The 69,262-nt window shown below is 36.4% G+C and overlaps 1 protein-coding gene across 1 annotated transcript; it reads right to left on the bottom strand.

Annotated features, from left to right (window-relative positions):
* Positions 1–19,214: 19,214 nt before the first annotated feature.
* Positions 19,215–65,800, bottom strand: LOC149793135 (SMAD family member 6-like). The gene is made up of 4 exons (XM_089967056.1): positions 64,834–65,800; positions 58,584–58,637; positions 55,506–55,589; positions 19,215–27,157 (listed from the first exon to the last, which is right to left on the bottom strand). Exons 1-4 carry the CDS (start codon positions 65,228–65,230, stop codon positions 26,625–26,627), a joined length of 1,068 nt encoding a protein of 355 aa, XP_089823182.1. The 5' UTR covers positions 65,231–65,800; the 3' UTR covers positions 19,215–26,624.
* Positions 65,801–69,262: the final 3,462 nt, after the last annotated feature.

The following is a 69,262-nucleotide window of genomic DNA, read 5'->3' as shown; positions in this document are numbered from 1 at the left end:
AAGATGAAATTGCCTTTCTTCTTGTGACCGTCCTCTTTCTCTGGTGGGGGTTGGTATTTTTGCACGTAGCATTGGTGTTCCAAGGCCACGATGCGGTGACAAATGTGACATTTTTTCTTTCCTCGACATACGTGTGCCTTGGCATTATTGGTAAGTATGCCTTGTCCACAGGTAGGGCACAATCTCAGCAGTTGACAAGCACATTTCTTCTGTGAACCTTGTGTTTTCAAATGTTGTTGGTAACAGGTAGGGCTGACAAACGAGCGCAGACAAGTCGAACAAGGCACTGGTCCTTCGCTCAGACAGGGTGGAGAGGCCAAACATCCTGGGCATTTCCATCCACAATGCTTGTGTTGCTCTCGATTATTATGGCCATAGTCACATTTCTCACAGTAATAACTGTATCCCAGGAATCCGGTGATACTGGTAATGGTATCGAAATGGTCATCGTGATAATAGACATGAATGTATTTTCCGTCCTTAAAGTCTTGGCCTCGAAACAACAGAGGTCCGCGCACTTCTTGAGGGTGCACTTTCAAGGTGTAGCGTGGAGCTAGGGCATCTTGCAATTTTTGCATCTCAGGAATGCCACAGAGTGTGTCTTTGGACAGTCCGGCTTGTTGCAACAGGAGTTCTGCTTCGTTTCGTTGTTTGGCTCGGTCCGATTGTCGAATAGTTTTCCAGGCTCTTTTCCATTCTGCCGTGTCGTTCTTGTTCGCATAGGTTCGTCCCATCACGATGGCTCGAGCTAAACACATCTGGTCTTGAGGATTGTGAATTTGGACAAGGCTACGCTTAATGCTGCGAAGCTCGCTCACCAATAACATCTTTTTGCGTCCAGTCCCTTGAGGAAGAGAGACGTGAGCCATTTTCAGTGTGGCTTTACCATCGGTGATGTCAAACTGGTCATTAGATTGTTGTACGTGTTGAATCTTGTCCATGATTTTGGAAGGGGTTAGTTCTGCGGGTCTGCTAAACTCGATCCAAACAGGGGATTTCAAACCGTCGTGATCTATGGATAGTGTCAAGCGATCGTCTTCTTTGGGTTGACATTGTCGCTTGAGTGCGGTGAGCAAAGAATCCCACATCTCGGTGATAAACCCTTCTGCTTTCTCCAATGGTACGTCGGCCTTGAAATCTTTAAACTTCACCGTGTAGGTGTAAGCCGTGGTTCTAAATTTTCTAGAGGAGCGCTTTTCCGTCTCTCGAATGGAGTAGTATTTTTCAGGGTTGACTAAGGGTGACGAACTTGGTTTAGAGGTTTCAAATTCTGGTTCACTCATGTCCTCTTCAAAATCACTGGCATGAATTTGTGCCAAGATTTCAGCTCTGGTGCGAGGCGATAGATCACGTTTCTGCCTCTTACTTTCTTCTTCTTCTTTCTTCTCTAATGAATGGGATCGTTTCATCTTGAGTGCAAAACGTCAAATGACTCAAGTGTAAACAGCATAAACTAATTTATAGTCATGGCAGACCAGCGTATATAAAAGGGTGCGTGTCTTGTCCTTTCACTATTCATTTCACTCTCAAGCCGAGCACAACGATGGAAGAGACTATCCAGATGGAACGTTTCATCAGAGCTTTGCGAGGGGTCATTAGAAAATTCTCTTCAGACCAGCCGACGGACTACTCTCCTTCCTTTCGAGATAAAAGTCAAGATACTTGCTATATCTGTCAGAAGAAAGGGCATTGGTCTTCAGAGTGTCCAGACCGTCAAAAAAGAAAAAAAAACAGGGGCTAAAAAAGACAAAAGTCAAGATACCTGTTATTATTGTAAAGAAAAAGGACATTGGTCTCCAGATTGCCCAAAAAAGAAACAAGAGGAGTCAGAAGAAAAGAGGAATTCTTCAGAAGAAGAGAGGGATTCTTCGGAAGAAGAGAGGGATTCTTCGAAAGAAGAGAGGGATTCTTCAGAGGAAGAAGAGGAAGAAAGAAGACAATTCTATTTAAAAGAAGCAAAGAAACAGGAGAAGAAAAGAAGAAGGGAAGAAAATGAGGAAAAAACGGTGCAGAAATTCAAAAAACAGAGAGACTAAACAAGGAGAAAGAAGAAGTCAATGAACTTTTAATTAAAGTGTTCTGTGGTGAATTGTGAATTGGATTGTAAAAAATGGATAAAAGAATACATGAATGATATAAGGTAAGTGTCTTTGAGTTTTGATTTTAAAATAAGAAGCTACACTCACGCACTCATACACAGACATGTACTATAAGGGTAAAATGGTTTGTTTTGTTTTTGTTGATTTTTGAGTTATTGGCAAATTGAAAGGCTATCTCTTTTCGAGAGAAGTGGGTGGCCCTGAAAAGGGCCTTTTTATTTTGGTGTAGGGGTGAGTTTAACCAATCAACTTAAACTGCCTTAAGCCTTTGCCACGGCCGAGGCCTACTTCTGATGATTGGGTTGAAATCACTAAGGGTGGTACGATAGGCTTAGTCACAGGGTTGGCGTGTTTAGCTCGGGAAGGTCGTATTCTCTTCGGTCGTGATAAAGAAGTCTGATACATTTGTTTCAGACTTCTTAACTCCGCTAAAATGTCCAACAGTACCGTAGCCGTTTGATTTTCACCCTCTTGTTTCTTTGCTGCTACTTCTTCTTGCTGTTGTTGCTGTTGTTTTTTTTCTTACCTCTTCTTGTTGCTGTTGCTGTTGCTGTAGGAGAAAAGCTTGTTCCGCTTCCTTTTGTCGTTGCATAAATTTCTCCAATTCTTCTTTCTGTCTCTGTCTAAAATTCTCCACTTGTGGTAATGAAGAAGGTAACGAAGGTTCCGGAACAAATTCTTGCGAGGTCAGAAAATCCACAAAATCCCAATGTACCTCTTCTGAAAGTAAGTCCGGGTTCGCTTGGGCAGTCTCCCCTGCTGGTGCACCCCAATGGATCGTTTTCTGAGTTTCCGTCATGTTGAATCACTGTCGCATAGATTGACTGCACACAAGCGCTAACGAATCTATATAGACCACGTGACGTCACAGACTGCTCTCTTCGGATTGGATGCGAGCTGACTGAATTTTGTAACGCGTGTTCGGATTGGTGAATGAATTCAATCCGTTTCAATCCTTCCTGTACCTATAAATAAGCGCAGTTCACTGCATTGATTCACCTATTCTCGTCGCTTCAAGATGTGGACCACAGCTGAGTCATCCACCCTTGTGTCTTCCATGATGTTTAGGACGGACATGCTCATGTATGTCAGGTCCAAGTGGACTGTTGTTGATAGGACAGATACTAGTCAATGGATGAGGAGAGTTTACATAGAAAGACAAGGATGTCTCAAGAGGGTACTTGTGTATGGACCGGCAGTTAGAAGGAGTTTAAGAAGAAGAAGAAGAAGATGTGACAGATGCCATCTATGTTAATATTAATATTATCATAAACCCAAAGGCCCTTTTCAGGGCCAGCCATATTTCTCGAAAAGAGATAACCTTTCCATTGCCTACCCCTTTTTTAAATTTAAATTTAAATTTAAAAAAAAATTTTAAAAAAATCCAATGTTCAATTCCCTTGAGGCTATAGTGGTCCAAGACTTTTTCCCATGTTAAATTCCCCTTGATGCTAGAGTGGCCCACGATTTTTCTCCATGTTAAATTTCCATTGAGGCTATATTTGCCCAGGGGTCTCTGTAATGCTAATTCCCATTGAGGCTCTAGTGCCCCACTTAACTACTGATGTGTGAATCGCTACCGGTGTTGTAATTGACCCCGCTAATTCTTTAACTTCCTCAACAGTTCAAGGAACAATATCTTCCCATGCTGCGTTTTAGTTCTCAAGAACTAAAGACCTCGTACCCAGTCACCAACCCTAACGTCGTTCACTCCATCTTTTAACAACCCCACCCCCATCCCCGTGACAACTGAATCCATTATAGAAACGGAGATTAGGCATTACCGTAAATTTTGTATTAAGTCTGTATTCTCGCATAAATGCAGATCTCAGTTTATATATAACTACATTACATAACGTCGATTTCTTTGGAAGGCGTAGATATATTTGCATATATTTTACTGACGGTATGAATAGATTAATGAATGGAACTAACTCATAATAGCCATTAGACTAGAGTTTACGACCTTTGAATAACCCGACTATTGCAGACACCTATCTATTGCGGTCGAATGTATATTACTCGTATTAATTGTGAACATCCGTCTATTACGGGTACATGCATGTTTCAGACACATATCTATTGTAACTGCTTTTTTATTGAAAATGTACGTCTATTCCGTTCACCTCTCCCTTTCGGTTCCTCTCTGAGAACGGTTCAGTGTAACACAATGTAGATTATGTGTCATTATTAACAATGAATAAAACAAATTCAGATGAGTATCTATTGGTTCAGTTCATAATCGGACTGGTCTTATAATTTTTAACTTTTATTTTTATGGTGATACACAACTATATGGGAGGGGTTTAGAAACCATTTTATTTTTAAATAGAGTTATGGCCCTTACAAATTAGCATATATTCATGAGATGATGCTTTTAAGGGGCGCTCACCAGTTATTACGTACTTTTGAGAGAGTGACGCATGTAAGGTGAAGTTGTTTGCATTTAAAACATGCGCATTGGAGACAATGGTGGCATACCTCTATGCTACATTAATGTAATGTGAATGATATTTCTTTGGATATTGTACTTTTGGAAATTGTACATGATTTAAACACACTGCTAACTAAAATGAATGCTCCCTTGTGCTAAAATAAAATGAGCCTGAATTAGTCTAAAGTACACTATCCATAGGAGCTATTAAAATAGGGAAAATGAATTTTGCCATACCAGACAATACCAGCTTCTGAAAGTGCAATTAATGAATTACCAAATATATAAAATGTAAAAAAAAAAGTTATTGGCTCTTTTTTATACTCTGAAGTTCAGGAAGTGAAAATAACCAAGTGGAGCTAGCACTTTTTTGAAAGGTGCACATCTGGAGTAAGGCCAAGCTGTATACTCTATAACCCATATTACACCCATCAATCATACACCAAAATAAAGGGAATTAAATGTTCTTTGAATTATGCCTAAGATATACATGGTCTTTTTCAAATAGCCAGTATAACCAGTGAGCAAAGCCGGGGAAATTCTTTTTCTTTAAAATACTAAACCTATGCCAAATACGAAACTGTAGAGCGCCACCAGCGGCATATCTCAAGACATATTCAATATAGTCAGGTGTAATTTCTTATTAACATCGTTGCATAGACTTTTTGTGAGGTAAATTAAATTCAATGTGCTATTTATTGGTGTTGTCTGGTCAGCATCGTCGGAAGAGTTATTGCCCTTGACAGCTATCTTCATTTTGTGTTACACTGGACAACAAATTTTTACAAAAGTCATGTTACTGAAATAAAATTAGTCAATTCTTATCAATTTTTATGTGCTGAACACGAATATGACAGTCAAATTGCAAAATTGGCTCTAGTTTTTTTGTAATCTGCAAGAAATTAATGTTTACATAACGAAATGCATTCCAATAGTAAAAGGTCAACTGTAATAGCCTACCTATAAAAAATCAAGTCATTGACTACATCTTAGATTTCTTCGCCTGTCTCTTATACAGCTGTTCGGGAGCATCTCTGAGGAGTGTCCAGCAGTAGTCAGCCAGCATTGTAGTGGACCATTTTCCCTGGTATCTTTGTTCCATTGTTGCGATATCTTGATGAAAACGTTCGCCGTGTTCATCACTAACAATACCACAGTTGCTAGGAAAGAAATCCAAATGGGAATGAAGGAAGTGAATCTTTAGAGACATATTGCAGCCAAGTTTCTTATACTTCTTCAACATGTCTTCTACTAGTTCCTTATAGTTTTCTGCCCTAACATTTCCGAGGAAGTTTGTAGAAACTAGGTGAAAAGCATTCCATGCTTGTTTCGCGTCACCTTCCAGCAAGTTGTTGAACCGGTCATCTTTGAAAAGCTCTCGAATCTGAGGACCCACAAAAACTCCCTCTTTAATCTTTGCTTCGCTGAGTCGAGGGAATTTTTCATGCAGGTATCGGAATGCTGGCAAAGTCCGGTCAATGGCTTTCACGAAGTTCTTCATCAAACCTAGTTTGATGTGAAGGGGTGGTAGCAAGATTTTCTGAGCCTCAACCAGAGCTGGGTGTTGGATATTCTTCTCTCCAATGGCTACATTCTGCCTGTGAGTCCATTCCTTCCTCATGTAGTGCATTTCCCTTGCTCGGCTATCCCACTCACATAAGAAACACATGTATTTTGTATATCCTTGCTGCAGTCCCATTAAAAGGGCAACTACCTTCAAATCACCACAGAGGTGCCAGCTGTACTTGTTATACTCAATGGAATTCAGTAGCTGCCTTAAGTTATCGTATGTCTCTTTCATGTGGACAGCATACGCTACTGGAATAGATGGAAGAATGTTTCCATTGTGCAAAAGCACAGCCTTGAGACTCAGTTTCGAAGAGTCCACAAATAGTCTCCATTCTTGTGGGTCATGAGTGATTTTTAAAGCATTCATGAGGCCCTCAATATCGGAACAGAATATCAGATTACTTTCCTTTCTGAAGAAAGGCTCCAATTGCTGGTGGCGCTTTCGATATGCAGTAATTGTGACATCTTCTTCTAGAAGATTCCATTGTTGGAGTCTTGATCCTAGCAATTCTGCCTTGTTCTTTGATAAGTCCAAATCACGAATCAGGTCATTTAGTTCTTCCTGTGTTATTCTGTGTGGGGTTGATGATGCACCACAGTGAAAATCTGGATCACTGCATGCTGATGGACCAGGAGAAGAACAGGTCGACTCACCTTTGTCTTCGTCAGATGAATCAAGAGAATATTCTGCTGGAGGTTCTGGAATAGAAAGTCCCTCACCATGTGGAACTGGTCTCAATGCAGACGGAATGTTTGGGTAGACTATTCTCGACTTCTTTCGCTTCGTTATTCCGCCGGAAAGAGGAGGAACCAAGCAGAAGTAACAGTCATTTAGGTGGTTGCTTGGCTCTCTCCACACCATTGGGACTGCAAACGGCATTGATGACCTTTTGCAATTCAACCACTGTGAAAGCTGTGTTGTACATGTAGCACAGCATATATGCGGAGCCCAAGGCTTGTCTTGGTCACCAACCTTGCATCCGAAGTAAAGATGATATGCCTTCTTCACTTGAGAATTGATACTTTTCTTCTGGTTGGCAAATGTCACTTCCCCACAAATATAGCAAAAATTGTCCGCGGTATTAACACACTTTCGAGGCATTACTGTTCTTTATTGTACGTAAATGGATAAAATAATAAGTTTTATGTAACAGTAGCTTGAACTGTCTCGCACAACGTCTAAAATATTTTAAATGCTGAACCTATCTGATTGGGCTTTATATAGTACACTGCTTACGTCAGCTTCAGCAGCCGCCTGGCATTAGTATAATAGGCCTACACATGTATAGTACACTGCTGACGTCAACTTACTTCAGCAGCCGCATGGCATTAGTATTGCATTGCATCAGAAAATGATGCAATCAACTGTGGATGATGTGAGCATGATGGTATTATGCAATGTTACATCATTATTCCGGATGTTGCTGCAGTCCTACTGGAGAAATTTACACAGTGAAACATAGAAAATGAGGTATATGAATATCTTCAAAACGAGAGCCAATACAAATTTTTCACGGTTATATTCGTGTTCGGCACACCAAAATACTACAGATTAGGGCCTTTTCAAGTCAGTAATGATTTCACTGTTGACCAGTGTTATCGGATGCTGATTGTAACGGGCATAGTTCAAGAGCAATTCAGCGTATTCTGTTGCGGTCTGGTTGGATAGCATGACGTTTGTCTCATAGACTTACATTTTCCTATTATGAGTTTAGTGTCATGTACTTCCGTTTTGGACAGTGTTATACCCCTTGTGAAACAAATTCTTGTCTTCATGTGGAAACTTAGAATGTTGCTTACAATCCGCATAGCTTAAGAACCATTTAACATTCGATAAGAACCCCGTCTTTTAGACCTATATATGCCTTTCATGGGTTTGTCTCGTCTACACCATTTTGTAGAAGGTTAATATCTCTGTATGTGAACTCTTAATCTTTCAATAATGTTGCTTGTAACGAGCATAGCTCGAGAACCATTCAACATATCCTGATGTAATTTGATGTCAACATTGTTACATAGACTTAGCTCTATTCTTTTTTCTTTTTTTCTGTTTTTGGCTTGGGGTGGGGTTGTGTGTGTGTGGGGGGGGGGGGTCGTCTGCTACATTTTAGACAGGGAATGGTCTTTGTCGATCTTTGTCACATCTTCACATGAAATTTAGCTTGTACTGATGAGTCCTTCAAGGATATCTTTTTCAAACATTACTTGTCATCATTCTGAGGAGCAATGGTGCCAGAATCTCCACCGTCTCTTGACTTTGGTCACTCCACTCTGCGCAATAGTTGCTAAATAAGCCACTCTGATATCTGGCGATTTACTATCTCATTTTGGATATTATCCCTACGCCGACCAACTCTGAGATCATGTCTATATGTTAAGAGCAACAAATAAATATGTTCCATACTCGTGGCGCCATTACTGTGTTCATTTTTATGACTTACAGAACTCAATTCTAGGAAGTAATTTTAAACAAAGCACAAATCTTTTATTAAAATGTTATTAAATGTTTTTGCAAAACTTAAATTTGCCGATGCTTATTGGAATACTTCCGTTGTCCAATCTTAATTTTTGGAGGTGCGTAGTTTTGCATGTCGTAAAGCTTTTCAGTTTTGGAGGTAAGTAAATGTTGCTTGTAGATCGCAATTCCATAATGAGTAAACAGAAGTAATCATTTTTTATATAAAAAACAACAACAAGTTTTTTTTTTTACTTCAGTTCCCAATACTAGTTCCTCTGTTTAGGGTCTAACAGAGTAAATTGTACTTTCAGTGAAGGAAATTATCTTTTCTGTTTACCCTTAAAATGTAATGAAAGGTTTGTCAATATGTTTTATAGTAACTCTGTTTAAACACCTTATATCTGGATCGAAATGATTTAATAGATATTAACCATACCAGGCTGACCACATCTGTTGATTTTTCTTCAAACTGTTCATTGTTATTTTCTTTTGTATAGGCGCGCGTTCGTGTTTACTCGTGTATGTGTGTGCGCGCGCGCGCGCGCGTGTGTGTGTGTCAGAGAGAGAGAGAGAGAGATGAAGGTCCGAAAGCGCAAGATTAACTCCTTTATTGCATATTAATGACGTTAATGTTATTAATAGTATTAATATTTGCTGATTGGACAGAGTTTTTTTATTATTTGAAGATTATATCATGTTTAACTCCCTGGTTTTGTCCACCCCGCCCCAATCAGTCATATTTTGATAAATTAAAATTTAGAAAAATAACCTACGTAATATTTTTAAAATTACACATTGATCACAAGACAAGTGATGGATTAAGATCAATTTTGCTTATAGCCTCATTTATCTTCATCAGAAACTTGCAGTAATCTCCCTTAGCTCATTCCGCTTGAACAGCTTCCGGACTCGAGGTACTAATTCAGTTCCCATAGTAAACCTATGCAAACACCACGATATTTTAAATTCAATAGCTTAAAATTTTTGAGTGCTCTTGATCAAATCTATATTTATCAGTATAGGTGAAACCTGGAGGTCAGCTTCTGTGTAGAGGAAAGGATATGAGCCGCGGCATTTTCTGGACCTGCATGTGTTTGAAACATGTGCTTTCAATTCCGCACCAAAGAATCAGGTGCTAATTTTAGTAACGAGTGTTCCAAACTCAAGACTGTTAAAGGATTGAAATTCGATCAATAAAACAATGTCTCTATTTTGTTTCATTTACAACTAAGATAAGCTCTCAAAAGATTCTTTTTCCTAAAACATAACTTACATTATTAACCAATCCTGGCCAGCCAAATCCATATATACTCTATTTTAGGTTCACCTATTTCTAGGTTGGTTCCCATTTTTCCATACCATTAGTACTGTGTGTCCTTCACGTTGACCCACAAGATGTCGATGTGGTGTCCATTCTAAGACACTTTTTCATTCATATTCATCTTATAAAACACACCAAGTCACAATGAAAACAAATCACGGAACAACCTGTGTCTTTGTAAAAATTCGTGACAAGATTTCCATACCATGTTTTTTATGTGCCTCTCTGAGTTTGTCTCAGTTACCTATGTTCTATATATGTCTTATTATGGTAATGGTATATTTCATAACAGTAAGAAAGATTTGTTTATAGAACATCAATGTACTCCCTTTTTGCATGACCCTGCAATCAAATACACATTATAAACTTACTCAAACGCAAAACGCAACCAAGTCGCTGAAGCATATCATTTAAGTCGCGCTGACCTACTTCTGGTACTCACCAAAATGCATTCACATATATTTTCTTCACTGCGGCTAGCAATGCCCCCCAAAAGCATGAACTTAACTAGAGTCACTAAGGCGTGAATGAAACTTTCAAGGTAATTCGTTTTTAGTATGGCTGTATTGTGTTGTCCTCATCAAGCCGCATCCACAAAACTGCATGCCTCGTTGACCACAAATATCACGAAAATGACATCAACACACCACATAACCGAGGTCAGTGAAGGATGGAATTGATGTCATAGTGACATATTTTGGTTAGATGGTGTTGCACTCTTCAAGACAAATCAACACAGTATGCAGCATGATTTTGAGACTAACAATGCCTAAGAAAAGGATCTAAATGTAAAACAATGGTGTCACAATCGGACGGACGGACGGAAAAGGGTAACAAACACTCCTTTCATATTCGTGGCGGACATACAAATAATCGTTGATATCCTCCTACACTGGCCAAAACTTTGAATTTTATCCAATAAAATTCCCTCTAAATAACACCCTAATAGCAAATGTAAAGCAGAAATTAAATGACATAAATCAACCAATTGAAGTTTGGTTTATATCAATTTTGACATTATTGTACTAACAAGATTTGACATTTTGACATTATTACACTGACAATAAGATATTAAATTTTGACATCATTAAATTGACAACAAGATTTGTAATATTTGACAGTACTACACTTACAACAAGATTTTACAATTTGACACTATTACATTGACAACAAGACTGTATCATTCGACAGTATTACATTGACAGCAAGATTTATCAATTTGACAGTATTACACTGACAATAAGATATTAAATGTTGACATTATTACATTGACAACAAGATTTTACAATTTGAGAGTATTACACTGACAACAAGATTTTACAGTTTACAGATTTTACATTGATTACATTGAAAGCAAGATTTTACATTTTACAACGAAATTTGATATTTTGACATTATTACACTGACAACAAGATTTGACATTTAATCTGATCATAGGTTGATTGTACTTTATCTCTCACACATATCAAATGATGATAATTTATTACCATACACATTTTGTTTTTAAATTATGGAAACATCTTGCAGTAATAATGGCATGAACAGCAAAAAAATTTATTTTTCACTGACTCTGCAATCGACAAATGGAGACGACGCCATTACATCTATCCGTACTCCATTGTTTCGGATGTGGCAGCAACCAGTATATACAAAGCCACATACAAGTCGCCAACAAATAGAAAATGTCCCGACTAAGCACAGCACGTACGGCCACGTAAACAGTACATAATTTTGCCTTGTTAAGTGCGATCACCGACTGCCGAATGGATTAGACTAAATCAGCTTTGTAGCTGGCGGTCGTGTGTTCGAGCCTAGATGTCAGATGTGTTCGTTTGCTGGCGCACATGTATGCATGAATGTGTGTGCTTTTCCCTATATTGTATTTTTAACAAAATCGAGTTCCAAGATTCTGAAGAGCAAACTTTGGTTATCATAAACTCGTTTGGCTACATGTAAAAGCATATCAGTTTAAACTATTACTGAAATTTAACCGTGACTGTTAAATTTGACGGATAAACTTTGAACCATCGGTACTGGTAAATGATACTCTGTGGAATACGGTGTAAGAGAAGAATCGAAATTTATTATCTGTTGAATACTGAGAATTATCACCCCAGATTTGCATACATTCTCAGTGTTATTCTGACGGTTACAGAACGTGCAAATTCAACGTTACGGCCATGTGCAACTGAACCTATGTTGGTGTTTTAATATTGTCCTGTGAGAGCAGTATCTTTTATGTGTAGGTGTTTATTAAGACAAGTTACGCTGTAAACAACAGCGTCAGTCAACAGAGGACAAGCTTTGCCGTCCCGTATGTCCCCTTTACTGACAGGTTTCGGTGTATTTTAATTACATAATTTTATAGCACCTTGGTCTAACGTTGTTTTGGATTACACAAGAATCTGGACAATGTCCAGTGGCGGCACGAGGAGGGGTTGCGAAAGGGGCAATTGCCACCCGCGCCAGTTGAAGAGAGTGCCCACGGGAACTTATTTATTTTTTATAGTTTTTCGTGGGCTTTTGGGTGGGATTGTTGTCATTATTGTTGTTGTTTTTGCAGCTGAACTTTTCACAGCATCTATCTCTTGGCCTTAGATGACCACTCTTCTTCACAAAATATATGGGGTTGGGGAGATGGGGAGGGATGTTGGCAACTCACATAAAAACTGTTCCCTATGGCAAAGTAGGGACGCCACTAAAGAACTTTGCTTCCGGTAGCGAAAAGCCACTGACAATATTTCTCATAATGAGACAAGAATACGCTACCGGTGATCAATGAGTACAGATAATTACGTCTGTAAAACGTACAGGCCAATCTTTTACACAGACCACCTGCTTACACGGACTTGCTGTGTATCCCAGCATCGAATTTACATACAGATCACCTATTTACTAGGTCGTGCTGTGTATTCCAGCGTCAAATTAGCATACAGATCACCAAAATCTATCTGAATATAAAGACCGTCTGCTTACAAAAACCACCTTTTTATTATCTACGGTTGGTGTTCATCAGCTGATTAAACTCTGCATGCTAAATCCTCTACCGGGTGGACAAGAAAAGGTTTGGTTTTGTCCGTAATAAACAAATAGTCGCTTACTGAATAATAAAACAGTATAAAATCAGATATACGGTATTATTCAAGTCTGCCGTTAGACACAATTGTCCGACTTTATCGAGTAGCAATTACGACAGGCTTGAATAATTCCAGTCAGAAATTATTGGCTATCACGATGAATGACAGCGGATTGGGTTCCCGGTTAAATACCTTTTCTTGTGACAGAGAATAAATGTTCTCAATGGGGTAAATTAAAATGCTTTGAATATTTTCTACCTATGCATACCATAATTATCAACATGAAACGGAATATCCATTTCAAGTTGGAATATTGTATACATATCTTCCTCTGTGCTTTCTCCCCAGTGTATCGTTTTATGAAAATATCATTTCACATTGCGGTCAAATTTAACGTTCCTCTTCGAGAAGATCGCGGGTCTTCTTCCAGCCAGGTGAAATAGAAATCCTCGACCCGTCATTCCAGCGCTGGCCAAGTCGCTAATCTATGTCAGCTCTGTTAAATGTTTACAAAACCAAGGCTGTCAAACCGGCACTCCCGAAATGACATGGGCAAATCTTTCCCAATACTGTCCTGTGTCCATACTGCCTGTTAATTTTTAACTTTCATGGTGGCTTTCGGTAAACACTTCTGTTCAGCTAAGGTGACCAGCAAACCCCATTAAGACACTATTGACAAAGATGCTAAAGCACGCGTGGCACACAGACATACACGCGTGCGTGCGTGCGTGTGTGTGTGTGTGTGTGCGCGCGCTTGCATACTGTGTTCAAATCATAGTATTGAATATATAAAGATTTACAAAAGTGAAATCCAAGTCGGCACCTGTATATAAAGAAGAAATGTCTAAGAAGAACATTTGTGAATTCTCACTTCTGAATTGAAAATACTTTACGCAAATATTTGTATCCTTGTTTATACTAATAATTTTCTAAATTTTACACCTCCACAAAATCTGTGATATTATAATTTACGTATTCAACTCGTTCTTTACGGCACAGCAACACAAGTAGGTTATTTAGTGTCGATGTAATTGGAGCCAAGTGCCTTGACCAAAGGCACAACACGGTAGTTAGCCCAGACTAGTCTGATGGTAGGATCCGAACCTGCACCCTTTCGGTCGCGAGTCCAGCACTGTTCCACCGCAGCTTCCGAGACTATGTAAGTGTTGTAAGCTTCAGAAAAATAATCAATATTTACGTGGCAAGCTCATCCTATTGATTCTTATTATACTATCGCAAGGAAAATTTAAAAATAATTTTCACCATTTTTGCTTATAAAATGCAATTCAATAAACTTGATTTATTTTTATTTGTGTTGCTTTTCAATAGTCTATTGAGTTTCTGATTTTTTTTAGCAAAGATAAAAACTAGTATTTAGCCACTTAACACTTTTATAAAAATCGGAATTTCAACCAATCGGAACATCGCTCAGTCATTCCTAAGCCGATAAATCAGTCGCACAATTGTAGGTTTAAATCATCAGTCAGTATCTGTAAAGGTGTGGGGCTGATTTATCAACCAAGGTCATTTTCATCAAGTCACAAAAATAACGTTGGATTAAGATGGATGAATGCACATATATTTGATAGGTATGATGATTCCTTAAATGGAATGCATCTCATATCTTGCGACAGAATAGGCTGACAATTGTGAGTTTGTCTCTTCCCACGACCATACTGTACCGTGTGGACTCAATTCACAATAATTACTTCCGGTTCAGTACCTGCAAATGTCATTCCAGTCTTTTTTTTAGAGCATTTCTTTTCCGTCTCTCATTTTGGTGGTGATACAAGAGTTAAATGTGGGTATTCTTGGTAAAATAATTGTAATCTGAGTCAATGTGAACGAAAATAGTTACCAATAGCGGCGGATTTCATCTAAGGTTTCTTTCTCCACTAGTCGGAAAAGGCAGAGGAGTTCCGACTGATCTCCGACATAACGGAGATGTGATACACACCAATAAAAGTCCATGTTTTGACGACTGATGGAATTTCGAGCCAAATGATGTTTAGTGGCCTATCAGATAACACGTTACATTTCTTGTTAAGGAGTGGAGCCTCATACTCGTAATTCAAGGGTCGTGGGTTTCGAGTCGTACACCGGCCAGCCCGGGTTGGCTCCTGTAGTGTGTCCTTGGGGAAAAGACACGTGGCCCTCACTTCCTGGTTATGATAAAGCCAATAATTTGTTAAAAGTGTCGTTGAAAAGAAAGAAAAAAAATATTAGTTAGGGAGAGTTATCGTAGTAATGATATATTCCAAATGACGTTTTTTCACTGTAACAAATATAAAAGCTGTTGTTGGAGGATTGGTGGGTTTAACTCCATCTCCAGGCTCGACTTGGCGGCCAATATAACTAGTGGTGTAAGAACCCTGAAAAACCCCTGTAAGAACCACCGACCAACGCGAAGTTAGAGGCACTGGCAGAGCCCAAGACTCGAACACATGCCGACAGATGTGAGATGGTAGTGATTAGTAAAGGCGATAATTTGATCTGTGTGTGAATCCTAATGTCAACAGAATATAGCCTCGTATAGGTGCGCATTGTATCTCCTTATTTAATGTAGATATTGATTTTAATTAAATTGTTTTAAATAGCTATCGATATTAATAAGATTCTTTGAAGTACCCATCAATATTAATTATATTTTTTAAAGTCTTATCGATACTAATTAGAATCTTTAAATTATCTAAAGATATTAATTAGATTCTTTGAAGTAGAACGCGATTTTAATTAAACGGTTTTTAAGTTAAATCTCATTTAAATTATATGGACAACATAATTATATCACTTTGATATTATGCATATATGTATATTTTATTTTTTTTCGGGGGGGGGGGGGCAACTTGACCGGCTTGTTAATTTTCGTATATCTCAAAGTAGCAACTACGAGTCTGAAGAAACTGTTAAGGATTTAAAATATAAGCCTTTATTTACAGAATATACAGGGAAGTGATATGCATCCTAAATTTGCTTCAGAATTGTAAGTGTGGATGGTGGTATATAGATGGATCATTAGAGTACTAGTCTGATGTGAGTGATAGTTTAATGTCTGATGAAAGTACGAGTCTAATGTGAGTACTAGTCTGACGTGAGTACTAGCTAATGGTAATATTAGTCTGATGTTGTTGTTGTTGTTGTGGGGTTTAACGCCATTTTGCAGCACATGATAGGCTATACATGGCAGCCAGTATTAATGGTGGACGAAAACCAGGGAAAACCCCGGAAAGAACCACCGACCCACGAGAAGCTACTGGCAAGCTTTCTCACATACCTACATTGGCTGAATCTTAGATTCGAACCGCCGCAGACAGAGGTGAGATGGCAGTGATCCGTAACGAAGAGCGCTTTAGACCACTCGGCCACTCATTAGTCTGATGTGAGTACTAGTCTAATGTGAGTACCAAGTTTCACGGATAAACCGTGAATGGTTTTGGAATTACGCTCCTGGAAACGAAAGTGGGACGGACGTTAACAGTTTCTGCGAGCAGGGGTCTCCTGTTATCGATAATAATCAATCGTAGATAAATATATACAATACCGTTGTATAAACAAGTTGTTTTATTCAAATAAACAACACATTAAGTAGTCCTGTGCAGAGACAGTTGGAGTGAGAGAAAAAAAAAAAACACCATTAGCACAAGGCGAAAGCTGAACCCGCACGCTAACCACTGAATCAACGGCGTTCCTCATTTGAAGCCATATTAAAGGTATTAATTGATTTAATAAGCAATTTAGAAATAAAACTCCATGTCTTAACAATCTGTCCCTTTACTAATTGATAATGAATTTGTGTCAAGCAAAAAGTGAGAAATCTGAACAAGGTAATATTTAAAAAAAAGGAATCCACAATAACCAATTACAGCGACAAAGTCATATCTGACATGTTAGGATCCCGAAAACCCAGGACAAAAGTGTAGTGGGTCAGGTATTGAAAACTGTAACAAACAAACCCCCACTGGGCTAGCTATCACGCCTCGGTGAACACACGCTAGTTCAATCCCATTCAACACAAGCTAACAACTCATGCATCTAATAAACTGGGGCACAACGTGGGGAAATTGGGAGGGATATTAAAATAAGTATTCTACTCTCATATATATATATATATATATATATATATATATATATATATATATATATATATATATATATATATATATCCACTAATGAATACAGAAGTGTGACGTGTGTTGTGTTCAGTGAACATTCCTAGTTCTTTGAGATTGTATGTTCATAACATTTAAGCAACTTTATTCCGTGTCATACAATGTATAAACAGGTTACTGGTTCAGTTTTGTGGGGTTTAATGCTTTTTTTTTTAAAGCAGATGATAGGATATACACACGGCAGCCAGTATATTTGGTTTGGGAAAAACAAAACCCAGAGACCCACGGGAAGCTACTGGCAAAATTTCTCACATGCCCACATTGTCTATCTGAGACTCGAAGTCACGCAAGCAAAGACTCGATCGAACTGTTTGTTTTTTTTAACGATAATTTGTACACGTATACACATACATTCTTTATGATGGGGAAACATTATATAAGTGCATACATTTTTGAAGAAATTGAAGAAAAAAATATGTGTAGGTGTGCATGCTGGTGTTCTAATGGCACATGAACACATAAGACATGTTGTATCGTGCCTATGCATGAGGAATAAAGTACCTTGTCCAGGCAAACACCAGGGCAGCCGACCTGGCCTGGTCTAGTCAGTATTCAAACTCACGCCCATAATAGTCGGTAGTTTGTCAAACTAACAAGCTAGTTACAGTACAGTGGTTTAAGTATTTCAATACGTCATGTACTTTTACACACAAAAAAACCCGTAAATTCTAAGGGTGATTTAGGACATTATTTGATAAAATATTAATAAAATTTGTGTACTGATGCTCCCTAAAAAACAATCTTACAGTATGTACTTACGCAAAAATCAAATCCAACTGTAAACTGCACAGGCCCAAATATGCCATTGCATGTGCCGACAGCTCTTGGTCTCCGCAGTTTGTTATGAAGTATCAGTAGAACAAACAACACAGGCCCCTGATCTGCCAGTACATTATGTGACGGAAGATCAGGGCCTATATTGTTTGCACTTACTCTGTACTTCTAGGGGTTAGCATACAGTAACAAAAAAAAAATGTTAAGTTATTGTTTTGAAAATGAGAAAACCCAAATTGGATGGAATAGATAAAAAAATTACGCAAATAAATAAGATTCAGAGATCCAAGAATCCCACTAAACAGTGATTTACAACCTCCCAAAAACCCAGTGTGTTTTACGAAGGCAAACAAAACCCCAACTCATTCCCTCGTGTAGGACCTCAAGATACGATCATTTAACAGGCAGATATTGAATTTTCTCTCCTTGACTGGTGTATCGTGGCATTGAATATTCTACAATAGTTAACCACTGTCAAAATTGTTTCTCCTTTATTCTCATGCAAGGAGAAATTTCAGCAAACCACACAAAATTGTGTCTGTATTATGTCTGAAAGCAAAGCAGGTCAACTATGTCATTGAAAACCAGTCTAATATATTACATTATAAGTAATACAATGAGAGCCAGTCTAAAATCGGTCGGTTCTAAATTAGTCTAGCTTAAACTGTGTTTAGACCAGCAAATAATTCGTACCAGAAACTGAACAAGTAATGACCTGTAAAACGTGACACAAAGAATAACATTTCCTCTGCAATTCTCTTATTTATAAGTAATTCTTCAAAAAATTACAAAATATATAAACTGGTTCAATAATAAATTATTTGAGGAATCTTAACCATAATCAAGAGTACCATGACAGGAACATTACACGCCCACTCCGTGTTTTGTAGTCATCTGTGGATCACTGCAAATTTGATGCAGAAAATATTTCTTTCTGAGTGACCTTGACCATTGACCCCAAAATAGATAGGCTTCTTTCTTACCCAAGTGCAAACCATCAAAAGTGTGGACACGACTTTTATATATATAAAGCAGTGTTATTATTCAGTAACCATGTTTCTTCTTAGGGCCAGTCACCTTAACAATTGAACCTTGGACCCAAATATAAATAGCCTTCTTTCTTACCCCCATGTTCTGCCATATGGAGATCATATAAAGATTAAAATGTTATTATTCTCCTAAAAATCAGTTCTCTTCAATCTTTTTATTTAATTATTAAAATTAGACATAAATACATGTAGACAGTTTTGGAAAGTACTGAAGATTCAAGCCAGCAAGAAACTAAACGAAATCATAAAAAAAAATAAAGAAAGTTTTGATTACTGTCACATTTCTTTTATTTGTGGAAATCATGTGATATACATGTAACTAATAAACAGACATTTCATTTTTAAAGCATTTTTTAAAGAAATAAATAATGGCACTTTCTATACGAACTCACTTTCTCTCTCTCTCTCCATGTACCAATTGCACCAGAGTTTAAATTACAGTCACTTCTCAACTGTATAAAGATCACAAACATGTACTGCATATACTCGCTTACAAGTCTAAGTAAAACGGCAAAAACCAAAGATCCCAATCTGCCATAGCATAATGCACCTGCAGATCAGGGTCTATCTCGTTTGTTCTACTGATTACTCCTAACAAACTGTGTGGACCGAGACCTGTCAGCGCATTATCTGACAGCAGATCTGGCTCTGTGCAAATTGTAGATGAACTAGTCTTATAAGCAAGTATAGAGGGTAGAAATAACAAGAAATGACAACAGTCGGACATTCTAAATTTAATGCCTTAGAAAGGCATTTTAATACCTGAATTAAAAAGAAGAAAAATCAGTTATTATAGCTGGATTATGGAACTGTGCTTGATTCTGGAAGTCTTTATGTATGGTTTGACAAATTAGTTTATGCCTCAACATATATTTCACAATTTAGTCAATACTGCCAATTCATTTTTTTTCCATGTGAATCATTTTTTTGTAGTTTTGCAACCCAAAAAAATGTCTTTGCAGTATATAAATTTATGGATATGTCTGACAAAAACGGCAGTTATAACAAAGACGCATATAGTATTTAAATATTTAAATTTGTGGTTCATAGTAACCCTGATCTCCATAAAACACCACCTCGCAAATAATAGTGAAGTCACAGTATATTATTTCTGTATCATCAAATTTGTGTAAATTGATTCAATGCAACATATTTGCATCATAAAATTTACATTATTTAATAATGCACGTGATGTATTTATTTTGTTAGATTTCCTCCGTATTGTTTAATTGTAAAACAATCACAAATTCAGTTTTCTTTCTAAACTTTGAAGTTTTTATTTTCTTGACCACTTCTTATATCACATTATTAAAAGAAAAGTGATTTGCATACATTTTGCATGTTTGGGATCAACAAACGTTATCATGTTTACAAAACATGCAAAATACATGTACTGTAACACTGCTCTACAAAGATGTACCTGAAGACTACTGATAACATGAGTATAAACCACCAGGTCAAGTATTCATTTAGCCAATCAAATATTACATTATAAATATGAAGCTCATCATGATTGGCTGACACATAATAAAACTGAAACTCCATCTCAGATGATGTACAAGATTTCCAGGCCTGACCCCACATTCATAAAACCACCCATGCTTACTCAAACTCAGAAAATGTTTCTTTGGATGTTATTACGTTCATTTAATTTTCAGGAAATAACTATCTATCAAAATGTGAAACCTAAGTGTTTATTATTGAATGCAGATAATTAAGTTGGGAACATGAGACCAGCTAATACTGACTGAAGGCCTGATCTTTCAGAACATTTCTAAAATATTTCTCCAAAACACATACCATTACATCCCATTTCCATTATCTGTGTCTCTCACCATCCCACCACCACCACCACCACCTCCTCCTCCAACTCCATATTATTCTAATATCATTCAATGCCATTTCTGTCATTCATCTCTCACCTTCAGTAACTACCATACACAATGATCCCACCCACTTATAATGCTTTTCTCCCAAGTGGTTGCACTGAAGAAGCTCAGGACATTGTATTGACACTAACCACACAAAATTTTAAACCCATCCCCACCCACTGCATACCGTATGTACTTGCTTACAAGTAAAAATCCCACTGCATACCATATGTACTTGCTTACAAGTTAAAATCCCACTGCATACCGTATGTACTTGCTTACAAGTTAAAATCCCACTGCATACCATATGTACTTGCTTACAAGTCAAAAGCCATCTGCATACCGTATGTACTTGCTTACAAGTCAAAATCCATCTGCATATCGTATGTACTTGCTTACAAGTCAAAATCCATCAACAAACTGCAGACCCAGATCTTCCAGCACCAGTTTCTACTAAGTGATCAGTAGAACAAACAAGATAGACTCTAATCTGCAGGCAGATTATGCTACAGCAGATTAGGATCTTTGTAGCTTGCAATTTAACCCGACTTTTAATCAAGTAGAGATGGTAACTTTCCTAAAAGCTTGAAGGTTTTACAATTTTTAATTCATTGTTTGGTAACATAAGCAATAAAAAAAATACCCCCACATTTGCAACAAAAAATGTGCCAGCAAGGGAAAGGGGGGGGGGGGGCAGAAGTAGGTCAGGCAATCTATTTAAGTCAGGGATATTCTTGTAATTCTTGACCAACAGTGAGATTTTGCTATAGTATGACAACGTACTGCTGCCATGAGTTACATGTTCCTGTGATGATTGGAACATTTTTTAGAGTCAGCTGTATGCCCAAACTGGAGAGGATAGTAATACGCCAAGTTTTGCTCTAGCAACTGAGATAATAGTATGGTTCTCTGACTTCTTTTAATACCATAACCAAAATGCCTTTCTGAAAATTTTGTAAGAAATTATTTCAAAATAAAACTAGAAATTCATCCAAGCTTCATGAATTACCTGCCACCTAATCCTTTTGCAAAACTTTACCAAAGTCACTAATGCAGTAATACAGGTTACACTGACCTTATTTTGGGTTGATAGACATTGCAATGATCACGAGGCTGCAAGAACCTGACTGACAGAAGTACATTTGAAACTAACTTAAATGCAAAATATAACCTGTCATTTAGGCATGAAATATAGGTCACGCTGACCTTGATTTGGTGGGAGACTGCTGCACTCGACTTGATGAGGCATCCAAACAAAATGTTGTATGACCTTACAGCCAAATATTACATGAGAAATCTAAATGTACAGCAAACATTTAAATGTGCAAAATGGATAGATGGACAAAAGACTAAAGGGTGCCTCTTCCAGATTCATAATATGGCAGAGAAATTTGGTCACCAGGTACTAAATTCACATACTGCGAAATGGGGCTTCTACAAAGTATTATTGTTCACTGTGTCTTTAAATTAACACCTGAAGACAAGCAGTCTTTTAGTGTTAAAACTCTTCTTAACGCAATTAAATTATGAAAAACAAATAAATTTCATCAATTATCAAATCTGTCAATGTATTGCTCTTGCTGCAAGCACTTTCCATGTTGTATACTAGTACATCTGATCAATACACACTATGCCATTGGCTCCAGTTACACGTGTTCCATGCATACTTGAAATAATGGTTTGTGACCATTGTGAGAATACCCAAATGCAGCCATATGATTGAATGCACCCTGAATAGGTCTTGGTAACTAAGATGTTCAATGCACCCTGAATAAGTCTTGGTAACTAAGATGTTCAATGCAATCTGAGTAAGTCTTTGTAACTAAGATGTTCAATGCACCCTGAATATGTCTTGGTAACTAAGATGTTCAATGCAATCTGAATAAGTCTTGGTAACTAAGATGTTCAATGCAATCTGAAAAAGTCTTTGTAACTAAGATGTTCAATGCACCCTGAATAAGTCTTTGTAACTAAGATGTTCAGTGCACCCTGAACAAGTCTTGGTAACTAAGATGTTCAATGCAATCTGAATAAGTCTTGGTAACTAAGATGTTCAATGCAATCTGAATAAGTCTTGGTAACTAAGATGTTCAATGCACCCTGAATAAGTCTTGGTAACTAAGATGTTCAATGCAATCTGAATAAGTCTTGGTAACTAAGATGTTCAATGCAATCTGAACAAGTCTTGGTAACTAAGATGTTCAATGCAATCTGAATAAGTCTTGGTAACTAAGATGTTCAATGCAATCTGAATAAGTCTTGGTAACTAAGATGTTCAATGCAATCTGAATAAGTCTTGGTAACTAAGATGTTCAATGCACCCTGAATAAGTCTTGGTAACTAAGCTGTTCAATGCAATCTGAATAGGTCTTGGTAACTAAGATGTTCAATGCACCCTGAATAAATCTTGGTAACTAAGATGTTCAATGCAATCTGAATAAGTCTTGGTAACTAAGATGTTCAATGCAATCTGAATAAGTCTTGGTAACTAAGATGTTCAATGCAATCTGAATAAGTCTTGGTAACTAAGATGTTCAATGCACCCTGAATAAGTCTTGGTAACTAAGCTGTTCAATGCAATCTGAATAGGTCTTGGTAACTAAGATGTTCAATGCACCCTGAATAAATCTTGGTAACTAAGATGTTCAATGCAGTCTGAATATGTCTTGGTAACTAAGATGTTCAATGCAATCTGAATAAGTCTTGGTAACTAAGATGTTTAATGCAATCTGAAAAAGTCTTTGTAACTAAGATGTTTAATGCAATCTGAAAAAGTCTTGGTAACTAAGATGTTTAATGCAATCTGAAAGGCGTTTTTAACATCTAGATGAGTAAGACTTAGCAATGTATCATATATTTGTATTTTACTGTGCTCAAAAATACCCCATCAACTTTGAAACAATACGAATAGTTCCAAACCCAGGTTTGATAAACCAAATTTATTCTATTCTTTTCTAGAGTTCACTAAATCTTATGTTTGCTGCAACCATACATTCCATGAAAATTAGTGCACCATGAAATGAAGAATTCACTCAATGATTTTCAAGTCTATTTTACACTGCTATACATTTTTTATTTTACTTAACAGATCTCTTCTCAGTCTCAAAAAAGACCCTTTATTTTCTTAAGTTATAAATTGTTACTATGACAACAAAAGATAAAAATAACAGGAAGATCAGGCTAAGGTTAAAAGTCGCTGGTGTTAATTATCAATACAGTATTCTGGTATACTCTTTTTGTGTAACTTAATGCCCAACTTCAAAACTGATACAACCAGGGGACACAGTAATGTAACCTGGCAGGAACAGGAATCAATAACTACTTAAGAAACAGACCACACCCACACACTACAGTGAATGGCAATTTACTGCAAACAAACAAATGCATTGTGCAATTAAAATATAGAATTGCTGACTGTTGACCAAGATCCATTCCCCAAATGTATGCCCATATATATATATATATATATATATATATATATATATATATATATATATATATATATATATATATATCCCATTTCAAATTTCAAATATATGCCCAATATGGTCCATTTCAAATGTATGCCCAATATAGTCCGTTTCAAATGTATGCCCAATATAGTCTATTTCACACAATAACTGATGGCTGGTCTTTAAAAAGATTTGCTCTACTTTCCAATTTTGATGTTGAATGAATAAATAAGGGATAAGATTTTGCCTAAGGCATCATCATGCAAGTCTTATAAATCTGCAGGAATATGACTTAAAAGTGTATTTACCCATCACAGATAAAGTCACAGGTACATCTATGCTTTCAAAAAGACAACAGTTTGCAATTCATGGAAACAACTGTAAGTTGCCTGTTCTAGTTCCAATATTATAACAGTCACTGTTTCTTTGTTGTAAATCACCATTCACTATAGATCTCACCCAAACACTAATCCTGGAAATGGTGTAGGAGGGTACTCTTTTTCTTCTGATTCTCAGAGTCCAAGTCAGGCTTAAGAGAAAGGTCTCTGAAAAAGAAAACCAGTCCAGATATCCCAAAGTACACTCATACCATCTTGAAAAAGAGATGTGAGCTCCAATGTTCATGGGATTCTTTGTATAGACCAGTAATTCCAGCCTACAACCAGTCAAAAGACTAAAGTTTAAATCAAAACAGAGCAATTAATCTTTAATACTTGCATACTGCAATGCAAACTGCAAAAGAATCTCTGAACATATTATAGCATAACAAAGGCACTTGCATTTTAACCAACACTACTAACACTAGTATGTTTCTGCAATGTTTCCTTTCATCTGTAAGTATTCATACCTACTCATTTTTTAAAAGAACCCATACAAATTAAATTTGTTTACTATATTTTGTACAAAGAACTTTTCCTTTAATTAAAACTGTATATTACAATTATAAAAAAATGAATAACTTAACTTTACACACACACATATATATATATATATATATATATATATATATATATATATGGTTTAATGGTGTATAACAATACTGGCTTTATGGTAGTAATTAAAAGTAAAGTTATATATATATATATATATATATATATATATATATATAGGGTCCCACACATAAAAAAATAAAAACACCAACATTCCCATGATGAATGAAACTAAACCCATAAAAGGCACAAGCAATTCTTTGAGACAAAGCTGGTAAAAACTGCATCAGAATATGTTCAATGGTTCTTTAGCTACACCCTTTAGAAGCAACATCCCATGCAGGTTTTTAACTGTCATAGGCCATAACTGTATCCCAAAAACAAAAGGCACGTCTAGATCTACAAGATAATATACACATCAACATTAATCAGAATATACAGAATGGTTCCTGAGCTATCCTAGTTACAAGGGTCTGCAGTAGTGGAGATTAAAATCTAATAAAAATGACAATAACTCAGTAAATATTTTACCTGAAAAATCCAAACACTTAACAGTAAATCTGCATGTAAAAGACAATTCACCTACCAAATGGCATCCACTTTTGTGTAAAGGTTGTAGAGCTATGGTGGTTACAAGCAAGATTTGATTTGTTACCAAGGGCCATAACTCTAAAAGTAAGAAAAATTGCAGATGATTTGGTAGTAATAGTAGTGATGGTCATCAACAAATCACAGTGTAAATTTCATACACACAGCCTACATATACATACTAGTACACATCAAAGGTCAGTCACTCAATAACTCAATGTGGAGAAATACAAGTTACATTTCATAAACTTGCACATAACAACTAATTCATAACAACCATGATAACAATTTGTGAAAATGATGCCCTACATCTGATGCCAAATTTCTCAAGCTCACCAAAACAACATTGTAAAAAAATTAAAAACATTTAGATCTTGAAAATATCCAAGTTGTTTGGTTAAATTCATATATGTGCTAAACACGTTCCCTTACCTGCTGTAATCAAATGACTGATGTCAAAAAGCAAACTTTCACATTTGTACAAACTTGCTTCTGAAAGAATTTCCACACCCAAAAAAACAAAACAAGAAGCTTTACAAAAAATTTTATAAATTTTTCATTTGATCAGGTTTGTAGTGTTCTATGTATGCTATTTATCTTCCACATACATAACTTTTTAATAAAATGCCCTCAATCACACTCCACCATGATGAATTAATGTGATAATGCCTTTCTCTTACATGACATACAAAGATTTGACTGAATATGCATATATTTTCCTGTTTCTAATTAAATCCTTCCTGTTCTGTGAATGATGGTTGCTAGGCAACTAGACTGGCAAACTGTCTGAAGATCAGAGAACAAATGAGGTGAAGGTCAAGGTTACATCCAATATCATCTATCTATATTTAGCAAAACTTCTATCCAACATGGACAAGAAGTGACAAACTGTCGTGAATAATTAGGTCCCCATCCTTTTGCAAAACTAATCCGTATGCAGCTTGGGTCATATGGGCCATCAAAATATTTAGGATCACGAATCTCTTTCATCACATGTGCATGTTCATAATCAAATATTTTTATTGAGTATCCTGGCATTACTTTGTACACATATAACATCCTTGAGTTTGGAATATCCAATGTTGGAGAATTCACAAACACGGGAAATTGGGATAGATTATATGCCCATACTTCATCTTTCTCCCGACTCAGAACTATTCCAAATCCAATTTTATCTCTAGTCCTGCGTATACTCTCTGAGGTACAATCATCTTGCAAAATCTGCAGGCACATTCCATCCCCACGAGGTAGAAGTTGAAAGATATTGATGCTGGGTTCAAATACTGTTAATAAACGTCCGACACGCTGACGTAACTCCCAGTATGCAATACTGCACCAATGTGGCCCTTTCCCACTAAGAGAAGTATCTGAAAAAGAAAATTTATGTGTTAGAAAAATAAGATCTTCAATCTTTGGCATTTGTATATTCCCAATTTTTGTGTGTATGATGGATATTTCTGGTAGTCCCCAGACAATATGCATCTGCTATCCACTGACAAACCATCAATACTGCTGCAACTCTTGCCTATGATATGAATGAACTTATGATTTTTTCATAAATTGTTAAAACAAGTAAATAAGTACATGTTTGTAACTGTTTAAAATTGTGCTGCAACCAAACAAAACAGGATTCATGAGCAATCCCACCCCAACCACCATGGAGAAAAAAGTGCACAAACCATATGAATTAAATATGTAAAATATTCGTCTGATGATGGCCATAATAAGCTTCAAATCAACCTCTGCAAGCTGAGAAAGTATATGCATGCACAAAATCTATCACATATTTCAACCAACTAAAAATCAGAAAGGGCAACAGCTCTTGCAAAAATCACAGATCACTTTTTTCAATATACACATCTTTAGATGATCACCACAATGAAGGTACGTAACCAGTTTCATAGTCAACCATTATAGCTTCAAGAAAAGTGACATTTACAAAATTCTCTCTTAAAATGCATTCACCCAAAGGACAAAAAGCATATCTTTGGATGATGACTATAAAACTAAAAATTTTAGTAATACTACAAAGTTTAAAGTCAATCCATCAGGAACTACAGGACTTGTTGCATTCACATGATTGTTTTCCTGATGGAGGGACAGAGAAATGCATGGACATAAGATTTCTGTTTAATATAAAGGCAGTGGTATAACATCAAGGATTTCTATTTAATATAAAGGCAGTGGTATAACATCTTTAATATAAAGGCAGTGGTATAACATCTTTAATATAAAGGCAGTGGTATAACATCTTTAATATAGAGGCAGGTATATGAGATGTTTAATTCTGAGGCAGAGATATAACATGTTTTGTAAATTAAAACTGGCACTCTGCTGGCAAAAAGAAATTGCCGGAAATCAAGAATATGTTTCTTTCCTCCTTTTGTCTTCTTGTAGGGTATATAAACCCTGTTAAATATTCTTGAGAAACTACAACATTCCAAATCTGGCAAAAAAAACTAATTCTTTGTATATCAGTTAACATGTTTAAACAATATTTACAATTGTATCTTTCAGAAAAAACATGCAAAATAATTACACTCAGGATTAGAACACAATTGTGTGACACTTGTATAAATTACTTGTCTGTGCATGATTTGGATTTTTTAATCCTAGCTTCAACAATTTTTCAGTCATATTGCTATGATGTCTGCAGTGTGGCAGTTTATAGTGGCACTGGGGTATCATGCTGCAGACATGAAGCACGATGTCCCACCCAGTCACATTATCCTGACACCACGTTTACCAGTCTGAACACTAGCCTCTTAATGCTGAGTGCCTAGCAAGGCAGCTTGTTAGTACCATTTTTATAAAGTATTTGATATGACTCAGCCTGGGTTCAAACATGCAACCTTCTGCATCTGAGGCGGATGCTCTAACCACTAGGCCACAGGAATGGTACTCATCTGTAAATTTATGAACTTCACAAACAAATGATTTGTATTTCAAGTTTTCAAATATAGTTTTTCAAAGTTCACTAAATAAGTACTGAAGAAATATTTCTCATGACCTTCAACCTTGACGGAACATTAATGAACTTGTTACAAACACTTCAAGATATACCTACATGCCATGTTTGGTTTAATCCTAAAGGAATGTTAAAAAAAGGGTTCAAAAACCAGCATATAAATGAACTGGCATTAATCAAGACATTCTTCAAATATATTCACAAACTGAGTTTATAAAAATCCATTCATTAATGTTATCATGGTCACAAGCCAATAGAGATACCTTCACCCCACCAGCAAGACAACTATAAAAATTTTTTTTAAAAAAAAAGATAACTACAAAGTATGGTCAAAATTCATTTACATTTATACAAGTTACAGTGTTCAGGAGGTCACTGAAGTACAAAACAAAGTAGCAACCTTGACCTCCAAGTTGAGTAGTCCCATTCACAACTGGGAAGACATGTTAGCGGTCTCATGTGCACCATTTACATGTGGGATTAATAACAGTTCAAGGTGTGTTTTAGTAAAAAACCAAGGTCTGTGCCACCATTCTTTCAAGACTTGTATTTGTAACAACACTTTTGTCTGGATGGTCTTAAGACTCACTGAACCAAACTGTCACATGATAGGGAAACCTAGCTGTTGGAGAGCAAGATTTTAACCATGCACTCTAAAACACAACTCTTGTCTGCCTTGTTAGATTTCCCTAACCTGACCCCATACCCTTTGCAACAGGGGAATCAGACTTTTTGGTTTTGTACACTCATCATAATCAAGCATTAAACTGAATTTTTAGAATTAACTTCAAATGGAAACTACATAGAAATACTCCACAAGGCCCAGTGGCGTCGCTAGGGGGGTGCGAACCACACCGGGTGACACCATCTCAGAGGGGTGACACCAAAATGAAAAATTGCAAATTTTACAGAGCACACACTGCTCGGTCTAGTCCGATTTCATAAGCGGATAACCGATCATAGTTAAATACACGACTAGCAGGCACAGCAGTGGCGTCGCTAGGGGGATGCGGGGGGGTGCAGACTGCACCGGATGACACCATCAGAGGGGGTGACACCAAAATGACATTACTAAGGATTCTGTATGGTTTGTTATGGAAGGAGGACCATGGGGGTGACACCATGAGCTACCACACTGGGTGACACCAACCCGAGTGACGCCACTGATAAGGCCCTCAAGTAAACTGCAACTTATTCTGATAAATAAAAGACTATGGAGGGGTGTTAGTTCCCATCAGAATTACATGTTTTAATGATGGTGTCTGCCGCCTCTTGATCAATCTTCCTTACCATAAAGAATAATAGTAATTTTTAGCATAGTGTAAAAATAGAATACTAATTATTTTATATACCATCTTATTATAGGTTACAAACTCCCTTAACTACAAGTACTTAACATTTTAACACAAGAAACAAGATGCTCAATTCTCAATACAAAAAAAATGAAAGTAGCAACTTTTTATCTTGACCTTCAATGTCAAGTAGCATGGTTTTCAGACTTGTTCACAACAGGGAATACATGTTAGTGGTCAGACGTGCACACATTTCATTTGGGATTACATGTTATAGCACAGTTCAGGTAATATCATTAAAACTTTCATTGGATCGATTTCTCACATACATTTGATTTAGAGAAGATGGCCAAATGGAGTGGTAGACAGTGAGTTGAACAAGGTGATGATAACTTCTAAGACATTGAATTTTCTATGACCATGATTTTTTCTTTCGTGTAATTTGGGCTGGTAAATTTTCATTGTCTTTCTAAATCTTAGCAACAAGCAGCCTCAAGTCAATCTGGTAACTCTGTGTAGGAATAGAGATTTGGCTATGTCAATGGAAACCTGTCAATGATCTAAAGAACAGGAATATCGTGTTCAATTAAATAATCTCATAATATTACTTACAATACTATGTAACTTACAATAAGTCATGAATATTTACCCTATTTGTCATCAGCAGAACACAAATCACTCCAAATGGAATAATGAGTACTGTACCATCTGTACTCGCACACAAGACCAGTCCAACTGCAAACTGCACAGACCATGATCTGCCATTGCATAATGCACCTGCAACTCTGGGTCTGTACAGTATGTCAGGAATAATCAGCAGAATAAACAGCATGGACCCTGATCTGCAGGTGCACTATGATATGGCATATCAAGATCTTTGTTGTTTGCAGTTTGACTCGACTTATAAGTGAGCACATATGGTACTTCTCCAATGATAAGGTCTGGTGACCTCCCTTCCATGATAAGGCCTGGTGGCCAGCCAATTTAAATTTTTCCAAATGTAGATGTGGGCTTCTGACCAAAACAGGACTTTCCCAAAAAGATGGTAATCTTCATTTGCTTACATAATTTGGTTTAAACAACTGCAGAAAGTACCTCTTGTTAGATTCCTTTGGGACAGGGTTAAATATTTCACTTCCACAAGGCTGGACTAATTAGGCCTTTACCTGACCCTGGTATGGCAGAGATCTTGCACAATCACAGATCTGGGTCTATACTGTTGGCTAATCTGTGTGTCTTTACACATTGATATATAAGCGGCAACAATTCAAAGAAAACTTTGAGGATTGGCAACTAGTTAATTATCTGCTCCATAATTACTGAGTACCCAAAAGAACTTACAAGTTATTTGATATTGGGCACCAAAGTACAATGACAAAGCATAAAATACAAATCAGTCAAGACAAACGAGATGACCTACATTATAAGTCAATAGAAACTGATTACTGCTTTCATTGGTGTTATGGAATTATTCAGTGATTTAATATTTTAGAAATTATCCTCATCAAACAATCAAAATATATGAATTTTCATTTTATTCATTTTCATGCAAAAAGGACAAATATCGGGAAGTAAACCAAGAAACTTTTCTACTGGTCAAGACTGTTCAAAATGTACCTTGATTATTTACAGTGCTGTTTTGTAAAGTTCATTTGAAATTTTATTTTCAGTCATTGTCTATCTTTCTCACCATTTTTAAGTCTCAATCTGCAGTTATAGAAGACACAGATAATGATAGGACATTCTCTCCAACTATTTCCTATCTTTGGCATCTCATGAAGGAAGCCTCATATGCCTCAAGCCTTAAATGGCTAGACACAAGAGCTTGCAACCAGCCCACTGAATTGTCATTATCCAGCTTTCACGCTTTAATAATTTCTATTTCCTTGATCACTGGTTCTTTCTGTAAGAGGAGACAATAACGCCTGAGGTCTAGACAAGGGCTGATAACAACGGATGCGAAACTCACTTCTCACCTACAGCAATTCTCCTCCTTTGCAGTTATGGCTCCGAGTTGGAGTCATAAAGCTACAAGGTCTAGACCAAACTAATTGACACTCAGCCCAATCAAGTCTGCTTTCCACTTCAAGCAGCTTGTGGTCCATCCCTTGGAGACACTGGGCTAGGAAACTGGCTAATGCCAATAATTGCTTCATATTAAGTTATTTCAAAGCTGATTAGGATAATTACTTTCCTGTCATTCATGGCAGCTTGGAAGAAAAGACTGCCTTAAATTTGCCAAAAAAGCAATTAAACTGCCAAGCATATTGGCTAGTAGGGATGTTGGCAGCTTGACTGGTTCTTCATATTTGTCATCTTCTGCTGGCCATCAGCAAACTATAAACTGGAACCAGTCTCATTCAGGGCAAACATTAGAATGCATTTTATCTACAGCATGGTTCTTCTTTTTTTTTTTTTTAAATTCAAATACTGACACCTTTTATAGAGATCAAAATTTGTGACCTAAATAGAAAAGAAAAGGCCCGAACACAGTTGTTAAGTTACCATATGTATTCACTTATACATTGACAAAAACTGAAAACTGCACAGACCCAGATCTGCTGTTGCATAATGCACTGGCAGATCTGGGTCTGTGCAGTTTGTTAGGAGCAACCAATGGAGCAAACAACATATACCCCAGCCTGCAGGCACATTATGCTAAGATAGATCAAGATTATTTCTGCAGTATGACTCAACTTGTGAGTGTATACAGTAATATACTGAACATTGTAAACTAACAATACTACTTTAGTTTTGTACAAATGATTAATGGACATTCCTATCATGATAAAGAAAACTTCATAAAATATACCTTTAGTTGGGGTAAGCCATCCATCAGAAGTCTGCCTTGGTTTTTAAATGGCACCATATATAGTCACTTACAAGTTGAGTCAAACTGCAAACAACAATGATCCTGATCTGCTCTGGCATAATGTACCTACAGATCAGGGTACTCCTAACAAACTGTATGGACCTAGATCTCCTCACACATTATGCAACAGCAGATCTGGGTCTGTTCCGTTGGCATTGGGCTTATCTTATAAGTAAGTATATACAGTACTTTTAGCATTTCTTATTATCTGTAGAAATGGGGACTAATTGCCTCATCCAAGGGCATAAAGAGGAGTGGAACATGGCTTGCCTGGGTTAATGTCGAAAATGTCACCCTTGAATTACAAATCTGCAGCTCTAACAGCCTAGCTACAACAACTTCCTTGCAAAAGAGACTCCCCATTTCTATCTTTATTTTTTTGTTATCACTTCAAAAAAAATCTATAAAAAAATTAATTTGAAATTGCTTTGACACAAAATTATCACAAACCAGGGGATACCCATACATACATACATATAGACAGACATACAGAGTAAAACATTCAGATGTAAATGAATAAAATTACTCTGGAGAAAAAAAATCCTTCCTTCCACATTCTTAGAGTTTCTGGTCCATCTTTGTAGCACGTATCCCTATCTAGTTGAATTAACACACAATAAGTTAAAACTGAATGAAAATGATTCAATTCTTTTCAGTAATTTATATTTTCAAATTAAAATTCTATATCTTAATGCCAATATTATACTGTATCCGTTTCCAAGTGACAGTTTGGCGTAATTTTAATTCTGTGTCATTTTTACAGAAACCCAGCATGCTTCTTGGTGACCATGACTAACGTAATACATTGCATGCTGGACTGCTGAATGAGTGTATCTTTGAGAACGCCTATTTTGCAAAGTCTCCTCGTTATATATTCGAAGCTAACTCATCCATGCATACACAAATTTTACTTGGTCAAAAAAAAAGAAGAAAAAAAAACAACAACAAAACGAAGTGCCCACAGACTCTCCATCTTTAACATTAAAGTTGCCAGGATTTAGAAGGCGTATGGTTAGCATTACAAGAGTATATTTAAATTTGAAACAAATACAATACTTTTAGCATAGTTTAAAATATTTCAAAGACACTAACCATTTTCAACTAATTTTTATTGTCGCAATATTTTTAGTCAAAGATCGATTGGATTAAACAACAACACAGATTCCTGTCCAACTAAATGTACAGCACTATTTCGCAAATTCTAAGAGTGACCCCCACAAACACACACACACGATTTTCCATGCACCTAAAAAATCAAGAATACTTAAATTTCTAATTTAAGTAATTCTATATTATATCCCTGTGGCAAGCCTCTGTTTGTGTGTGTGCTACGAGTCCAAAGTAAAAGGCAACTTATCAGTGTGAAGTGGTAGGCCTCTTTACTTGGTGCCATAATTCTGCACAGTAAGATAGCCCATCAAAAACTATCAGTCACCAGCGGGGCTTCTCATGGGGAAATATGAACCTTATCAATTACCTGTATACATAAACACTTATTTGTGTCCTCTTTTTATACACATAATTACAGGTTGGTATGCACAATGGGGAGCAGCCCTCGAACATAAAAGTGAGTCACTTACTGGGAGTGAAAAAAAAAATGAAGCGAAGGGTGAGTTGCTTTAAGAAAGAAGTTATTGGAATCCGACAAGTAAGTGGTTACATTGCACTTCAGGTAAGCTAATGGGCGGTGTATTGCATTCGCAGAGACTACCTGTCTACAATTTCCGAACTGGAGCCATGCGTTAGCGGGACGTATTACTACACCACAGACCACAAGGAGAGCAGGTATCAATCTAGATTAGGGGCTCACCACAGGTAGTGTGCCAAACCAGTCAGAACCCATTAGGGCCGGCAACAAGGCGAGATGTGTACTAAGCTGAAGTCAATATTCTAATTATGACTAATAACCAGTCTGATCCCTGCTAGCTGATAGTAATTGGCATTACAGGCCAAATATTTACTTTGCAGTAAATTACATTCCTTTAAGCTGCAGAGGGAAGAAATTTCCAGATAGGCTGCACTCAAATACATAATCAAAGAAATGCAGCAATTTTTTGCAATGCTTTCCATTCTATCTGATTTGCTCAAAGTCATACATCATGTTATCTCTGTTTTCCATCCAACCCCTGAGAGACAAGTTAACTCTCACCTAATCCCAACAGATTCCTAAATTTAACAACACTACATTTCTGTCAGAAATCATCCAAGTCTTTTCAATGCAACCAGGCAGTCCAAAAACAAACAAAAAAAAATTGTTTTTCCACTGGAATGCTTTTACTCTCCAGTAAAGTTTCAGTTCCCTTTGTAATAATAATAATAATAATAATAATCGTTGTCATAATAACACTTGGATTCTTTGAATGAAATTAACATGTAACTAAGAATTAAAAACAGACTACAACTAAGACTAAGTGACTGGCCACTCAGTTTTGACAGGTGGAAGGCCTGGTTTTCTTTGGGGATTTGAAAAAATTCCTTTCCCCAAAAAATCCAAAAAAGATACACTTCCTTATTCTAGTCATCATTTAAGTTTCAAACAATGAAAATATCTTGAGATGAAAGAGCACACAAATATCTGGATCAGAGAGAAAATCCATGGCCCCTAACCCTCCAAGAAAACGAAGTGGTATGTCCCTAACCAAATAAATGAAGACTCTGGACCTGAGAAATGTATCCTGATAATGTCTGCCCCTTAAAATGAAATGATATCAAGTTATGTGCAGGTAAGAAGGGGCCACAGCTTCATTCACAACAGTTCTAGAACTAGAGTAGGTAAAATGTAACCTGAATACCAGTTAAGTGGGGCTCTTGAAGGGAAAGATGAAAAAGTTGAAGGCGGTGATGATACAGGTGTTGTTGTTGTTGTTGGGTTTAACACCATTTGTCAGCACATGATAGGCTATGTATGGTGGCCAGTATTAATGGTGATACAGGTGTTAATAATGCTGCAAATGAAATTTATGATAATAATGATGAAATGGGCATTTCAATAAACCCAAAGTAAAACTAAACTGCTTCAAACAACAGTGACTGTCTCATCGAAGTTCACTTCACCACCTGACAGATCCTGTTCTGCATGCACAGATGATAAATGGATTTATTACAAGCAAGCAAATCTAATCTCTTATCTGAACCCAGACCTAGCCAGTTGTACAGAACAACATCTACCAACAAACACACAATGCCCATCAAATTCTACTTATTTGCAATCCTTGACATAAATCATTTCACAGGACCTAAATTACCTGGAGAATCTCTTGTAACCTCTTACACTAATCTGTTATTGACAGATTTATGCCCTGCAATCTAACTCTGACCTCCTCAGAAAAGACCATAAATTTCGGATGCTCTCCAGATCTTTATAACTTTTCTTCAGAACCATTTACACAAATACCAGGCAGAAACTTGGCTTGGTTTTAATATTTTATTACATAGGTTAATTTCTTCAAATTCACCATACAAATACATTTTATGATACAGGTTTCCCAGGCTGCACAATTGGGGCAAATAAACTTGCATGTTTTGTGATTTCAGTGACCCAATTTTACTGAAGCAGCAAATGTTCTGAACCAAGGGCAGACAGGGTAAAAGAGGGTAGAATCGTAAAATTTGTATTTAATGCAAACAAGATATTGACAGTGCTGGAAATCTTCCTTCACTGAACAAAACTTGAAACGTGTAAGAAGAAGTGATAGAAACGGGGGGGGGGGGGGAGCACTCCGTAAAAATCAAGCTGCTATAATTGTGTCAATCACAAAGGTGATGGAGCAAACAGTGATTTGCTGTGAACAATCACTGCATGGTGCAATCCTAATATCCCTGAGGCAGGCAATGGTCATCTATTTACTAGTTTTCACAGTGACTGTTGAGTACTGCTTCTAAACTTACGCATCCTAACATCTGTGAATGGATGTCAACTGCCTGCCTACACTTCCAAAAGCTCCGAATGAGATGGGATTTGATTGTTCAAACACTTTCGAAGGCTGGCTATAACATATAGAAATGTCATCTAAAATTTCGTATATTGTCCCAAATTTACACCATATCTTGTGTGTAAAGGTACTTTCAAATTGTAAAGTCTTTTTCTTTCCTTAATAATAACAATAAATCAACACTTTCATTGCAGAGGCAGTAATTGGCATGCAAAATTAATGAAGCACTTTTGTACATGTGCTGAGGTCAGGAACAGAGCAGTAAAATTTATCAAAGACATTTAACTATATGTGTTACTGTGAATGAAAATTAACTACAAACAAGCAGGATGTTCTCAGATTAGGCCTGATATAGTCCAGTTTAAACAAAAGCAATAAATGACTGATGGTCCATAAATGGACTCACTTTAATTTCTGATTGTGATATTGAATGATTAAACTGAGGATATTATTGGGAAGGGGCATTCTCCACTCCATTTAAAAAAGGGTGACTTTTGGAGATTAAAAATAGGAGGGATTTAATGAAAAATTAAAGGCACAGCTTGAAAATATAATGCATGTTTTCTGCACATTCAATTAGTATTTCACTACAATTCTTGCAGAACCTGGCACTAATCTGCATTTACACTCCCTAAAGAAAGCCCTGGGTAGAAGGGTTTCTATTTTGATCCACAAGGTCAATCCCAGACTTCCAGAAATATGCAACAGTTGAGTTGGGGTAAACCATAGTTTTAAAAGTGCAACCATCTATACTTTCTTACACTAGGTAAAGTTAAAGTGCAAACTGCAGGGTCAGCCTTGGGCTTATTGTACCAATTTGGTCCAATTGGGCCCTGCTCTCATAGAGGCCCCTGCATGTTAGTAATTTGGTCCAATCAGGCCCTGCTCTCATTGAGGGCCCTATGTGTTAGTAATTTGGTCCAATTGGGCCATGCGTGTTAGTAATTTGGTCCAATCGGGCCCTGCTCTCATAGAGGCCCCTGCGTGTTATTAATCTGGTCCAATCAGGCCCTGATCTCATAAGGGCCCCTGCATGTTAGTAATTTGGTCCAATCGGGCCCTGTTCTCATAGAGGCCCCTGCATGTTAGTAATTTGGTCCAATCGGGCCATGCGTGTTAGTAATTTGGTCCAATCGGGCCCTGCTCTCATAGATGCCCCTGCATGTTAGTAATTTGGTCCAATCGGGCCATGCGTGTTAGTAATTTGGTCCAATCAGGCCCTGCTCTCATAGAGGTCCCTGCGTGTTAGCAATTTGGTCCATTCGGGCCCTGCTCTCATAGAGGCCCCTGCATGTTAGTAATTTGGTCCAATCGGGCCCTGCTCTCATAGAGGCCCCTGCGTGTTAGCAATTTGGTCCAATCGGGCCCTGCTCTCATAGAGGCCCCTGCGTGTTAGTAATTTGGTCCAATCGGACCGTGTTCTCATAGAGGCCCCTGCGTGTTAGTAATTTGGTCCAATCGGGCCCTGCTCTCATAGAAGCCCCTGCCTGTTAGTAATTTGGTCCAATCGGGCCCTGCTCTCATAGAGGCCCCTGCGTGTTTCTAATTTGGTCCAATCGGGCCCTGCTGTCATAGAGGCACCTGCGTGTTAGTAATTTGGTCCAATTGGGCCCTGCTCTCATAGAGGGCCCTGCGCATGTAATTTGGTCCAATCGGGCTCTGCTCTCATAGAGGCCCCTGCTTGTTAGTAATTTAGTCCAATCGGGCCCTGCTCTCATAAAGGGCCCTGATGTTAGTAATTTGGTCCAATTGGGCCCTGCTATCATAGAGACATGCACGTTAGTAATTTGGTCCAATTGGGCCCTGCTCTCATAGAGGCCCCTGCGTGTGAGTAATTTGGTCCAATCGGGCCCTGCTCTCGTAGAGGCCCCTGCGTGTTATTAATTTGGTCCAATCGGGCCCTGCTCTAATAGAGGTGCCTGCATGTTAGTAATTTGGTCCAATCGGGCCCTGCTCTCATAGAGGGCCATTCGTGTTAGTAATTTGGTTCAATCAGGCCCTGCTCTCATAAAGGGTCCTGCGTGTTAGTAATTTTTAAAAATATATCTGATGAGAGAAAGAAATGTTAAAGTGATGGAAGAAAATTTTAAGTTCAATATCATATAAAACCTTTTTAAAAGTTTATTTACATATGCTGTGCTCACAGGGGCCTCCACCAAAACGATCCAATTTGGGCCCTACAATTTGCTAAAGCTGTTACTGGCAAACCAGAGTGAGACAGACCCAGATTTGCTGTTACATAATGCACCAGAAGATCTGGTCCATGCAGTTTCCAAGACTAATCAGTAACAATCGAGAAGACCCTAATCTACCAGCACATTATCATATGGCACAAGGTCTATGTTTGCAGCTGGACCCCGAGTTGCAATCAAGTATGCATGGTATATAAACAGGATTCTGACTGTTGATGGGATTCTAAATCCTCATATTCAAAGAAAATATTTGTCGGGACAGACGGTGTTGATTTCATCATGATGTCAGTGTCTTCAATCCACAATTTTACTCTTTCAGAAAGAACCATACCGATAAATCCACAGTGGAAAACTGCCATCAGTTATTCTTGGTCTTGAAAAGAAGGCAGTAATGAGAAAGAGTTACACCTCAACAACTTCTAACAAAAACAATTTTCAAAGTATTTCAGGAGTACAAAGATTTCCATTCACAATCTACGATAATCTGGGTGTTCAAGTCCAATAGGTCTATATTAAGTCTTTATTCACTCTAGAATCAATTATGCTGATAATACATGGGTGCCAGTACTAATAGCGTTTTTAGCAACACTTTACGACATGTATTTGGATTTTCTGAAGCACAAAAGTTCTGAGTTCAAATCATAGAACCTCATTTGGTGAATTCCATATCCAACTATACAATGCAACAAAAAACCAAAAAGCTTTGGAATTTGAACTGGTCCTGTGAAAAGTTATCAATGTAAAATACATGTCTGAATCCCTGGTATAGGACTAATTCCTCTCAGGACAACTTCACTGCCCCATCCCTCCAACAAAAAACAAAAACAAAGATAAATTCCCATAGCAAATGAAAGACAGGACATAATCCCATCCCAAAGTGTAATCTTTTAAATGTTTTAAACCATCAGCACCCCACCCCATCCAATACATGTTTTACATGAAGCTGGGTCATTTTTCACTGCAAGAAATGGAAAAGTAATTTTTTAATGGAAATTTTTTCCTTAAAAGTAAAAAAGAAAATTAACAAGTACATAAATGAATCACATTCACTGTGCTAATTAATCACTGTGCAATAAAAACAATTCAGTTGTGTGCATGATACTGGCCTAGTTCGTGAGACATGGTCCCCTGCTTGTCAACAGTAGCCAATACCTGACATTTTCGAGTCACTACTAAAAATCAGTTATTTTGACACCAGCATGCATAACATGCATCTGCAAAGCACTGCACTAAGCACAATGTACTTGATATGAGGTTAACCGCAGTGTACACTGAAATGCAAGGGCATTAACTCCACTCCAGCATCAGGCAATTTATCATATATATTCATCCAAAGTACACTCAGTTGCAGTACCAAGGCCAATAAAAATATGTTTCCTATTGATTTGTTTTAAAAATTAGGGTAGGTAGGTATCTTTTCTCTTTTTTAAATAATCATTATATATAACATACTAAGCACTTCAAGTACTGGAAAAACTGACTCAATTAGATGCACAAATCAACTTCGGGAATTTTTTTAATGTTATTTTTACCCTGAGGGAAAAACATACTAGGGTCAGCAACAAAACAGGGATGGCTGACCGATTGAAAACAATTATTTCTTTTATCAATCAAAGTTGTAGCTTTTAACTTCTGGGTCCAAAAAATCTTGTACATGCAGCCTAGATTGACTAGAATGCTAGCTACAGTACAAATACCCACACCACAAATTTTAAAAAACAATTTGATAAAAGAATTGCTTCAAATTAACAATTTGTGCATATTTTTGGCTTCTCTGGGGTTCAAGAGCCTTCATGGACTTTTCTTAGGGTTACTGAATTTATGCTGGGCCACCAGATTCTCTTCTTGGTAGCCGGGCTGAACGCAGACATGATTTTGGTCTTCCATATAAAAAAAAGCTGAAAAAATTTTAACGAGGGTTTGAGGGTCCTCCCCCAACAGGTCTAAAGGGACAGCATCCCCGATCCAGGGACCCAGGGGCCAAAGCCCCCTGACAAAAAACGCATTTTACACTCATAAAAAACTGCTTCTGGTGCAACTTATGATCATAAAATAAACCAAAATAATCATTTGAAAAACTAATAAACTTACAAAAAATGTTCAACTTGAGTTCAATAATTTCACAGTATTTAAAGTCACATGAATTTGTTCTCCAATACTATTGATGCTGAAATTATTTCGTGCATGTCAGTGTTCACATCGTAATTAAGTCACAATAATTTCTCACTTTTTGCAGCAAATATATTATACTTCTCTCTTTTCGTAACAAATTTGTAAAATAAGCACCCAAGTAGATCAACTATATACAATAATCCCATACATTCACTTGTCTTTTTCTTCAATGGACACAACCTGTTGATATGCCAGTCAAGCTCTTTTTGTGGCTTTGGAAAGATTTCTTTAGCTTTCCTTTTTGACTCACTTTTTTTGCTCAATGTGCAATCATTTCTTTTCCTTCTCAGTGAGAGCCTTTTTCCATTCAAGCTGATGCATGGTGACATGCAGTGCACATATTCTGTTCTCTCATGCAAGAAATCTTTCTTCTTATAGTAATTAATTGCACTTTTCCCACATGCCTTTTGAGCTTAAATTTTTCCATATGCAGCTTCTTTTGTAGGTGCTGTTCCAAACTCTTCCAACAGCGATTACTGTAATTCATATCTTTATTGCAGAGGTCCTCTTGCATTCAGTTTTCTTATAAACTGACCAACTAAATTTCTGTCAATGTTTTGTTCCAGCCATTCGCGTTGCCGTATGTTTTTAAACCTTTATCTAAACCTTTCGTGTCATGGTCTCTCTCATCAACTCAGGACACCATGTTATGCAAGCATGCATTTTCTTTCCATTGCCATCTGTTTCCATTAAATGAAGATTCACTGGATGAATTTAAACCTTTGACCAATCAGAATACTCTTTACGAGAGTCGTGTGCTAAATAAAATATAGAACAAATAATTTACAAGGGTCGTTGTGGAATGGGAGTGGACAGACCGTTTTTAAAAAAATGGATTGGAGATGATATAAAAAACAGACTATATCAAGAAAAATCTGATTCAAGTCAGGAGAAAAGCGGAATTCCACTTTAAAACGGAGAAAAATCATGTCTGTCAGAACGGTGACTAAAATCTCCTATTGTCCAGCGTGAAAATTCCTTATAAAACTTGACAATTTCATCACTTCCAGCCCAATTTTAGCTCAGGACAGGAATAAAGCCTTAAGCTGAAAGAGAAAATATTCTCAAACAAGAAACAAATGAATCTCCATTTTGTGCTGCTTCATTTATGCCTCTGTGAATACTTGGGATGTACCCAAGATCAGCAACTGCTTATGTACCTCTAAAATGAATGAGTCATTGTAATGGATCACTTTCATAAAATCCCAATGCCATTCATTTCATCCAGTATCCCAACTCTGACCCCTTACTCCATGTCATGGACAGTGACTCTGAGGTCAGAAAACCAGACCCACTGCACATTCACACATATCCTGAATCCTACAGGACAATGTTTGAAAACAGTAATGACATTTTTGAATACAAATAAATAATATCTTCTTACAGGTTTGGTAATTTCAATTCATACTCTACAGAGATTCAAACCTAGTCTGCAGGTTATGGCACCGATCACACTGCATGTAAGCACCAACCCCCAAATCATCTTGACCAACTTGTGTAACTGTATACTTAGAGAATTACAGGGTCAACACGTGGGTGCATCCACTATGCTATCATAGACTTTGTAGTATCATTTATGGTGATGTGTGCATGGTCAAGATAGTATAGGGCTTGGTACTTACAGGTAAGGCGATAGGTGCCATTATCTGCAGACTCAGGTTCAAATCTCTAGAGAGTTCAAGTTAAAATTCTCCAACCTGTATGTCTTTCTATTGTAAATGAACAGCAGTTTAAGTGGGACTGTGGATGGAGTTAGTGACTGATGTACAGATGTATAAATGGACAGATTTCCAAAGGTATGACAAATAAAAAGAATATTGACGCTACAGTGTGGGAATATAATAAAAAACAAATTGCACATGTAACCTATCAGGGCTATGAATAAGCTGTGATTGCTATAAAGACTGGATGATAATAAGGACTTTTTCAATGGTTGGCTTCTTCTACTAAAAAAGTCTTTATATATGAAGAGTTAGCAATTTAAAAATAGGGTTTGGAAGTCAGAATAGTTTGAGCTGTAAAGATTTCCCTTAAGCACTTGTTTTGTTATTCTGTATTCTATGCCCTCTTCAGTCACATCAGAGTACAAATTTTACTGTCATCTGCTAACGTTTAGGCTATGTTGGAAAAGTTAATTCTACATTTTCAGGCCAGCAAAGTTAAAAAAATCTATATTTTCAGTAGTCCATCAGGCTAGTCAAATATTGGCTTCCTTCCAAATTTCCTTAACTGTTGGACATACACAGGCGTAATATTGTAAAGATCACATGTGCAATGGCTTTCATATTTTGAACAAATATCTACCTTAAGAATGAGAACTACAGGAAAAGAAAAGAAAGAAAAAAGAAAGAATTAAATCTTCATGCACAAAACAAACAATGCTGTGTGTCAAGAATGTTGAACATTGTGATGCTGGGAGTAAGGATTAAACTTGAAATGTGGCTGAAAACTCATTTGTAACTCTCAGTAGTAGACAACTGTATCCACAGCAGGTACATGTATTACACAGCACATACTCACAAGTTGAGTCCCTGCAAAGTGCACCGACCCAGATCTGTCATCATATAATGCACCAACAAAATTTGGTCAATGCTGTTTTATTACAAGTAATCTAAAGAACAAAAACAGACCCTGATTTGCTGGCTCATTATACAACAGCAAATTAGGGTCTGTGTTATTTGTAGTTGGAACCAACTTCTAGTGAGTATTATGATATTTTAAAAAAAACCTCAATATCACTTGAGATTCAATAAATTTCATAAAAACAAGTTCACAATAAAAGGAAAATAATTTTGATTTGCAACCTTAGAATACAAAAACCTTATCCACCAGCAGTTTGGAGCAGACACAAAAGATCTACCAAGGATAAATGTACTTGTTTAACACCATCATATATTAATATTAATTGATGCAATCATATATTAATATTAATTGATGCAATCAGAAATAAATTGTATAGCCTTAGCAGTTTTTGGCAACAAAGGGGGCATTATTAATAGGTATCTTTAGGTACTGCAAACAAGGGGGCATTATTAATAGGTATCTTTAGGTATCTTCAGACACTGCAAACAAGAGTCTGTTGAAGGGAATTCAAGATATGACCATTTCTTCCCTTTAACTGTAGAGTGCTGAAACCATCTCAGAGATTCTTTGGTGATAACATGATTGTCAAATTAGCTGCTTTGGATGTCAGACTGGTACTCTTTTCACTTAGGAACAACTGGACCATGGGATGATTGCTTGTGTAAAGTTTAATGGCAAAATTTGAATTTGTTATATTCCATGTACTACATGTAGATCTGTATACATATAATCTTCAAATGTTATTGCTTTTAATTCCAGTTGTTGAGTCCCAAGTTGGATCAAGTTACTCTAAATTTAGCTTTGGTTCCCAAATATTTAATATTCTTTGGGCAATTATGAACCTAATTTCAGAAATTTTATACTGTTGGCATAGCTCAACTGCAGTAAAACTTAATTTGTACAATACAAACTATGATGTAAATATCCAGGATGACCTCCTTTATCCCATTTCTGATGGACAACAGCATGGATCATACAATGCAGGGATTTTTTTAAACTGTGCTGAACAAGACTAAAGACAACAGTTCTGGAATCTCCTCACAAAGTAAATTGAGAAAACCATGAAAAAATGTAATTTTAACTTTATTCTAGTATAACTTTATTTGTCATTAATTTTAGGAATCTAAGCTTTGATTTGCATTTTTTGTTTTACTATATATGCAGACAGTTTCTTTCAAGGTTGTGCAAACACACAAATCCCCATTAAACTGAATGACCCCCCTCCCATGATTTGTTTGAGGTTTAATGCCATTTCTCAGCACATTATAGGACATACACAGCAGCCAGTAAGAACCCAAGAAAACTCTGGTAATAAACACTGGGGGAAGTTATTGGCAAATTTCTCACTTACTCACAATGCAGAACCAGAGACTTGATAGAGGTGAGATGGCAGTGAATAGTAAAGGTGAGTGGTTTAGACCACTCAGCTACCCAGGGTCCCCCCAGAATTAGCATGAATGCAAAAACGAACATACAATCTACCCTATGCATAATGAAATTGGTAATATTTGATTAATATTAACAAACTAAATCTGATTATATAAGCACTTGACTTTCTGATCAACTACGACAATTAAGAAGTGACTTCAAGTAATTATGTGATGGACACCCTGATTCATTATCAAGTCGTACATTTTTAAATAATCAACTGTACTTAGTACGAATGCAACAATGGACACACCATCTTCAGTATTTGTTAATATCACATATCTTGAAGCATACAAGGGGTCGATTAATATATATTTTTCACATTAAAAAAAAACAATGTGGCCCCAAACCCCCCCTTGCATACATGCCTATGGGCAATACCCACCCCCGACCCCATTATAAATCATGGAAAGAAAAAAGAAATTGGTCAAATATAATCTTAAACAATTAAATTCTCAGATTCAAAAGCATATTTGAATTGGTATGTGAAGTAAGTAATACATGCTCTTCAATTCTTTCCTTTCCAATATGGCCCAGGTAAATTCCTCTGTCAAAAAACAGCATTATCTGATGTGCCCTCAATTGTGATGAATATAATTTCCCAGTCTGCTGAACAGAATCAAAATTCCCTACTAGTGGCCCCTGGCCAAGCTTTCAGTTGTGGACCAACATAATGGTACCAGTGTATCCTGAGGGGGTATCATGGGGCACTTAGACAGTCTGGAGTCAAGAGTGCAGACAAGCAGGGAGGACACAATAATATCATTACATGTACATCCCTATTATCAGTAAACTGGAGTTAATCCAGTTGTTTACCATAGTCCTTCCATTAAGTAAATTTCTCTCCAGGGCTATCTAATGCATCTGTACTATTGAGTATGCATTCTGTAGATACAGCTATTTAACTCCCAGCAATGCTTTGGGCAGACTATTGTATCGCATAAAATAAGTTTGTATTCATGGAGTTGTATTTATTGTATTTATACCAAAAGAAAGAAAGAGACAGAGATGAAATAATTATAAATATATACATATTTTCTGGTTAGAAATGTATTTGTCCATTATATATTGCACTATAATTTTCTAATTCAAATACTGATCAGCAAAATAGTTGGTTGACATCTATGCAATAAACAGTGTAACTGTATTCTGCTTTACCCAGAAAAGAAATAGTGTGTATAACACAACAAATGATACAGTCTCGATTTTATGAATGTGAAGGAAATTTTATTAAGCACATGTATGTGCCTAACATGTGAAGCTGCATTTCCACTGGTAATTCAAAGGTCACCAGAAAGCGATCCCTAAGCGATTGTCATCAGATCTTCATGTAGGACAGCAGAGATCTGATTTTAATCAGACTGAGCAAATTTTATAAAGCACATGTAATGTGAATAACCCGTGAACCTAACTCAAGTGACCTCTATTTAGAGTTCATTTGACAGCAGGGTTCCTGCAACAAAACGATTTTTATTTTCTCATTTTCCTGGAGATTTTCAGGAGAAAATGACAAATTTCAAGAGTTGTTTTAAAAGTCTGACACTCTGATTAAAGACAATAATGACACAAAAGGCACGTGTGCAAAAATCTCTTAGTTACCACACTCAACCATCGCTACCAATGTAATGTGATAATTGTTGCAAAATCGTTCACTACAAAGTTGCATTGAAAAAAATAAAGCCTTTTCTGTAAAAAAATTAATTTAGCTTTTAGATATTGAGTTCCAGCACCTTTTATGGCAAAAAGCATGTTTCAAGGTTTCCAGGATGTTTCTGTTGAATTCAAAGTGCAGCTGGATTACAAGATCTCCCCCAAAACCAGGAGGACATTGGAACCCTGTGATAGATGGTCCCTTAAGGCTCTGATCTGCAATCAACTGCAATGGGCAATTTACTTCAAACAAATATATATATATATATATATATATATATATATATATATATATATATATATATATATATATATATATATATATATATAAATGTGATTTTTGTGGTGGTGGTGCGGTAACCATGCTGAAAGTGCGAGGCTCAGCTTTGAGAAACACGGATAGTCAACACACTGGAAACACACATTTTTTTCTGGCCTAAGAGTATACAATAAAAATGTTAAGATATTCGCTGTGTAGGTAGATCCATTTGCTCAGTGTTTGTCAAACAAGTGTATATACTGTCAATATTCCCTTACAAGTCCAGTCCAACTGCAAATGACAAAGATACAGATCAGCATCGAATAATGTGTCGTTAGATCTGGGGCTATGCAGTTGGGTTGGAATAGAACAAACAACACAGAAAGGCAGTTGGACTTGACTTATAAGGAAGTACAAACAGTAGTCTGTTTTACCCATTATCTAAAATAAATTGCCATGCCTTCAAATGACAAACTTTATTACTATATTTATGTCAAATAATTACTGAATAAGCTCGTTTACAAGTCGAGTACAACTGCAAACTGCATTGACCCAGATCTGCCGTTCTATAATGCATTGGCAGACCTGGGCTTGTGCAGTTTGCTAGGAGTAATTAGTTGTTGTTCTAGGGTTTAACACCATTTTTCAGCACAAGATAGGCTATACATGGCAGACAGTATAACTGGTGGTAGAAGAACCAAAGAAAACCCAGGGAAGAACCACCGACCCACAAGAAGTTACTGGCAGGCTTTCCCACATACCCATGCTAGCAGAGACTGAGACTCAAACCCACACAGACAGAGGTGAGATGGCAGTGATCTGGAATGGTGAGTGCTTTAGAATCCTCAGACACTCGGGGCCCCGAGTAATTAGCAGAGCAAACACAATAGACCCTGACCTGCAGGTGCATTATGCCATGGCAGATCAGGTTTTTTGTTGTTTGCCTCGATTTATAAGCAAGTATAAATGTGAATTGAGTAGGATAACATTTTTTAGAGTATAATTAAGCATTTAAGGCAGCACCATATTTTTTTCCTTTTCTCCAATTCAATGTTATCTGCTCCACATGCCACAAAGAGCACTTAGACCTTCAATGTGTGAAAACGTACAGTGGTAAGCAGCAACTTTTACAAACTTGTCATTAATGCTACAGACTGGTGATTGCTTACAAGAGATGTATTAATTTTTACAATACTATGATTCAAAGCAACCTAGAAAGAATGTTTTACAACAGGTGATTGTCCAATACAGGTGGGCTATAAATTAAGTGCTATAAAAAAAGTTTCAATGCTACCTCCTTTTGAGGACAATTCTTCAGATAATAATTAAATTATATTTGTAAAGGAATGCACATCCTGGATTGTGCTCTCTTTCTCTCTCTCTCTTGGATTGTGATTTCTCTGTCACTCTAAAAATTTCTGGATTGTGCTCTCTTTCTCTCTCTCTCTTGGATTGTGATTTCTCTGTCACTCTAAAATTTTCTAAAAATGTTTTGTTGGGAGGGGGTTGCAGAGGAAGCAAGTACTTAAAAGGATAGTTTGCAGAATGTACAATGGTAACATTATCCTCTTTTCAATATACAGTACAATGATCACAGTCTTGAACAGCTGCCATGACCATTGACTACTCTCTTCTATGTCACAATGCCGCCTTCGGGGCGACTATTCCTCTAACGTGGTCAGCTGCCTGAATGTTAGTGCAAATAATGTCAAACTGTACCACTCACTTGGGGAAAAATATGATTTAGAAATGGAAATCTAACGAATAATTGTTGGTTTCTAATTTCAACACTGACATGCCATTAAAGTAACTCACATTAATCTATACAAACAGAAACTATAACAAATCCAATTATCCTCAGTGCTCTTCCTCTGCTGTCAGGTTTTGTCACTTTGATAATTACTGGCTATTACCACTAATTATTACTAATTACATGTATCATTAACTACCCAGAGACTCTTGATCTGCAGATACATAATGCAACGGCAGTTCATGGTCTCTGACATCTGCAGTAGGACCCGACTTGTATGCCAGCATATACGGCACCACTAGTGATTCCATTATTGTTGCCTATATCACCATACGAATACAAGCTCTGGGCTGGGTATTTTACTCCCTTGTTTGAAACTAAATGTTTTTTTTCATAAAATTCAATTGAGTATTTTCTAAAATCTGCCAAACAAACATTTGTGCTACCAGATTGAATTTCTACCATTAATAAATTAATAATGCATTACACAGCTTAGCAACCAAGACTAGTGTTATTCAGGTACAGTAGAACTTGTCTTGAAAGACCACCTATTTTGCCAAGACAGGTGGTTTCTCATAACAGGTCACAATGCTACATAATAAATTTGTGCATTAAGAATGTGGGCTCTCAAGACAGGTGATCTCACATATAGCAGTGGTCTTTCAAGACTGTAGTTGGATTATATGGCTGCATCAAATGGCTTAGTGACCAAGACTAGTTTGATTATATGATTCTGTTTTCGGAAATGTTCTCACAGTGATCAGATGCTTTCATTTCAAATGTACAAGAAACATCAGGAATGTGAATATATATCAGTCTGATAACTCCATCATACAAAGCTGATTGTCTATAGACATATATAATCTCTCTCCCTTATTCCTCCCCACTTTAATTTTTTTTTTTTTATTTTTTTTTTTTTATTTTTTTAGCTGTATGATGCAGATTTTGACTGGTCAATTACTAAGGCCTGGTGATTTTGTGGAACAGGTGGCACCACTAAGCTTACTTGCTACAAAAAAAAAACGAGAAGTCTTTTTTGAATTGTGCATGTTTAGCATTTAACTTGTTGACTACAAGTAAAGGTCTTAGAAAACTAGAAAGTAGCACCTATGGACTAAAAAAATCAGACAACCTGTTCAAATTTAGAATCCCACAAATATCATTTTTATATGAAATGGCTGGTTCTTAAAAGTCTGGCATTCCTTATTATGACTTGTTAATATTTATTTTTTTTAAATTGTGAAACATTTTTATATGGTCAATATTCTGAAAAATATCAAAGGCAATATAATAACATATATTAAGTCAACGATTAATTTTCATTCATCAGAATGGTAGCCCAGCCTTGGCAATCTGAAAGCCCTTGGGCTCCAGGCAAAATATTTGTTAAACCCCTGTAGTCATTGATCTGAATTTCATCAGAGGAATGGAGCTGAGATATTAAAAGTCAATGATTGAATGCCACAAGTGACATTAGTTTATGCACCAATTATTCCACTCATAAAATAAAATAAGCTCACACTCTACTTTAATACAAATTTATTACACTGACCTACAAGTCTTATCAAGGGAGAAATACCATATATGCTTGCTTATAAGTCGAGTCAAACTGCAAACAACAATGATCCTGATTACTTGTACCATAATGCACCTGCAGAGGGTCTATTTTGTTTGTTCTACTAAGTACTCCTAACATACTGCACAGACACAGATCTGTTGGCACATTATGCGTCAGCAGATCTGGGTCTGTACAGTTTGCAGTTGGACTCATAAGAGAGAATATATGGTCCTATAAAAGTTATTGCATAATTTTTTTTTTTACAACACAAAGCGTCTTACAGGAAAGCTGAAAAATTATGGCTGATGTTTTCTGTTTACTTGAAAAATCAAAACAATACTAAGCAGAAACCAGAAATCATAACAAATTATGTAAACAAGATCTTTAAGCAAACCTTGAGTTTGTATCTGAAAGCTTTCCCTTCCTCTTAAGGGGTATTTGCATCAATCATTACATACGAAGAACCAATTAGCAGTCTTACTTCAATTACTTGGTTTGTATGCCCAGACGTATTAACAGCCAGTGCACATTCAAAACAAATCGGCCCAAATAGCATAATGTTTAGACAAGGCCCACTAGTCAAGAGCCTTATAAGCAAACTACCGTAAAGCTATGGATAAATAATTTATGGTTAAAAAAACTCAAGTAAATACCCTGTCGTACAACCCTGTCATACAGCTATCATCCATTCAAACAAGCACTAAACTATCACAATTCTGAAAGAGGGATTATTTTAAAATTGGTTATGTCATACATGATGGTTCAAATGGCTGTTGATTGAAAGAAAGTCTAAATTTTTGAGGGACAGGTAAGGTAAACCAATATAAGCCACTGAAAAATATATAAAAGAACACAATAGGGCACAATGAGGTACTCAACGGTTGAATGGGACTTCTCTATGAACAGTACAATTGACGAAATTGTTGTTCCACTCCTTGTTGCTATTCAGAGAGCTCTGAGCAGGGTTAGGTTGTATGAAGTTGTCTTTGAAAAAGTTTTATCTTATGACAGAAATGCACAAAGACTTCCACCATAATAGTAGAGAGAAATCTGCCAAATCTGTCCCACGGTTTTAGCCTTTGGTTCTATAACCCATAACCAGACATTCAACAGTACAATGCAGATAGCAACAATATGTTCATACAATATACATTTTTTAAAAATGTTTTTTCTTCTTCCTATATACTCACTTTTAAGTCGAGAGCAATTGAAACTGCAAAATCCAGATCCGCTATTATCACAATGCGGTGACAGATCTGGGGTCTATGCAGTTTATTAGAAGTAATAAGTAGAATAAACACAGACCTTGATCTGCTGGTGCATTATACAATGGCTGATCAGGGTCTATGTTGTTTGAAATAGTCATGACTTAACAAGTGCGTAAATACAGTACTAGTTGTCAAGAAATGATTAATTCCTCTTCAAAACATAAGAGATGTGTTGATGCAACAAATGAAAAGCAAGCAAATTACTGGATTTACTTTTTCAGCTCCGTTAAAGCAGGTCTGCAAAGCAAAGAACCAATGACTTTTTGGGAATTTAGGAAAGAGTTTACATCTTGATCACCTTGAATGCAGGCATTTAGATTACTTGAAGCTTTTCTGCATTAGTTTTAAATTTCAGCAAATTGTAACAGTTGGTCAAGGTGTTGGACAGAGGTCAGATGGTCAAGGTGTTTGATTAGAGGTCAGTTGGTCAAGGTGTTTGATAAAGAAGATTGCAGTAAGTAACCAGTTGGATATATGATCAATTAATTTTGTGTCTCTGGCATGCTATGTCATTTTCAAAAGAGTAACGACAAGGGGCAAAAACTTACTAATAAATCATTCTCAACAAAAAGCTGTATTTGTATATGCCAGTAAATGTGGGTAGTGTTTGTATTTGTATATGCCAGGAAATGTGGGTAGTGTTTGTATTTGTATATGCCAGTAAATGTGGGTAGTGTTTGTATTTGTATATGCCAGTAAATGTGGGTAGTGTTTGTATTTGTATATGCCAGGAAATGTGGGTAGTGTTTGTATTTGTATATGCCAGTAAATGTGGGTAGTGTTTGTATTTGTATATGCCAGTAAATGTGGGTAGTGTTTGTATTTGTATATGCCAGTAAATGTGGGTAGTGTTTGTATTTGTATATGCCAGTAAATGTGGGTAGTGTTTGTATTTGTATATGCCAGTAAATGTGGGTAGTGTTTGTATTTGTATATACCAGGAAATGTGGGTAGTGTTTGTATTTGTATATGCCAGTAAATGTGGGTAGTGTTTGTATTTGTATATACCAGGAAATGTGGGTAGTGTTTGTATTTGTATATACCAGGAAATGTGGGTAGTGTTTGTATTTGTATATACCAGGAAATGTGGGTAGTGTTTGTATTTGTATATGCCAGTAAATGTGGGTAGTGTTTGTATTTGTATATACCAGGAAATGTGGGTAGTGTTTGTATTTGTATATGCCAGGAAATGTGGGTAGTGTTTGTATTTGTATATGCCAGGACATGAGGGTAGTGCTTGTAAACTCATTTAAGTAGATCCAAAGTTATCTTCAAAAACAAAACTGATGGTGAAAGGACATTTCAAATTTGGTGGCACTGTGAGACATGTTGACACTTATACTAAACTGGTGTGACTGACAACCCAGAACAAGTGAAAAGCAGAATTTTTTATAACAAACAACATGCTTCTTAACTTTTAATTCAGGTTAAATATGCTAAACTACAACTCATTTACTTTCAACAACTCTGTCAGAATGCATTCATTTTGTATGTGAAATTTGCATCTAGGTTAAAATTTGACGCTGTGTTAGCATTCTGGTGTTTGCCATCAGAGAGAATGCATGGCCCAACCTATGACTTGTCATACACTCACAAAACTATGTCTCGTCACACTCATTCACAAACCTATGACTCGTCATACTCACAAACCCTTGACTTGTCATACCGAGATCATCTCACTTCAATACCTTCCTTTACCTTTTTTATCATGACTGAAGTTGTGCAAAAAAAGGGGGGGAGGAGGGTGCAGAACAAACACTTGCTAGAAATCACAATTTCCACTGTGCTTGATGACAGTGGCTGGTAATCTGTGTGGATGTACAATATACCTTTCACTGTGTAGACTTGCTACAATTTCCAAAACTATGTACCATCCTCAAATGGTTAATAATTTAATACTAAACTGATGAAGTGAGTTGAAAAATTCACACCTTTGTAAGCCTTGACAAGCAAAAACGTCATTATTCAAGTTTTATAACACTGAATCATTACCCCATTTGAGATTCTGTTTATCACACAATTCTTATTTTAATGCAAATAGTTTAGAGAGAAAGAAGAAGAAATAATTTTGTTCATTCCGACTCAGGCATTAGACCTTCCATTTGTTTCGGATAAAAATGCTGTCCAAGAAGCTTGTTTGATGAATAATGTGCAGTTCTACAACCAGTAACATTTAAAAGCAGATTTTTTTCTTTACAAATTATAATTCAAAGAGCAACCATCTTTCCAAATAAATAGAAAACCTAAAACAGAAAACATAATTTTTCAACAAAGAATGTCTGAAGGAAATTCTCGGATTTCATATCTTTGGATTCAGGTTATGTGAACAATGAATGTTTCCATTTAAAAGTGTCAGTTTCACTACTAAGCATTCAAGTTGCTGGATATTCATGTGAAGGGATAAATAATGGATGCAGAAATTCCAGATTTACTGTGATGAATTTGTGACTGGATATTTGCACTATGTAATCTGGAACAGTAGTAGACAGACAAATTTAATTTAAAGTCAGAATTGCATCACATAAATAAAATTAGCTTGATGGAGCTGTTTTACCACATAACTGTGGTTTGACATATTTCTGTCAGTTGGGAGACTGGTTCATGTGCACATTCTCCTGTGAACAGAGGCAAGTTTATTACTCATATTAAGTTAACATTCAAACCATGCTCGTCATAGGATGCATTCCATGTTACAGGTATCATGTCCCCACCCTCTATTCACAGACCAATAACTGTAAGTGTAATTTGTAACAAGCCATATTCTTTTTTCCCCAAGCAATCTGTCAAAAAATTGGGTGACAAAAGTTGATAGTAATAATACAAACAAAACGTTCCAGAAGACAGAGAAAAGGAAACTTCTCAAGAATGCAGCCAAACAGTAAAGAGAACACTGTCATAAAAATTAAACAACATACACTATAGGTAAAGTGTACCAACTATGTGACAGGAGATTATCTGGCATGCACCACAGCACGCTAAAATACCAAATATGACTGTCATACAGTTTGAAATATGTCGTGACAAATCAGAAAAATAAAATAAACCAAAATACTTATGGTAAAGGGAACACCAAAACTTTTTTCATTTAAACCTGATTTTAACTCTATTCTATTTCTGTTACAAATTGAAACTGTAGATATTTGAACTTGTGCTACACTTTCTCACTCAAAATATTCAAGAATTATAAAGGTATGGGATATGTATATTTCAACACTGTTGAGTGGGTATATCATCCAGCTTTGCTGATAAAAGTACAGAACCAAATAATTTTCTAAACACATACATGGCAACTTCAAAGCATGGTTATTTTTAAATGAATGTCAATTTGACTTAACATTGTAAGCAGATGATGGCCTATGCAAGCAAAATTTCAGTAGGATTATGCTCCATCTTTAGAAGGCATTGTGGGTAATGTTCTGCACAGAATTACTCATTATGACTAATATTAGGATCTCACCAGTAAAATATATTTCATTTATATGGAGGCAAACAAGTGAAAATACAACATGTGCCACCTTCACCCACAATTCCTTGCAGACAATTACCTATAATGGATTGCAAAAATTGTTACTTAAACTGGAACTGAAACTCATTTGCAACATTAAAAAAATGGAGTTTTTTGGTTGCCAAGATCTGTCTTTATTATTTTTAATTTGGTGAAGTATTATTTTCATAAAACTGGAAGGGCATACCTTTTCAACCATGCTGAAATAAACTTTAGTTGATGACCTTAACACAAATGTATCAGAATCATGTAATTCATGAAAAATGAATTATTATTGGCTAATTACCTGTCAATATTTCCCTTCGGGATGTGGGCGTCATGCCAGTCTCTGTGGAAACAATCCCATTATCTGGTGGTCTGTCCACATGCTCTGGAATGGACAATTAGAGTATACATGTATAGTAAAACTGCATCTCAGTCTATCCACAATTGAGATCAATTCATTAGAATAATCAGTTTATTGTTAAGTATACTTATCATCTAAAAATACAACATCCAAAATGTTTAAACAAAAAAATACAATGAAGCACCTGTAACAATGCATGGAACACTTAAAACAGGTATTATGAGAGGCAGTTGGAATCCTCTCCATCCTATGCTTGTCAAAAGCAGCGGGACACAAAAAAAGGAATCCCCACTGTCCAATTCTAGTAAAGACAGTGGGACCAAAGAGATAAATAGAATCTATGTTGGAGTTTGCAATCAGACAAAGAAGCCACAGTCATGGAGTGTGAAGACATATAATGTATACCCCTCACTGGGATTTACTTGTCTCTGTGCAAAACCCAACATAGATGATTTGTCTCTCAGATCCACATGTAGAACTGTGGAGGTTTGATTTTAAAACCAATTGGGGCCAGTGAGCATGGGGTGTGAAGACATATAACGTATTCCCTTGACTGGGATTTTCTTGCCTCTGCGCAGAACCCAACATAGATGATTTGTCTCTCAGATCCTCATGTAGAACTGTGGAGATTTGATTTTAAAACTGACTGGGGCCAGTGAGCACCCAAAATTCCCAAACAACTCTTTATATTGGGTGGGGGCCCAAGATGATCACTTGGTCCTACAATCTCACTGCAAACCACATCTGTCTGATGTCCAGTCTCTGTCAAAGCTGCAATACAGATGGTCACATGCTCTAACAATCTCACTGCAAACCACATCTGTCTGATGTCCAGTCTCTGTCGAAGTTGTATGATGTCCAGTCTCTGTCAAAGTTGCACTACAGATGGTCACATGCTCTAACAATCTCACCATCCTAAGTCACAAGCATGTTGACCATTCTGGACATTCCTGTACAACCTTAAATCTCTGCAGATTGAAACAACTGGTGAAAGTACTGGAAATATTAAGCTGCTCAAACAAGAAAACCAGGCAACATAAATGATGGCTACTCTACCATCATGGGTGCACTACACCATATTTTCATAAAGCATTGCTTGTACACAAAAAAATACCAAGAATAATTTTTTTATAACAATGGTGGCATTGGATTTGAGGCACGTTTCTGACCAAAATTTTTCCACAACTGATACTTGGCAAATACAGTGCAGAACCTGAATGACACCGAAGTAGAAGCTATTAACCTCAGTTCATTTTCCTGTCTCAGTAGCTCCAGTTTCTTCAAATACTTCAACCAATTATTGTGACACATTATGCAAGTGCCAAAAAACCCACAAAATAGCCTGCATACTGATAATGTTGGATAGCGAGATAGTCTAGATTTTGAGCTGATTCATAGCTGATATCTTTCTTTTTAATGAGAATGGTGTTCTGCTGAGAATATTGCCAACTTTATCCACAGAAAGTCAATGCTTTCTACTGGAAGTTTGTTTCCATTTTGTTTTGGTCAAGTTCATATACACACCTTGCTCCTGCTCTACAATACCACAGAATGATTTACAGGGAGAGACTCAGTTTGTAATTATTTCCAACTAGTGTTAGAAGGGTCAGGAATAATTTCTAGAACACATCCTAAAATATAGGCCATAAACATCACCTACTTTTAAATTTCCATGGCGGAGTAATAGTTATTTTGTGCAAGCAAAAACTCTGTAATACGTTTTTTTACATTTTCAAAACCCTGCTTAGTTAATGTCTCCTGTTTGTGCTGAATGGTCCCCTAGCAATACCAGTTTAAATTCTTGTCTTGCACTGCCAAAAGTGACAAGTTTTCCTCTGCCAAAAGGACATGTATTGTCATTTTCTAACATTTCTTTTCCTCTGCCAACTGACAGAGTTGTTAATATATTAAATTGAAAATTACACATTATTTCCACATCTGATAAGCTAATGGATTTTTCTTAGTATAAAATAGGATACTGGGACAGTCTGCTCCTGCCAATTTCTTAGTCAAATTTCATATGCATGCAATTTTTGAAAACAAACTTCTTAAACTTTCAAATCATGCAAAATTCAAATGTTGCACTCTGAGACAAACAAAAAGTGTTACAAACTTCTTAAACTTTCAAATCATGCAGGATTCAAATACTGTACTCTGAGACAAACAAGATGTGTTTCTTGTGTACATGTTGAGACTGACTACAAGAAACACAGACCATGATCATCCAATGCATAATGCACCAACAGATCAGGCTCAATGTTACTTGCTCTAAAGATTACTCCTAACAAAACAACACAGACCCAGATCTCCTGGCCAATTATGTGATAACAGATCTGGGTCTGTGCAGTCTATGGTTGGACTCTACTGATAAGGAAGTACATGTATAAAGGAAGTATATATTGTAAGCAAATCTTAAATACTCCAGAAAAGTTCTGTATCTATCTTTATTTTAATGAAAAATTTTCAAAACGAGTACGTGTAGTGTTGAACTAAAGAACATAAATAATTAAAGATTAGAACAGCCATATAGTCATATTAAAATCAATACAAGTTTATGAATAAATAAATCCGATGGGTATCAATACGTCGTCATATTCTGGAGATCTTTTGATTCACGATCAAATTACAGCTTAACATTTCTGGGAGAGAAAACATCATTTAGAACTCTACCAGCAATACTGGTAACTCTCTCCCCAACACAAATGCAACAAGTTATTTGGTTCCACATGGTCAACACAATATTAACTTTTGTTGGTACCTGTCAGATCTACATATTATCAGAGATCTCATTTGTAATCAGAATGAATGGATATGATATCATATGTTAAACAAATGCTCAACCTTAAAATGATCATGCAGACAACTGGATTTCTCTTTGGCCCCAGTAGAGCATCTAACTCTCAGATATGTGTGAAAATCAGGTTGGAGATATTTTTGTGTGAAAATCCTTGGATTCTTCATGAGACTCTCAGTTCTAAAATCCGAAGAAAAACCTTGGAAACTAAAACAATTTTTTACCTGTTAATTTTACCCGTTCTGATGGAGTCCACCCTCCCTTTGGTATTGGCAGATCTGCAAAAAATGAAATATAAGATCAAGGTCATAAACTATGATTAGCCAAAGCATTAAAATTTATAAACAAAGGGATGATGTATCGAGAATGCTTTCAACTTTGTTCAGTCTAAAGTCCATACTTCCTACTGGAAGCTGCTTTTCAATTTGTTTTGATCAAGCTCATTCAAAATCATAAATAAATATAATTTTGTGGGGAAAATTTATATTTTAGGCATGGGGGAATGTGATCCTGACTACATTCAATGAATGGTGTTTGTACTGAATTCTACTTTTTGCTAAAAATAGACCATGACATCACTGTGCCCAATGGTCGCCATATTGTTTTTGGACAAAGCACAGAGAAACGCTTTGTAACATGCAGTAATTCATGACATAGAGGCAAAAATAAAGTTGTTTTCATTTGCACTTCCCTCACTATGTAACTTTTGATATATTCCAATGTAATATATGAGTGTGAACAGTAAAAATTTTGTACACTTTATTTCTGTCATCCTTTTTTGTATTGTTTTCAAATCTACAGTGAGTAAAGCTCTTTTATGTACACATTAAAGGAACACACACACACATATATACATATGTGTGTGTGTGTGTGTGTGTGTGTGTGTGTGTGACAAATGAATGTGCTGAAACAAGTAATATTCATTTATAAATCTACTTTGTTTCCTTTAAAGTTAGTTTTTGTTTGTAAAATGTGGATCATTTTAAGGGTGGCTGTCATCATTAGGGACAGCAGTTTTTGTATTGCTATTTCCATCAATACACGCATACAATTATATAATTATACAATTATAATTATATATAATTGTATAAATCTTTTCATTCAGGAAATGTATTATCCATATAGTATTAATATAATCAACCAGTGCTGCTCTTTCAACACCATAACTCTAATGAACATAATGAAGTCTTATATGTTATAAACTGTCATTCAAAATTACAATTGTTTGTAAAACGACATTGAAATAAACATAAATTTTCTACCCTCTTTTCTCAGCTTTGTTACCGATTAACACATCAGAATCAGAAAAGGTTAATAAAATCACTAATGCATACAAAACAAAAAAAAAAAACAAAAAAAAAACATTGATACAATTTTTTTAAACTTATGGAATATATATGCAACATTTCTAGATAATACATGCATAATATCACATCAACTAATTAGAGTGCAATTTTATACGCTGAACAAAATATATGAAATAGTCACTTTCCTATATACATCCCTCTCTATTTAAATGTTAAAAGATAAATCACATATAAGAATACTTCATCAACATTAGTTAATGGTTGGGGAGGCTGGTAGTCCCCTTGGAATTTTCATCTCAAAATATTCAAGGTATATCTATTGGCGATAAAATGCAGGCAATTTGTGTATTATACTGTTCTAGAAAGATTCATCAAATTTGATTATATGATTTATACAGTCTGCAGGCTTAAGCACCACTGTAACTAAATACTGGAATGCACATTTATATTCAGGTGAACAAATTTAACACCTGGTACATAGTTTTCAGTAAGAACAATAACACAGAAAAAGAAGACTGAACGTCATTACGCCAGTTCGCCTTGTCCGAATGGCTGATTTTAGAAACTGATATCACTGCGTGTGACGTTTCACAGAACTAAAAAGTACAAGCGCCATTGAGTAGATAATGACAGGTTTACTGGTAATTCAGATAATGATGATGATGGCCTTTACATTTTCAAGCTAAAGGTAAATTTTGTGAACTCCGCTTCTCAAAAAGTTATCCCATGCACCAATGCTGGGTGTGCATATTATTAAATTTTACTGCACTTGACCAAATGAAACTCTCCAAACTGATATTTATACTGTAGAATTTGTTATGGAATAAAAAATACTGAACCAAATGAAAAACTTTGTCACATTTTCAGTCAGGATCTGTTCTCCTGGCCCTCCAATTCTAATGCAAGTAAATGTAACAAATCGTAATAACCATTGACATTCTTGATTTAAAAAAATTTTTGTATGGGGACAATGTTAAGTAGCATAAAATTTCCCATATTTCAAACACTTACATATAGGAGGTAAAATGAATATTGCAGATGAAAAAATTGCATTGAACAAGTTATAACAAAATGTAAAGCTAAATTTTTTGTTTTCATCAAAGAATTTTCAGTGCAAGCATTTATGGTACATAACTTTGACAAATTATTGTTAAAAGCCTTTCGCATAAAGTGACATTGATCAAAATCAGTGTATTCTCTAATGCTGATACACTACCAACTGAACAAATTTCTAGCTCTACATAACAGCCTATCTGATTGGGCTTCATTACGAAAAGAGTGAAATGTGCATTGGAAGAGCACCACAGATACTCAACCATACAAGACATGTAGCATTTCAACCTAGCTTCCACTGACAGTGCTTTCATTTTAAAATAACAGTCATTTCAGCCCAGCTTCCATTGAAAATGCTTGATTTCTTATATCAGTAATTTCTAACGAGAACAACAACTTTAAAGAAAGCAAGCACTTTTGACAGAAGCTAATTTCAACCATACTGTTGTTTTTGTAGGTGTACATGATAAATTCATTGGAGTAAGGTTGGAGAAGGAGAATGTGAACATTAATAAGTGCTGAGTTATGAATAATAATTTGGATGGGTTTTAGGTTGCTGTGAATTCAATACACAAAAATATGACCCATGTAGGCAAATCTATATTAGCAATACATGTACATTCCTACAGATAGGTCTAGTCACCTACATAACTTGACTTACATTCTACTCAGCATAGCAAAGGCCACTGCTGAATGAATAAACAAAACCTTTAGGATGCTGACCATGTTTATTAAATAGAAGAGATACATTTATGTTTGGAAAGGCAGACAAGGGAGAATTGCACTTGACTTTTTAAATAAGCATGTCAATTGTATTATCCCATGACTCAAGTACCAGTTAATCTAAAGGACCATTGAGAATAGACGAGTTTATAGCTAACAAAAATAAATAAAATATAGAACAGGAAAAGCATGGTTTGAAGATGGAGTCATGCCTTAAAACAGTACAGAACTTTACAAACATACATGTAATGCCCCCTCTATTAAAAGTTTTTAATATATTTGAAGGATTTTATATTTTTTTACCCAACATATTTTATATCCATTTTACAGACTGTTAACATGTTTACCTTTTTCATCATGTAGTAATTCATGTTTACATTTATTTAAAAGTCTTTCTCTTCCTCACCACTCCGGTGGCCTAGTGGTTAGAGTGTCTGCCTTGGATACAGGAGGTTGTGGGTTCGATCCCGGCCGAGTCACACCAAAGACTTACAAAAATGGTAATAACAGCTGCTTCGCTTGATGCTCAGCATTAAGAGGTTAGTGTTAGGACTGGTCAGCCTGGTGTCAGGATAATGTGACTGGGTGGGACATCATGCTACATGTCTGTAACATGATGCCCCAGTGTTATGCATCACCATAAACTGCCACACTGCAGGCATTGTAGGATATGACAGAAAAACTGTTAAAGCTACATTAAAAGTCCAAATCATATATACACACATCCACTTTCTGTGTAAATTCTTCATTATTACATTTTTTTAAACTTTACTACAGACTGGCACCATATACTGTTACAGGCAATGATGCATGCATACATACATACATTACCAGTTTCCATGATTTGATAGTTGTGGTAGGAATACTGTATTTGCACGTGGAATTGGGTATGCATGGCAGGGAGTACTGTATTTGCATGTGGAGTTGGGTTGGTGGGTTGGGAGTACCATGTTTGTGTATAGGGTTGGGTAGATGGGTTGGGAAATAAAAGGATTCCAAATTGATACTAACAAGCTAGCATTTTGTTGGTTACATTTAACTGCGAGCTGAAAGAAATATGAACCAGAAGATTTTTGTAGGTGATATTTTTTATTCAAATTACAATTTTATTCAATAGCCTGCAGTTTAAAATATTACAAAACACTAAGTATTGAAAAATGTTAATTGGAAGCCTGTAGGTAATTAATATATACATCTGTGGAAAGAACATTGTCAAAAACTTGGTTTAAGCAAGTAAAAAACATGGATACCCAGTAAAGGCATCTGCCTAATAACAAATCTTGAAAGTAGCCCAATAAATTTTCAAAAAATATGGCTGACAACAGACAAAAGTGTACATTTCCATTTAATGTGGACAACAGGTGTTATTGATTTTACGTCTTGGCTGACATACTTCCTTGGTATTTTTATGTATGGTTTCCCTGGTTTTCGTTTTAGTTTTTGCAGGGTACTGGGCAATAGATGTTTCTACCATTGTTAGTTGCATACACAAATACACGTAGAGATATATGAACGTCAACATGATATTAAAGCAAGGACGATAATTGAAATGGGTTTACTAAACAGATTACATTAAATTCAATCAAATAATGCCCTTTGCACTGTCTCCCCCAGGGGTGCAAGATTGAGAATTCAAAATTCCTTGTTATCAAAGTTAGGGACCAGACAGAATATTTTTTAAAAATTGATATCAAAACAGGTGGGTGGGAGGAATTAAAAATTTGGGGGTCTCCAATGCACTGATGAAGGTAACAGCAAACACACCAAGTTTTATGAAAAATGTATCTTCAATTAAACATCATCTATATATATATACTATGCGTAAATGATGGATACTTGTCATGTATACTCACTTGTAAGTCAATCCCAACTGCAAAATACACTGACCTCTTTTCTGCCATCACATAAGGCGTAAGCAGATCTGGATATCTGTGGTTTATTAGAATTAATCAGTACAGCAAACACAGACCATGACCTGCTGGTTATGTGATGTAAGATCAGAGTCTATGTTGTTTGCAGTTAAAAGTCTTACAAGTCAATATACATGGTAACCAAAACCATGGAAATTTCATATATTTCCACTGCTACAAGGACACATTGAGGGGGTGACAACTGAAATTTTTATCTAGTAGCTTAGCTATGCAAGGATGTTTAAGGGCAAACGGTATAAAAATTCAACTGCATTTTTGGGGATAAAAATTGGGCTACCTGTATGGAACATGCTGTCACATAATAATTGCCTCCTCCTGCTTCTGTCAGGGTTTTGTGGGTAAATGATAACAATGTTCTTTACATTCCACTATTTCTCAAAAAGACTGCAATGAATGAAGAATAAATGAACATCATGCTTCCATCTACTTCAGACTATTGCTTAATTAATTTTGTAATAACACGTTTTTCAATATTATTAAGCAAATTAAATAAAAATCACTTTATTATGAAAGACTACATTTAGGACAGTATCTCAAAAAGTGCCAGATGCAAACAATAATCTGATGAAAGGCACGAGATTTCCCAATATTACAATGATACTCCACGTCTTTCAGACAAACACAATAATAAATCTGAAGCTAAAATCACATGTACCCAATCAACAACACAAAAAGAAAGTATACAGACACTTAAACCTGCTGTCCAAAAAGGAGGGAAAATGGAAGAAAAAATGTTGTAGCTAACAGTCAAATGAAAGGCCCTGAGAAAACAGGCTTAGGCGCCCCACAATAATTGCCATTTCCCCGTGATAAATACCAAGCACAAGAAATCGGCGCCAGGCTAATAACTGAGAGCCGTGCGGGCTGGGGGAAAATTCTTACACATATTTGTGCTACTTTATCTAATCTTTCCTCTATGGGGAGCAGTTATATAAAGAAATTATATATATATATATATATATATATATATATATATATATATATATATATATATATATATATATATACACACACACACACACCTTTCCAAGTACGTTGACCAACTGTGACTAAATTGAAACGAAAATGAATAAACACCGAAAAGATCAAAACCAACTACATATAAATATATAAATATAAAATATATACAGAATATTGGAACGGTACAAAAAAGTTCTCCCGTCGGAAGACCCTCCACCTCAGTATATACATCAATGTGTCGGGTCGGTGGGATGTAGGGACGAGGTTCTTGTGTTACGATAAACAAACACGCACAGACAAGGGTGTCTAAAAAGAATACAACTGAAATAATTTATAGCTATTGCTAATGCTTCTGATGTTTTGTGGTGAGTTTTTTTATTTTTATTACCAAAATCGTCTAAAGTTGGGGAGAAGAAAAAAAACGAATAGTGTACTACAGCTATGTTTTCGCCACTGAGGCGCGTTCTGGGGTTCACAAACGAATATCCCAATTAACTTACCTGGTTTCATGAGCAAACTCCAATGATATGGATTGCAACACACGTAGGCCAGATCATTGACGGTGGAACAACAAGTCAATTGTTTTAATTCTGAGTTATTTGATAAAGATGGCCACCTCCACAACCGACAGCAAAGTATGTGAGGGGCCACTGAGCGGCGACCTAGGCGCAGGTCCCCCTTAGGTAGGAGAACACACTCCGTCGCCTCGCCACCCCGCTGCTCTATGCTTTGAATTAACACGTCCAGTTGTCGCTCCTTTAATCTTTTCAACATGGACTGAGCGACAGACTTTAATTCCAATTCCTCTGGACTTTCATCCGCACCCCACTCTTCATTTTGAGGAATCCTCAATTTCCACAAGCGCTTCACAAGTCCACTTCGCTTAGAGCGAAACATGCAACATTCGGTCCTTGTTTGTTGGCCCCCCAGCTTGCATGGCCTTACAAGGACTCGAACACGGGTTGTGGAGACGATTTTTAATCCTTAAATTGAGACCAGAAAGACGAATTCTTCAAACCCGAATCCTGTATAAAACCCCCTTGCTAAGAATAGGGCCTCACTGGTCACACACTGACGATCATGTCATGTATGTAATATACAGCGAGTGTAGTCGACGAATAAACACAAGCAAATCTCAACAAACGCGAGGTTTAACATATATCCAAAATGTAGCATTTCTTGATGAAATTTCGTTTATCACACAGAATTCCAAGTTCTCCTCATAGAAATCACCACTCTAATAGCCGACCTAGCCATTTGCTCATCCCAACACTCTATAGACCCTCTCGACTTTCAACATTGGACGAGTCTATATTTCATATAGGTGAAAATTGATTTCACTTAAATTATAATTTTCAAGATAATCACTAAATAGCAAAAAGATCTGGCCAGTCTCTTCTTTATACAATCAGTCATCTGGAAGATCTGGTGTTTCTTTAATCTATCATACTTAAGCGACGTCTTCTTTCCCCGCATATACAACACGCTACCTTCTAGCATAATGGGTTGTATTGTATGGAGTCTTCAATCCTGGCAGATAAATGGCCATTGATTGGTTGTATGCTATCACGTGAACAGTCTAGACAATTTGGCGCGACGAGTGTCTCCACTCGTTGTTACATTATTATCTGATCTTGGCCATTATATGTGGTTTAAACATTCCCACAAATGCAGCAGATGACTTATAAAATGTTGGAAAACTATAATTCTGTTTTTGTTAATCGCCACAGCTTTCAAATATGGCTCATCTCCCAACAAAAACGAGACGGCTTTATAGCGCACATTGCCAGTTACCCCCAGGGTAGAAAATCGTGATGATACGAAACAGAACGGTCATTTTCTATTAAATATGTTTTTTGTATTGTATTAGTTTTCTTAGTGACTGGGCATACAAGACAAACCAAACAATGTGGATAATAAAGAAACGATGACAGGCACAGATGCTGTAGTACAGTAAGTATATATGCGGGCACACACAAAAATCTACGTAGGCGGTCAACGTTAGATGGATGCCAGTTACCTTTGTACTGAACAATCGGTGATTAAGTCACCCAGGAACACGCGATACAAAATGTCTGTACAGACAAGTGTATGAAATAGTAAGGTATAAGTTTCAGTAAGTATCATGTTACAATGAAATCGCATCAAAAATAAACGAAAATTCGAGCACAAAAATATTCAGTAAAGTTTTAGTTTCCTACGAATAGTTCCAATCAACAGTATAAATCAACATTTTAAACTGTTAGTTCATCACATTTTTAGAATCATAGATTATTGAAGTGGCGCATGTTTTACAGACGAATTTATGATCCGTATTTTGGCAATGCATTTTATTTAGAAGGAACAATAGCATGGTATATATGTGTCTATCAGTGTGTAAACTACCTACCTACCAATCTCTCTCCCTGTCATATATATATATATATATATATATATATATATATATATATATATATATATATATATATATATGCGTTAGTGCTTATTGCAATAATACCTTTTCATAAAATCCATCAATGTTGTTAATAATAATAATAATAATAATAATGAATCTGATTAACACCAGATTGACATTTGTTATATGTAGGACAGTGGAGATCTGATTTTAATAATAATAATAACAATAATAATCAGTGAATATAACATCAGATTTTAAGCTGATATTCTTTATTGGCCAAGTACACCAAGTCGTGTTCTATCCATGATCTAAAGTAGAATAAGCAAGCAAGAAACAATAAACAAAATACAAATGACAGGAGACGTTGAAATACTGATTGAGCGTTACATCACGTGTCTAAAACCCTGGTATAACTATTTCCGAAACTCAGTTAAATGGAACGATAAACATTACAACAGGCAATTTTTACAAATGTTCTTGAAAATAGCCCCACGATAGGAACTTTTGCAAAACACGAGGACTAATGACCAAATAATAAGAATATATCCAAATAATAAAAAAAATATATCTCGCACAGCAAGAGTTGTTTAATCTCGAAATTTTCCTCCAAAAAAATGTGCATGCTCTTCCATCTCATTGTTTTTTGAACATATTTCAACTGATTATTATTTTCATCCATATGTCACCAAATACCTGATTCATTTTTATCACTAAAGAAAGTGAATGAACATTAATTATCGTTTGCAGGAAAGTCCATTTTAACCATTGTTCAGCAATCATCGGCTTCATTGTTATGTTAACTCGATCTGACGGCTGCCACGCGACAAGAACTCCTAGAATCAAACATCACAATTAGTTCAATACGAAATGACTTAATTTCACACCTTGATTGATGAAAGCTCTATCAATTAGGCTGTACAACGCCATCACGCAGGAACAATGTCCGGGCAATTAGCCTCACGCGCGGATACTTGAATGAGGAATCGGCCAGTCTGGCTGGCGACATATACATTGAACGAAGCACGATCAATATACTTCACTTGATTTTATAGACTGATAACAGTGCTGAACTGATAAAATGTAAGGTTGATCGTATCCAAAACTAGACAGATACTTGTATGAAACCGTTAATATCATCCGTGCTTAGGCTATGGTAAAACGCTTGACGGATGCAAGTAACGTCTTATGTTTGAAAGGCAATCATTACTGAGCATTTTTACGATGTACATCCCCCGAATTCCAGCATTAAGCTGTTGGAAAATTTGTATTTTAAATACCTCCTATTATTTATGGAAATTTCTGTTCCGAAATCCATCCGTATTATGTAGTTGTTCCATTTTTTTCCAAGACGGAAACCTCAATGCGCTGTTAAGGACAGACTTTTTAAAATGGAAACCTATTACAATTATATATATGTGTGTGTGTGTGTGTGTGTTTTCCATATACACAATGTCATCCGAGTACTCGACTGGGCATGCGTGGATATTAGAGCATGTTTTCACTGCATGAAGCATTTGTAAGTTTTCGCTTGACGATGAATGAAAACCCAGATTACGTACATTTTGATTTTAGAGATTAATAAAACAGCCGACATTGTTAGAACCATGATTATTCATGTAGTGGTAATAACGATTCCTAACTTTTATAATAATTCTGAACATATCTGAACGTGCCTTTAAAAAATCATAATATTAAAATAACTATAAAGTATATTGCTTCAGAAATGTTTTGACAGGCGACGGCAAATGGTGAACATACACCCGTTTACATAAAAGTCCGTCCGGTTGTCAACATCATTAATGTCGTGATGGCATCTGAGTGGAACAAAATCGTATAAGGCTGGGCGCTACTGCTGCTAATGTTTCACTTATTTGTATGGATCGGAGATTTTGCACCGTGACAGGGAAACACATGCCAAAGTTAGCAATCATCGTTTACTTGTTTTGTAATAACACCAACTGACCAACAAGGCACTGATAGCTACTCTTTATTATCGTCGATTTCATCTTAATGGCCATTTTATATGCACTGACAAGCACGCGTATGACAGCTAGTCTTGGCCCATTTATCAGTAGAACAACTGGCAATTCATTTCGTTTTCATTCAATACAAATGCCTTTCCTATCAAGAATTTCTATGAAATTTGACAGCAACTCATTCAACTAACATTTACGCTGAAGACATTCATATAACGTATTGCTGCATTTAAAATAATCGCATAAATACTTTACGCGCATTGACAAATTAACCGCTTTCGGCTTTCAATTTAATACTGCATACAGGACCGACAATGGGAGTGGTGGGCAACCGGGGATATATCCCCGGGGCCCGGGGCGACCGGGTCGAACAACACTTTTTATTTTTATAAAAGAAAAAAATTTGTTTGAGCAAGAACTAGGAGAAGCCCATGTGTTTCTTAACCCAGGGACCGTGATCGCTCTCTACGGCCCTGACAGCATATTAACAGGAGTGTAAACACAGATCGAACACGTGAAGAAGAAAAAGAACGATAACATTGGCTTGCTTTATAT

The sequence above is a fragment of the Sinohyriopsis cumingii genome, chromosome 8, assembly GCF_028554795.1.
Source record: "Sinohyriopsis cumingii isolate HCF-2022 chromosome 8, ASM2855479v2, whole genome shotgun sequence".
NCBI classification, from domain to species: Eukaryota; Metazoa; Mollusca; class Bivalvia; order Unionida; family Unionidae; genus Sinohyriopsis; species Sinohyriopsis cumingii.
Note: the sequence above shows the minus strand (reverse complement) of the source record. Positions and strands in the feature narration are given on the sequence as shown.

Excerpts from the sequence above, each read along its gene's own strand:
- LOC149793135 (XM_089967056.1), bottom strand. The coding sequence starts at position 65,230 with ATGTTTCGCTCTAAGCGAAGTGGACTTGTGAAGCGCTTGTGGAAATTG. Across the intron at positions 58,638-64,833 it reads GAGTTTGCTCATGAAACCAG|ATCTGCCAATACCAAAGGGA; the intron begins GTAAGTTAATTG and ends CATTTTTTGCAG. Across the intron at positions 27,158-55,505 it reads CCGAAGGGAAATATTGACAG|ATACTTCTCTTAGTGGGAAA; the intron begins GTAATTAGCCAA and ends TTTCTTTTTCAG.